This window comes from Chenopodium quinoa, unplaced genomic scaffold (assembly GCF_001683475.1).
Source record: "Chenopodium quinoa cultivar QQ74 unplaced genomic scaffold, ASM168347v1, whole genome shotgun sequence".
In the NCBI taxonomy this organism is placed as follows: domain Eukaryota; kingdom Viridiplantae; phylum Streptophyta; class Magnoliopsida; order Caryophyllales; family Amaranthaceae; genus Chenopodium; species Chenopodium quinoa.
This window is the reverse complement of record NW_018744469.1, coordinates 3,994,106-4,066,194: the sequence shown is the minus strand read 5'-3', so window position 1 is coordinate 4,066,194 and position 72,089 is coordinate 3,994,106. Positions and strand designations below refer to the sequence as shown.

General features: G+C 40.5%; 2 protein-coding genes across 2 annotated transcripts; one reads left to right on the top strand and one right to left on the bottom strand.

Annotated features, from left to right (window-relative positions):
• Positions 1–21,171: 21,171 nt before the first annotated feature.
• On the bottom strand, positions 21,172–21,540 carry LOC110697595. The gene has a single exon (XM_021874985.1). It carries the CDS (start codon positions 21,538–21,540, stop codon positions 21,172–21,174), a length of 369 nt encoding a protein of 122 aa, XP_021730677.1.
• A 20,206-nt stretch (positions 21,541–41,746) lies between these two features.
• LOC110697579 (adenylate kinase 1, chloroplastic-like) lies at positions 41,747–48,899 on the top strand. The gene is made up of 4 exons (XM_021874953.1): positions 41,747–42,311; positions 46,662–46,802; positions 47,504–47,776; positions 48,436–48,899. The coding sequence occupies exons 1-4, from the start codon at positions 42,030–42,032 to the stop codon at positions 48,577–48,579; spliced, it is 840 nt and encodes a 279-aa protein (XP_021730645.1). The 5' UTR covers positions 41,747–42,029; the 3' UTR covers positions 48,580–48,899.
• Positions 48,900–72,089: the final 23,190 nt, after the last annotated feature.

The window sequence follows — 72,089 nt, the reverse complement described above, 5'->3', positions numbered from 1 at the left end:
AGATTTCAAGGGGTCATGCTAGTTGCCAAATGCATGTATTTTATGCTTTATATATATTGTGATTATATATATTTGAATGTTAGATGCATGTCTAGGATTTCTATTATGTTGCGACAATTAGTTAAGTTCACTTAAATCAACCAACATAGAAACCCTAGGTCCCTAAATAATATTGAGATAAAATTTGTCGTTCCAAGAACAACACTTACCGAACTAATGCGCGTACATGATGGACTACGCCAAAGTGAGACATCACTACTTCCCTAGGAACTTAAGGTATACTAGGTATACAAGTTGTCTTGGTTAAGCTCAACGATATCAGTAAAGAGCCCTTAGATGTCGTGGAAAAAGAGATAAAATGTCAAGGATGCATTAGATGCGACATTTTATCAAACCGAGAGTAGCTTGGAGCTATTAGCAATTAGATTGCTTACCTTAAGATATTTAATGATTAAGACAAGCCAAAGCATGCTTAATCACTTTCTGATTTTTGGGATCTTGGAATCGTTTTATTCTCGCCAAAAAGGGACAATTTTTAATGCGTGGATAAGACGCGTAATAAGATTGAAAGTTTACATATATGCTTTGAATTTCAAACTTATTATGATCTTGTTAAATGGTTAAACTTTGCACTTATATATTAGTAGAATTCTTAATCAAATTATATTGTTTCCATTGATTGGTAAAATAAATCCTTTGAGAATGGTTCTCAAAGAATGGAAAGGCATTTCTAAAATACTACCTCTCATAATTGACTTTTATGACTTAAGTCTGAAAGGACGGTTGGATATCATGTATTCAAAATGCTGGGTAGGTTTGATAAACATGAAATATTGAATTGAAAAACTCAAATTGTCAATAGTTGACAACCAACATATCTTTTCACTTCATACACAAATTAGGACTCATTGATGTAGCAATTCAAGTACGAATTGAAAAGATGGAACTCTGTTTCACGGCGCATTAGATGCTTAATCATGTCTAACAAAGTATAAAAGTCGAAGAACTTAAAGAAATGATTCTTAATGTTATGAGATGATGTACTATAAGAAATATAGGAAACAAGGAACAAAGAAAAGAATGAGATTCCTTTTCTACCCTTGAGTTCATGGCCAACTTAGCAACTCGTTATCTTCACAAGTATTGCATACTACTTGAGTGTTCCACTTTGAAAGTGACCTCAAATCATTGAAGACAAGCTAAGTTATTGACTTACAAGCTTAGAATAAAGCAAGTAATGCTACATCAGTTGTAAGGTCACTTGTTTTGTTTAAAGTCCTTTTAAAACAAAGGCTACAACAAATAATGGTTATTATGTTCCATAATCAGCAAACGATTCGTTTACACACGGAAAGACTCACATTCAAAATTAAAAGCAATAGTTGCTAGGTTTACTTGAATGACATGATCGCATAAGCCATGAGTCAAGAATGCTTGATTATAAACAAACATTTCCCAACCATGAAACTCACAAAGTTCAAGTCATGGACATGATTTGTGTTCCAAATCCTTTAGCAACGTCACTAACAACAAGAACGTACTCAAGGCTCTATTAAATAGAATCTTGATAGATGATCGATTCGGAATCGTTCTAAGACAAGAAAGTCTTACTTGTTGAAAGAGACAAAAGAAGGAGCTATTGTGATTGGTATAGACAATTGACTCCGAAAGCTAAAAGGAATTCATTACTTCAATGTCTCACAATAATTTGCAAGAATATGGCTATATTCATCAAATGTGAGCAAACTGAACCTCGAGTAGCTCAAATGTTCAGTGAAGTATAGAATCGACTTGGAAAGATATCACAACATCTAGCTAGATTAGATCGAGCGATGTTTTCTTGAACCAAGTATGATCACATCAAACTTATGAAATTGAAATTTCACAATAAACTCCATAAAGAACATAGTGTGTCTTAATGGAGACCTCGATGCCATTTGGAAATGACTCGAATGATGATGAATCATATCCCTTCCTATAAAATTCTTAAGATTTGCACAAATGAATAAATGTTACACTAAACAAAAGTGTCGAAGCTAAGAAAGGACACCATATTCAGTTATGGATAGAAATAGTTTCTAGCGTCTTTTCAAGTATATGTCTAGGGCTCTTAGCTCAGTGGGAGTTCATTGACTCAGTGGGAGCAAAGTGGCTCAATAAGGGCTAAAATAGCTCAAGAAGGAGCTAAATGTTTACCCAAAGAAAATATACATGTCTCTTTGTAAGTATTCAAGTGAGACTACGGGCATTACCTCCACAACCTAATTGAGAACATAGTATTTGTTGCTCTAAACGGTGTCTTTCTGGAAAGTAAAACCTTTCCAAAATGACAAGTGGGAGGAAAATTCAACTCGGACGAAGTTCGAGAGGACGAGCAACAATGTCAACCTGATAAAACTGACATTCAAAATGCTTTAGAAGCATTTGATAAGATTGGTCAGAATCAAACAGACAATGTAAATGCTCAACTCGGATGAAGTTCGAGAGGACAAGCAACAATGTCAATCTGATAAAACTGACAATCAAAATGCTTTAGAAGTAGTTGATAAGATTGGTCAGAATCAAATAGACAATGTAAATGCTCAACTCGGACGAAGTTCGAGAGGACGAGCAACAATGTCAACCTGATAAAACTGACAATCAAAATGCTTTAGAAGCAGTTGATAAGATTGGTCAGAATCAAACAGACAATGTAAATGCTCAACTCGGACAAAGTTTGAGAGGACGAGCAACAATGTCAACCTGATAAAACTGACAATCAAAATGCTTTAGAAGCAGTTGATAAGATTGGTCAGAATTAAACAGACAATGTAAATGCTCAACCTAATACCCCGTATAAGTATAGAATTCACCAAAGGCTTGGATTGAATCCTATAAATTTCTATTAAGTTAGAAATAAACCTAAGACTTACAAGCATACCATTCATCATTGGATGGTGAGAGAATAGTGTCTTGTAAATTAGCTACGAAAAATACAAAATTTCGAATAATGGTTAGAGGCCATAAAATCCGAAATAGACTCCATGTTTGTAAATCATGTTTAGAACTTGATTCATTTGCGTGAAGGATGACAGACCCATCAATCGCAAATAAGTTTTCAAGAAGAAAACTGACAAATGTGGAAATGCATAAGCATACAAAGCTAGATTAGTTGAAAAGGATACAATTAATTCACGGTGTTGATTTTAATAAAAACCTATTCACCAATCGGAACGCTAAAGTCTTTTCGTGATTATTCTAGCAAAATTTTGCATATGAAATATGGCTAAATACAAAACCGCCTTCCTAAAATTGGATTTTGGAAGAAACTATGGAAACAGTCTAAGGGTTTTGTAATTCTAAATAATGCTAGATTTGAAAGCAAGCTCAAGAAATCCATTGTGGGATTAAATGAAGCATTGCATGAAGGAATTGGAACATGTATTCTCATAAAGCCAATAAAAGGTTTAGCTAATGGAGAATCATAGAAATTCTTATAAACAAGAAGTTTAGTGGGAGCAAAAGTCAATCTTGCATGGTCCAACAAGAAGTTTGTGAACTCTATTGTGAAATGGCTATCAAATGCTAAATGCTTAGATTTGAAAGGATTTTCGACAATGGATCAAGCAAAAGGGCGACACTTAGTACATAATGGGAATTAAGATCTATTGGATAGACTTAATGAAATGTTTATACGAGTAGAGGAATTTACCGTGTTAAACTTGAAGGACTTTGAAAAGGCTTTCGACCCATATGTATAAAGTTAAGTAAATGTTTGAACTAAGTATATGTTGGGCAAATACTAAGTCAAACAAGAAAGACTCTAGTAGAGACTTTCGACCATGTCTCATAGCAAACGATTTAGCAAGACTCGGTGAAACTGGATGAGCTAAAAGTTACATGGATGTAATAACATTGGGAATGATTCTGCAATTAAAACCATCATGTATGCTATGATATGGAGTCGTCACTCAACTTACATGCTTAGAGCATGAGAAGTATGAAATACCAATCAATCCAAATCTAAGTGATGAATCATTAGATTATGGTCAAGAAAATCCAAAGTACTTTGATAAGTAAAAGGGGATCAGTTCTTGAAGCGTAGAAATAATTTCAATTTGAGAATTGATGTTGCAAGCACATCCTTAGCAAGGATTAGATCCTTAATAAGGAAGTCGTTTATAAGCACGAGCTAGAATGCGTCGTGGCTTGAGAATGGTAACATGGACGAGAATCCATGTATAATGTGCGGAAATTTAAGGTAAATTTCCATAATCACAAGTGATTAGGGTCTCCCAAATCATTGTGAATTGTTCGGAATAAAATCCGAGCAAAGCAACATCAGAATTATTGCTAAAATATACGTTGTGAATATTATTGCCTGGAAGGCAATAATAAAAGAAAGTTTTCAATGGAAAGTTCGTTTTCGAACGTTGATTGTAGGTTGTCAAGATGAAAGATCTCAAGTCATGAAAATGAGTGGGAGCCATCACTTGGACAATAAACCCTAAATCACATATAATCCATAACACTCTATAAATCTTATTATCTTATTATGAAATTGTTCGATAATGAAGATGCTAAGATTTGCAAAGTAATAATGGCTAAACCTATGCAATAAGTGAACGACAACATTCGTAATTGCATAAAAGAAATCAAGCATATTAAGTATGGGTGTGATTTCTGTAAATGTTTGAAACATTTGAAGAAAGCCATTTATCATACGATGAAACGTTGAATAGTTTCATGGTGGAATAAAATTTTACTAATAAAATTCCACAAACTATTTGATTATGGTTTAGAATCAAATAATGTGTCCATTCGATTTGTGAAAATATTCAAAACAGGGTATCAAGACCATGTCTTGGATAAAGAAACACCTGTTAAGTGAACATTGAATATTTAAATCGAAAATTATCCCTAATCGAGGTCATTTAACCGATGGACAATTAATGACCACTGGAGATTAGTGTGTAGTATGATTTACAGCACCGTTTCTTGTGCTGCAAGGACATAGTAGTCATGAGTTATTTGCACAGGTGCTAGTTTGGAACTGCATCGGATCAACCTATGAGAGTACTTTAAGAGATTCAAAATTGTCATAAGTACATCTCTCATTATAACTATCGGAACCTCTTTCCTCGACCATGAGTATTGTTGAACTTCTCTTGTTTGAGTACTAGTCATTTTGATGTTGCCAAACGTCTGCCGTAACTAGAGATTATAACGGCAACACTCAGGCGGCTAGGTCCTCTTAGTAAGGGAAGCTTACAGTATGAGACTGGAATGTTCCCCTATTAACAATAGGGAATGTGTCTTTGTTGTTAACAAGGCCGCTAGAAGGGCGAGACTGTTAAAATGCATGGCCATGCTTAGATGGATTTTAGAAATCATCTGTTAATTGACAGTCGAACTCGAAGATCGAGAAACACTTCTGAACGTAATAAGGATGATGATGAATCTTAACTTATAGTTCACGAAGAGACAGAAGCGACATAGGAAATGGGCTATACATTATATGCACAATTGTCCGGAAGGACAAGTGGGAGATTGAAAGGAATGGTGTCCTTCCAACAAGTGTATTATTCCGATAGAGGGTTCAGAATTATCGGAAAGCTAATTCTTCAGTAAGGTCAAGTGATTGAAATGCCTAGGTGGAGGCCGCTTCCGTTCAGTGATATTAATGTACAATTAATATTACAGCTTAATCTTGACTGAACCCTTCGGGTCGAACCCAATCGAACAACCGATCCGAGACGACAAATCAATCCGAAGGATTTGATGAGTCGTCGGAGTTAGTTTTACGAAAAAAGACGTCGGATATCGAGCTTAGAGCGTTGAGATCGAGCGTCGCAAGTCGAGTAGAATTTAGAATTTGACGAGACGAGAAAAATCAACAAGTATGTGCTAAGTCATAGCCTCGCATTGGCCTAGCCATGCGAGTGCTAGGATAGCCTAACCACACACCCATACCGAGCTTGCTAGCAGCGCTGGCTAGCTAGCTGGTATGGCAAGGCTAGCATCGCTGGCGCGCTAGGCGTGCTAGCAGCACTAGCGTAGCATCACAAGGCCAGCTGCAGCACGCAAGTGTTGGGCCTCGCTAGCAACACTATGCGTGCTTATGCATGCGTGTGTGTTAGCCAAGCAGCGTCAGCCGTTGCAACGTGCTATGCGTGCTTGCTAGTGTAGCAGCACGTCGCTGTGTGTGCTAGTGTTATGTGCGTGTACGCCTAGCAAGCAAGGCCAGGCACCTGCGCCTAGCGAGCAAAGCTAGGCACCAGCGCCTAGCGAGCAAGGCCAGGCACCAGCGCCTAGCGAGTAAGGCCAAGCATCAGCGCCTAGCGAGCAAGGTCAAGCACCAGCGCCTAGCGAGCAAAGCCAGGCACCAACGTGCTGGGCATGTGCGTGTGCCAGCAAGCAGCGCCACACCACTCGCCCAACAGTACGCACCAAGAAGCAGCATGTGCTGGCTAGCAGCCTGTGCTAGCTGGCTGCGCTTGTGCGTAGGGTGGTAGGGCAGCACCTCATCCTTGGCAGCCAAGTGGCAAGATGGTCCGGTTTTTGTGTGAGGACCAAGGGATGGTGTTTTATCTTGGGGAGCAAGGTGTGATGGATCCCCATGTGGTCCTCACCTAACCTCTCCTCACCATGTGACACTTGTTGATTATCTATTGCTTGTCATTTTATGATTGAAATGCTAATTCTCCCACATTGGTGGGAGAATGAGAAATCAAGTGGCATTCCCTTATAAATACCCAAGTGTTGGGCATATGGGAATCACTTGAGTAGAACTCAATGAGGAATCTCCCATTAGGTTAGAAAACCTCTAAGTTCGTAAAATTCTAAGTTTTTATTGGTCGGGTCCCGACTAACCTTCGGGACTTGGACCATTCGGGACGGGTTCGTTGGTACGAGCCGTTGGAGGCGTTCACACTGGTGACGCTCGAGCTTTCGAAGTAAGAGCTCGATTTGCGAGCGAAGCACGCATCGAGGGTATAACTTCTTTCACTCTTCTTTTAATTATTGCTTAATTATGTTTATGCTTGTCTTAATTGCTTTAGTTATCGGGGCGGGTCTTGGGGGGGTTCCTTTTTGCGTAGTGTGGGTCACTACGAAACCCTACAGGTTCAACGTTGAAGCTGACTCCGACAGTTGTATATTCTTCTTCTACTAGATTAACATCCAAGCATCATAATATGTTTTCTTTGAACCATCCGGCTGTACATGCCGGATGGCTTTCCTCTTTCCTGGCTCAGGGAACCGGAGTTTGGTCAAGTTGATTAAGGGAGACTGCCTCTCCTTAGGTTTAGGGTAAGGAGTAGCCTCTCGGCCTTTGACCATCTTGTTCCTCCCAGACTGGGAGGGCTTCTTGGCCGATTGTTCCTTGATGGCAACAGTCGTCCGCTTATCAATTAGATCCTTTATTTTCCCTTTGAAACTTATCATGAGAGTCATGAGCTCGTTTCTGATGATGGGGGTGGATCCTTCGGCCACTGGGGTGGACCAGTCGTATGGCTAAATGGTTCATTAGGGCCCGCCTGCTCGCTATTTCGTTCTCTCCTTTTGATGGGACAGATGCGCCTAGTTCTTAGGGACCTGTCAGGGGCCGATTGTGTATCGACTTCATAGTCGTCATCTGTATCTTGGTCTATATAGACTTGGACGTCGGCCATAGGCTGTTTCTCATTAAGAGGCGGTATAGGTTCTTGTGAGACCATCTCAGATGTACTCTCCCCACAGATGGCGCCAAATGTTTCGGGGTTTTTATATGTCCTGCGGGAGAGTTACAACACCAAAATTGGCCTCTGGACGCCTATACCTGCAAAATAACAGAGACTCTTGTGGGTGGGAGTTCCGCCTCCAACGATCAACTTAGAACGTGTATGAGGAGTAAAGTGCGGAAAGTATATGGGATTAGGCTCCTCTTAGGAGAGGAGTGATCATCTCCTCTTGGTTGGCCAGTTTACGCTTAAGGGTTTCGCATCGGTTGCGAAGCCCCTCAGCCTCAGCGACTGCATCTTCTAGCGGCTTAAGCTTAGCCTTGAGCGTGTTTAGCTCGCCTTCCAGCTCAAGTAACCGCTTCTGGGCCGCATCCAAACTAGCCTTGAGCTACGGATTAGTTGTCGCCTGAGAATACTGGATATCACGAGTCAATATCCCATTCTGAGAAATATCAAACATGGTCGTATCTAGAGCAGAGGCGGCTCGATCTTTAGCAGCCTTTACCTCTTTCTGCTTCTCATTGAACGACTTTTTAAGGTCGTTCACCCGCAACATTTCCTGCATCCGGCAAAAGCATTCCATTAATATTAAGCGACTTGAAAGATACAAAAAACTACAAGTTAAAAGTCAGTATACCTCATCTAGAAGGGCAAGTATGGCTTCAAAGTTAAGGGTGTCGACTTCTCTTATAGCCTCTTATTCCTCTCCAGAGACGGCCCAAAGCATGTATTTGGCGTAAAGCTGAAGATCCGGCCTCAGGCTAGCATCTACACAATCAACACCTTGTAAGAAGTTGACATAAGTCTGGCCAAGAGACCAGGTGTCTTCAAAAGTGTTTGGTGACTGATGATATAACTTAACCTTGCAAGGGTAAGGCAAGGGATTAAAAGCTGAGATACCTTGAGCATCCTTCTCCTCTCTCTCCTTGGGAAGTCTGCTCCCGCCTACTACTGAGCCGATAGTAGTGGTGAATGGACTCTTGCCACTCTTCGACACCTTTTGGGCGTCCAGCTTCTTTGGCGCCTCGAGAACGGCAGGAGATTTCCCTCCAATTAAGGGGTGATAGTCGTCCCTTAGTTGGTTAGATTTGCTAGGCTTGTGATCTACATGATTCCTGGACTTGCCAGGAGTTTTGACGTTGTCGGCCGTCTGCTTTTGAAGCTTCTGGCCGGGCTGAGAGAAGGTGAGAGGTTTGCTTGATTACCCCTGTGCATAAAAAACAAAGCGTATTAATAGCATGCGGGAGAAGTAACTCAATCAAATCTAAATTCAATTAAAATGGAAAAATGCTTACCTTGGGCGGGTTGTATGCCTCGAGCTCGTTAGACTTCCGCTTGCTCAGCATGCGGTAGTTGGCGGCTGAGTTTGGAGCAGGTTTCTTCAAGGTAGAAAGCTTCTTAATAGCTTTGTCTACATAACACAAGTCAAATGATTAGCAAGTTAAATGAGCAAAGAGGTCGGTTGTTAAGTTTTATAATAACTATCAAGTTAAAACACATTTGGCCATCTACCTCAGGGTATCTCATAACTAAAGTCGCATACGACCAAGTAAGTTCCATCAGCTAGCCATTCACAGTTAGGAATGTAGATATAGGGAACTATCTCTTTTTCTCTATTTCCCTCCACTAGCCGGGTGGTCACCTTGAAGAGACCCGGCTCAAGAATCTACACCCGACCCTTCCTTGGGACATGCGGCAAATTAGCTCTTTGACCTAGAAGAGGGGAGTCCCGGTTCCAGCAGTTGTATTTTTTGTTCTTTACTTTTTCGGGAGAGGAGATGATGTGGAACTTGCCCCTCTAGTCCTTCCATTTTGACTCCTTTCCAATAGCCATCAAGAAACCCTTATTATGGCTTGAAAGGGTGTACCATCCAGACCCGCTTGCTTTGGGGGTCCGGGTTAGGCAGTGCATTTTAGCGAACGCTTAAAAGCCTAGCTCTACTTTAAGCATTTTGCAGGCAGCAACGTACCCCAGAATATTAAACCAAGAATTGGGGCAAGTTGCTAGACACCCAACTGGTATCCGTCCAAAATCCTTTCCACAGCCGAATGGAGGAGGAATCTTAGACCAACTTGAATGGTCGCCTCATAGCAGCCAAAACATTCGTCCCCATAGCCTGATTCTTCCGGCTTGACAACGGTGTCTTCCGGATTAGGGACATGAATATCGTATCCATACCCCATGACATGGTAAGTTTTAAATTTTTTCAGCTTGTCAATCATGGATGTCTGCCTACTTGTTAGGACATGGTGATAGTAAGCGGCAAATTGTTCCTAGTGGGAGGAAGAGGCCCATTCCTCACCTTTCTCTATAGAGAGGAGCGCTCTCGCCTCCTCCAGCCGTGAGAACTCTTCCTCAGAGCTCTCAGATTCCTTATCAGAAGAAGACGGCCCCGATTCGCCGTTAAAATTGTCGGACCTAACTTCCGAATGGGACGCTTGGTGGAAAGAGCTAGAAGCATTGCTCCCTGACTCCTCCCCAGACTCTCTTAAAATTGAGTCCTAAGGCTACTTGGGGAACCGGGCAGATGATAAGAGATTTCACTAACAGGCGCCCTAAAGGAGCCATCCTCATTCTGGTGTCTGACCGTCCTTTTTCATTCTGGCCATAGTGTCTTGCACAGGCACAGAGACAGTTAGATTCGAAGATGTTCGAAAGACGGGGTCCAAGAAGGGGCAGCCAGCACACCCAGTTCTAGACTCAGCAATCCCCGATGACCGGCTGATCGATATCCTAGGCCATGTCATGCGTGTTTTTGAAACCATTTTTCGAAAGTAAAAAATAACAAGCACAAGCTGAAAATAAAGAGAAAGAGATAGAGAAAAATAGGTGGTTACCTTTGAAGCGAAGGTACTGCTGAGCTGCATGGAAATAAGAGTCGGTTGCGATGCAGGCAGGCAAGGTACAAGCGGCAGGTGTTTTTCTCTTAGAAAGTTAAATTCTCTCTCAAAACTTTTTTTCGTAAACGTGCGAAAATGAGGGGGGTAAATAAATATTTATAAAGGGGTAAAATTTGGGGAGCAAATCCCTAAATTTACTCCAAAAAGTGAACAGAAAAAAACTTCTCACCAGTGCATGTGTGACAATTGTCATAGATGCCACGTGGCACGCCACATCACCCTTGTGAGGGGTAAATGATTTGGGTATTTTTACCCCAACCACGTGGTCCAATTAGAGAATGATACGTGTCACCCTAGGGAGAGTCCAAAGTGGACCTATTGGGACATGACATGTGGTAGGCAGATACCCCAAAGGAAATGGTGGCCTTCAAGGCCCATTTCCCAAGAAAGCCGCACAACGGCACAACCCTCCAAACCTAGGTCAGAGTGACCTAGGTAAGGGAATAATTACCAATGACACTATAAATAGGGAGATTTACCCCAATTTGGGGGCACGTTCATTTATTACATTACAATCAATTCTCTTAAATAGAGAAAACACCTGATCTTGGGATCCGAAGATATTTTTACTTTTCACTTTTTACTCCGAACACGTACTAACTTGATCGTCGAAGGCGAAACTCCGACCAACCGGAGCTTCCATTTGTTTGTAGGTACAACCGGCGAGGACCCAGTCTTGGTGACGTAACTATCCCGCACGACATCAAAAATACCCCGAAACAGTTATGGTTGTTACCATGCGGATTTGTGTATATGTGCATTCTTCTTGTTGCCCCTCCTTGGTTTGATTAATCAAGATATTTCCCTTCTTTGGTTTGTTGTTTTGCTCGAGGACAAGCAAAGCTTAGCCTAGGGAGATTTGATAACTTGTTATTTGATATGATTTTAGGGTGTTTTTGAACCTTGTTCACTTAATAAATCGGTGTTTTGGGTGACTTTTACTCTAATATTAAGCAATTTTTGTGTATCCTATGCTTCACAGGTTGTTAGTGTTTCTGTTGAGATTTTAGGACTAAAGACAATCAATTAAAGCCTATGGATGATAAACCAAGGTTGGAAGCAAGATGATGATGGAAAGAAGCCAAGGCAAAGGAGCCCAAATCAAGAAGAAAGAGATAATTGTAGTGAAGCGGCCTCTCCTCAGGCGCGGCCTCTCCAGGTCAGTGGAGAGGCCTCTCCACCTTTCTACTGTAGCTACTGGCTCCCTTGGTAGAATCAAGAAATTTTGTGGGGAGAGGCCTCTCAACATAGGTGCGCGGCCTCTCCCCACAAGATATGAACTTGAGTAAGCTCCCTTATGCTTAATTGACTTGAAATGCTAGGAGAATAGGAATTTTCAGTCAAGGGAATGTTTATGTCATCATGATTATGCTTTAACACTTGCCTTATGCTTTGTAACCATGAGAGTAGGTTGTATTCATGATTCAAGTAATCCCTCTAGCTTGAGAAAGTAGTTGGGTGTTTTAAATGACTTCCCCTATGTTATCCCCTTAATTTACCTTGGTTGTTGCATGTTATTGTGATTTGTGATAAAGTTGAGTGGTATAACCCGAGCCCTAGATTCCTCTTAATATTGTTAATCTCCTCTTAGCTTTTAGTTGAATTGAATTAGTAGAAGTTACTTAAAACAAAACCAATTTCAACTTCATTTAGCTTATTTAAATGGTAGTATCTCGGTGGTTGATTCAACGCCTCTCTTGGGTTCGACCCTTTTTTACTCTTGCTATTAGTTAGTGAGACCAAGATAGGATTAATCTTTGGTAGGCTCGACGACGGCCTATCAGATGTCAATTTGATTCCAATTGGGTTAGAAAGTAGACTCCATTCCATAGCTTTCCAACAATATATTATTTATCTTATTCCAGAACTGCTGTCCTTACGCATCGCGATGGACTATGTTGCGCCGCGATACTCCTATCACTCTGATTCAAATTCTTATCTTTCTTGATTTCTTTGACCCTCTTTTTTCCTACAAATAGAGGTCGTTTCACCCCATTTTCAATCACCAACAATCATCAACAATCACCTCAATCATCTTAATCATCTTTTCTCTCTCTATCCCCATATTATTAGCCTTAACCTAAACACATCCTAGATACTCTACCAAATCATCCACAATACCTCCTTCACGATACTTGAATACTCCTAGCCATCCTCGACGTTGCCTTCGACCTCGACGTGAAAGGTTGATAATTCTGAGGGTTTGGTCCCAAATCCAATTCATATTTGATTTATTTACTTTATTGATTTACCTTTCTTGAACTTTACTAGCATGTATATTGTTTTAATAGCAAGAAGGTTGAGGCATCAAACTGAGTAATTCGATCACCCTTACTATTATTCTTTGATTTTGAAGTAGAAATCATGTTTATAATATTATATTAATTCCTAGTATCATGCTAGGATATTTTTATGATTTCTAGTATCATAATTAGGATGTTGATTTTGATTTATAGAATCATGTTTAGGATAATGCTTTATTTTAATTATTAGTAACATGCTAGAATTTATTATTAATCCGTTTAGTATCATGCCTAGGATTGTACTATTAATAATATTTGATGATGTTATGATGATGATTGTTGAATTAATTATATGTTTCTTAATTGTTCATGATTTATTGTTATTTCTTGATCACAAAACTTTTTGCAAGGATAAAGGGAATTTGTACTTGAAATCACGCCTAATAAGATAACTAATAATTTGATTTAGGCTTAATATGATTTTAATTCAAGTCATCACCTATAACAAATTTGATTGTGCATTATTAATCAACTAACGTAGATTAAACAGGTTTAAGATTAATTTGATGAATGTATATTGATCGAAAAGCGCACATGAATATCATAAGAATTAAGTAGAGGCCTATGTAGAGCGGGTTCTATCTCTATTAAGTTGGATTTATACCATCATCCTTGAACATCCAGTCATGGTTCCGGACCACTATGGAGTAAAAGGAATGGTGTCCTTCCAACAAGTGTATTATTCCGATAGAGGGTTCGAAATTACCAGAAAGCTAATGTTTGAGTGAGGTCAAGTGATCGGAATGTGTAGGTGGAGGCCGCTTCCGATCAGTAATATTAATGCATAATTAATATTACAGCTTAATCTTGACTGAACCCTTCGGGTCACACCCCAATCGAGTAACCGATCCGAGGCGACAAATCAATCCAAAGGATTTGATGAGTCATTAGAGAATTACGAACAAAGACGTCGAATATCGAGCTTGCTGGTTGAGCATGCTTGCGAGGCTGCTGCGCCTAATCGCATGCTAGCTAGCACCAGCACGCATGGTTGGGCTAGTGGATGCCTTATCAGCAGCGAGGACCTAGCAAGCATGCTAGGCCATGCGAGCAACAATGCCACACAGCACAAGGCCCAGCACGCAAGGCGGCCTGTGCGTGTGCTGGCTGTGCCACACAGCAGGGCAGGCAGCCAGCCAGCCAAGCCTTGTGTCAATGCCCATCATGCACGTATGTTGTGGGCTGTGCGAGCTGAGCAACGCATAACACAAGCAGCATCTAGCTGGCGAATGCTAGTAATGCCAGCCCAACATGTGCGTGTACCAAACAGCGAGGCTGGCAGCCAACCACACCATGTGCGTGAGCCAGCGTATGTGTGTGTGGCTGATCTTCCATGTGGTTAGATATGCATGTGAGAGGCATGTGAGTGTGGGTTTTCTTGGGGAGAAAGGGTAGAATGGTCCCCCCTTGTGGTCCTCACCTAACCCCTTGCTCCCCTCTTGACACTTGTCATTTGTTGATTCACTTACATTTTAATTTGATTTTTGAATTAAAAATAAATTGGATCAAATGCATTTTACCAACTCTCCCACATGGATGGGAGATTGAAGTTCAATAGCTCCCTTCCCTATAAATACCCATCATTTGGGATTGGGAAGGGATACTTTAGTTGAACTCAATAAGGCATCACCCTATAGGTGAGAAAACCTTTAAGTTCGTAATACTCTAGTATTTTCTTGGTATAGCCCCGACTAACCTTTGGGGTGGGGACCGTTCGGGTCGGGTCTCAAAGGTGGGCTCCAATGGAGGCTCACGCACTTGCGGAGCTAAGGCTTTGAAGTCCGAGCTCTATAGGAGCGAAGCACGCGTGGAGGGTATGATCTTTTTTCTCTCTCTCTCTCTTAGTTGATTGATTATGTGATTATTAATATGCATGTTTAGTTACTGTAATTTGTGTGCGGGTCTTGGGCGGGTTTCATTCCGCGTAGTGTCGGACACTACGAAACCCAACAGCGGTAACGGAGCCGCGCTCATTTAATTATTGTAACTAATAATTAAATTAAGGTGATTTAAATGGATTTAAATTTCTGGTTTGTTTTCTAATTAGATTAGTAACTCGTTTTTAATTAGTTTTAATCTCATATTTATACTTATTTTGGCTCTCGAACCCAGATTTCAACCCAAAAGTAATGAATTTTGGGTAGAATTGATGTTCTAAATCATTTTTTACCCTTTTTAAGAACTGTCCAGAAGCCAAAATCCGCCCAGAAACATGTTTTTGAGGGGTTTATCGTTTTTGATGAAAAATATTAAATCTTTAAACCTTGATTAATTATGGAATGTAATGTTAGATTATATGTATGGTTACATCATTAATCTACTGTAATAATAAACCTTATTAAGCACTTAATTTGGTGAGTTCATTTTTCACATAAATTTGAAATTTCACAATTTTGCAAATTAATTGCTTTAAGTGTGAATGTTTATGGTGAATTTGTAATTTTGAAGTCCCTTAAATGTCAAAGATCCAATCTTTAATTATTTATTTGGTTGGAACTTTTCTTTCTAAATTCCATGTTGAACTATTTTTTTGGATTTAATCGTTTTTAGGTTGAATAAAGTCCTATAAATTCAAAACTTGTAATTGAAATTTAATTAATCTTCATATTGGAAGATATAATTTTTCAATTTTACAAAAGTTAGTGTTTGAAATTTTTCATTAGATTAATGGGTTTATTTTTCCAACCCCTTCAATTATTTCAAATCTCATTATTAATTTATGTATGGTTAAATTAATTGTGAGTATAGCCCTTAAATTTGTAGCACCAAGATGAACCTAAAATAATTTAAAGAATGGTTCTTGAATTTATTTTGGTTTGTGCACTAAAATTTAATTTATTTAAGTTGGACTAGTTTTATTTTCATTTTTGCTCAAAATTAGTTCTAAAATAAATTTAGAATTAATTTTTATCACACATAAATCGGGATTAAATCCCGATACAAGTGCACACAAATCAAGGAAAAGACCACCCAAAAACACACCCTTTGGCTAGCCAGGGTGCTTACGCAGCCCACATGTGACTGCCAAGGCGCGTGTGTGGGCTGCCTTGCCATGATTGTGCGCTAGTGTGTGGTGTGTGCATATATGGTGCACACTTGGTGCTTCGATGTGTGTGCAAAGGCTGCGGTTTTGTGCGGCAAAAAGGGGAGTAAGCCAGCAATTGCTAGCAGGCCAGCCACATACTGTCAGCGCCAGCAGCACCCAAGCATGCGTAGCCAAGGGCCTTGGTGCTTAGCAGGCCTAGCCCCATGGCTTTGATGCTAGGCACTCGACCATTTGGTGGGCTATCATTTTACGTTATTTGCGCCGTTTTAATTATTTTATTTAATTATTTTAACGAGGCTAGGCCTCGGTTCCTCCGGCACTTGCAAAATAATTTGGCAAAATATGGGTTAACCGCCTTAATTAATTGGATTAATTAAGTTGGATGCGGAATTTAGTGGGAGCTTCATTAATTACTTTAGCTAATTTATTGCGTCTTAATCACATAATATGATTAACAACTTTGACTAGTTTTAATTAGGCGCGTTAATCAGATTAACCACCTTTTAAGCATATTATGCATTGTTACTTGTTTTTTCGTTGTAAAATGCGTGGGCCATTCACATATAGTTTATGGATGAATGGAGTGTATACTCTATCACAGGTTTTGAGAAAATGACAGCTAGTGGGGCTCGATTAGGATAGTAAATACGGACTGTGATCCATTATGTATTTTTGTAAATCTAAATAAGGTCTGTGTACCGTTCCGTATTTTTGTACCTTAATATTTAGATTAATCCTAGTCATAGTAACTAGTAGTTGCATAATTAGTGGAGATGTCTCGAAGACGGCGTTTCTAAGAAGACAAGCGAAGAGGATGCATCGGAGACCCTTGAAGACTTGAAAACTCAAGGGGTCATGCTTATATATGTGAATGATATGTTAGATGCATGTCTAGGACTTCAGATGTTGCGATGATTAATTAAGTTCACTTAAATCAACCAACATAGAAACCCTAGGTCCCTATAATATTGAGCCAAAATTTTCATTCCAAGAACAACACTTACCGAACTAATGCACGTGGTGATGGGCTACACCAAAGCGAGGCATCACTACTTCTCTAAGAATGTAAGGTATACTAGGTATACAAGTTGGTCTTGGTTAAGTTCAACGATATCAGTAAGGAGTCCTTAGATGTCGTGGCAATGGAGATAAAATGTCAAGGAAGCATTAGATGCAACGTTTTATCGAACCAAGAGTAGCTTAGAGCTATTAGCAATTGGATTGATTACCTTAAAATATTGAGTGTTAAGACAAGCCAAAGTGTGCTTAATCACTTTCTGATTTTTGGGATCTTGGAATCGTTTTATTCTCGCCTACAAGGAAAAATTTTAATTCGTTGATAAGACGCGTAATAAGATTGAAAATTTGCATGTACGCTTTAAATTTCAAACTTATTATGTATCTTGATAAATGGTTACACTTTGCACTTATATTTGTAAAATATCTAAATCAAATTATATTGTTTTCAATGATTGGTACAGGAAATCTTTGAGGATGGTTCTCAAAGAAAGGAAAGGCATTTCTAAAATACAACTTCTCATAATTGACTTTTATGACTTAAGTCCGAAAGGACGATTGGATATCATGTATTCAAAATACTAGGTAGCTTTGATGAACATGAAGTATTGAGTTGAAAAACTCAAATTGTCGATAGTTGGCAACCAACATATCTTTTCGTTTCATACACTAATGAGTAGGACTCATTAATGTAGTAATTCAAGTATGAATTAAGAAAAAGATAGAACTTTGTTTTACGGCGCATTAGATGCGTAAATATGCTTAACAAAGTTTAAAAGTCAAGGCACTCAAAGAAATGGTTCTTAAAGTTATGAGATGATGTATAATAAGAAATATAGGAAACAAGGAACAAAGGAAAGGAATAAGATTCCTTTTCTACCCATGAGTTCATGTTATTGTAGTTAACGTAGTAACTCGTTGTCTTCACAAGTATTGGATACTGCTTGTGTGTTCCACTTTGAAAGTGACCTCAAACCATTGAAGTTAAGCTAAGTTATTGACTTACAAGCTTAGAATGAAGCAAGTAGTACTACATCAGTTGTAAGGTCATTTGTTTTGTTTAAATACCTTTTAAGCTAAGGCTTAAACAAATAATCATTATTGTGTTCCATAATCAGCAAACGATCTGTTCACACACGGAAAGACTCACATTAAAAGTAAAAGAGCAATAGTTACGGGTTTTATTTGAATGGCATGGTTGTCTAAGCCAAGAGTCAAGGATGCTTGATTATAAACAAACATTTCCCTAACATGAAAACTCACAAGGTTCAAGTCATAGACATAATTTGTGTTCCAAAAATCTTTAGCAATGTCACATCGACAAGAACATACTCAAGGCTCTGTTAGATAAACTCTTACTTGTGGGAGATTGAAAGGAATGGTGTCCTTCCAATAAGTGTATTATTCCAATAGAGGGTTCGAAATTACTAGAAAGCTAATTCTTCAATGAGGTCAAGTGATCGGAATGTCTAGGTGGAGGCCACTTGCGATCAGTAATATGAATGCATAATTAATGTTACGACTTAATCTTGACTGAACCCTTTGGGTCACACCCCAATCGAGTAACCGATCCGAGGCGACGAATCAATCCGAAGGATTAGATAAGTCAGTAGAGTATTACAAACAAAGACGTCGGATATCGAGCTTAGAGCGTCGAATCCAAGCGTCGTAAGTCGAGTTAAATTTAGAATTCGACGAGACAAGGAATCAAGCAAATGACAAGTTTAAACTAAGCCGTAGCTTCGCATTAGCCTAGCCATGCAAAGGCTAGGCTAGCATAGGGCACCAACCGCATACATGGTTGTGCCGCAAGCCAAGCATGCATATGCGTGCTAGGCTTGTTGGCTGAGCATGCTTGCGGGGCTGTTGCGCCTAATCGCATGCTAGCTAGCACCAACACGCATGGCTGGGCTAGTAGGGGCGTAGCAGCAGGTGCATTAAGGGCCGCGAGGACGTAGCAAGCATGTTAGGCCATGCGAGCAGCAATGCCACATAGCACAAGGCCCAGCATGCAAGTTGGTAAGTTCGTGTCCTGGCTGTGCCGCACAGCAGGGCTGGCAGCCAGCCAAGCCTTGTGCCAATGCCCATCATGCGCGTATGCTGTAGGTTGTGCAAGCTGAGCAACGCATAGCACAAGCAGTAGCTAACTGGCAAAAGCTAGCAATGCCACCACAACGTGTGTGTGTACCGCACAGCGAGGCTGGCAACCAGCCACACCATGTGCGTGAGCCAGCGTCATCGTGTAGCACATGTGTGCGTGGCTGATCTTGCATGTGGTTGGATATGCATGTGAGAGGCATGTGAGTGTGGGTTTGCTTGGGGAGCAAGGGGAGAATGGTCCCCCCTTGTGGTCATCACCTAACCCCTTGCTCACCTCTTGACACTTGTTATTTGTTGAGTTACTTGTATTTCAATTTGATTTTTGAATTAAAAATAAATTGGATAAAATGCATTTTACCGACTCTCCCACATGGATAGGAGATTGAAGTTCAAGAGATGCCTTCCCTATAAATACCAATTATTTGGAATTGGGAAGGGACACTTGAGTTGAACTCAATAAGGAATCTCCCTATAGGTGAGAAAACATTTAAGTTCGTAATACTCTAGTATTTTCATGGTCTAGCCCCGACTAACCTTCGGGGTAGGGACCGTCCGGGTTGGATCTCGAGGGTGGACTTCGTCGGAGGCTAACGGACTTGCGGAGCTAAGGCTTTGAAGTCCGAGTTCTATAGGAGCGAAGCATGCGTCGAGGGTATGATCGTCTTTCTCTCTCTCTCTCTCTCTTAGTTAATTAATTATGTGATTATTAATATGCATGTTTAGTTACTTTAATTTGTGTGCGGGCCTTGGGCGGGTTTCATTCCGCGTAGTGTCAGACAATACGAAACCCAACATGGAGTTAGCGATCTCTGTGATCGTGAATGGGGTGTAACCTTCACACCCGTGAACGGTTTACAAGTTCCTAAAACTTTTTGGCGACTCGTTATCTCTAGCTTCTTTTCCTTGGAACGTCGCCTTGCCGTAAAGCATGAACCATAGTAGAGCTCAACGATGAGTAAAAAAAATTCCCTACAATACCCGAGCCAAAACAACCTTCTGTTGCAAAACTTACCAAGGTAAAAGATGTCTAGGATGGTGATGAACAAGGGCAGATTGACACTATATCCATTTCAACTCCCGAATCATTGCCTGAATCAACACAACCTCCTGTGACGATTCAAGATCAGGAAGTGGAGATCTATGATGATACTGCATCAAGAACCAGTGGGTCTATTCTAGAAATGGTTCACGATGACACCACAAATTTTTAGACTAAGGGTGCTGAGCCTCAGATTGATACTAAAAAATCAAATCTTCGTGAAGTGACTTTTGCAGAAAAATGTTTATCTCCAGATTTAGGTGAGTAACACATTTCTTTCTTTCATATCTCTTTATTGGTATCTAACATGCCTGTTATTTCCATTATTAACAATCATTGACCAAGGAAATCAAGGCAACAAAGCTTCAACCATATATGTGTCAGGTGAAAGAAAGCATCCTAACCTTATACAATTGTGATGTTTATTTAGTCTTTATCAACACCTGATTGTTATACACATGTATCCCATCACCTACATCTCTAGAGATCAAGCTTCTTGACAAAGCCCTGTCTCTTTGTGAGAGAGTAGAGTTGCAAGAAGCACCAAGTTCACAGGTTAAACTATCTCTGAAACTCATGACTCAAGTTCGTCTGTTGGAAAACAATGATCCAGTTGTATGGGAATAACTATATGTCGCCTGTGAAGCATGTGCTATTGAATTAGCCAAGAAAAGATCATCTCTTCCCCCTTTGATGACTTCTTATATATCCCGACAAGTGTCCTAAGTTTTCCAACAACGAGATCTTTTAAAGAAGAAAGATCTGGAGCTAGATGTTAAAATGGACCATCTGCGGACTAAGATCGATGAGATCATAGAAGAAGAAAAGAAGCTTCAAGCCTCTAATCTATGGAAGAACGAAAACTTCAAGATTGTAGAAAGAGAAGAAACAATTGAAGCGCCAGATTTCCGAGATGGCGTTGATGAAAAAATGCAATTTGATCGCCACGGTGAACAGATGGCGTTGATGAACAAATGCAAGATTCTTCTTTCTGAGGTTAAACGTAAAGCAATAGCTAAAAAGTCCCTTCGCTTGTAAATAGTACATTTTATTTGTCAAAAGCCTCTAACGATGGATGCTTCTATTGTAGATTTTTATATTATACTCCCATATGCTTGGGTTGTACCATTTTAAGAACTTTCCATTAAGCGCCCTTGAAAACATTTCCCCATCTAACTCTTCTAACAAGTAGGCGTTCCCTACCATGACTTTGTGAACTCTGAATAGACCCTCCCATTTAGAAGACCATTTTTCAAAGATATGATCTTTGTAGTCATGTTCAGGAAGCTTCATCTTCCACACCAAATCTCCTTCCAAAGAGATCTTATGTTTTACCTTTTTGTTGTAAGACTTTGCTACTTGTTTTTTCTGAGCTTCGATTTTAGCTAGCGCTTGGAGTCTTTCACCCTCAACGTCCATCAATTCAATGGACATCGATTACTGGTAGCCTTCTTGGCTTATCCCCATTTGCTTAGCTACCCTAGTGGACTTAGCACTTAGCTCTGCTAGTACAATAGGTTCAAGTCCATAAACTAATTGATAAGGAGTAGTCCCTATTGAATCTCTCTTTGATGTTCTATATGCCCAAGTAGCATAGTGTAAAAGAACATGCCAATTTTTAGGATTTTCATCCAGCATCTTAGCAATTCCTGGAGAGATTACTTTATTAGTAGCTTCGGCTTGTCCATTGGCCTGAGCAAAGTAAGGGGTTGATTAAATCTTTTGGATTTCAAATTCCTTGAGATAGGAATTGAACTCGTATCCTGTAAACATAGTTGCTTGGTCTATAGTTATAGATTCTGGAATCCCGTACCTTGTAAAGATTTTCTCTTCCAAGAACAAGATCACTGCCCTTGCATTTAAGTTTTGGAAAGCCTGGACTTCTATCCACTTTGTGAAGTAATCTGTAACTATTAGAATATATTCATGATGAGCAAATGAGGGAGGTTTACTAGGCACAATTGCATCCATCGCCCAACCTCTAAAAGGCCAAGGTTTAATAATGGGGTGCAACGTAACTCTATTGTCGGTGCCCTACTTATTGGTCTAAAGCGTTGACATTGTCTACAACCCTTTGCATACGGCAATCAATCTTGTCTAACTGAAGGCCAATAAAATCCCATGTGATGGATTAACAACCTCATCTTTGTTCCTGCTTTATGAGACCCACAAATTCCATGATAAACCTCTGCTAAATTGGTTAATACTTTCTTTGTGCTAATGCACCTTAGTAAAATGCCTTGAGGATCCTTTCTATACAGCTTACTTCCCATAAGAAAGTATTTAGTAGCTGCTAGCCTAACGTTTTCTAGCACCTTCCCTTTTTAGGGGTCTTTTAAGTACTCCTTAATCTCCTCTCTCCAATCTATGTCCTGGGTGAGGATACTATATTTATGTACTTCTGCCTTCACTTTTTCATCTAAAGGTTTCAATTTGTATGTATTTATGTGAATCATTGATTCATCGAAACCTTCAAAAATGGGTAGCGAAGCTTGTTGTGCCAAAAAGTCAGCCTCTCTATTTTTTTCTCTTGGGATATGAGATACTTAGATGAATTCAAAAGCATTAATTAACTCTTGAACGATATATGAGAAGGTCATTGCCAGAGTTGAGATTTCTTTGTATTCATTGTTTACTTGAGCTATCACCCACTGCAAATCGCCTAACACCTTAACCTTCGTAACCCCCATATCTTTCAGAGTCCTCAAACCAATCACTAAGGCTTCAAACTTTGCTCTGTTATTTGTGCATTGAGTTGAGAAAATGATTGTCATTTTAGTCACTACACCAGAAGGTGAATAAATCACAATTCCGGCTCCAGATGACTCCCTCCTACTAGATCCATCAAAGAACATTGTCCATGGTTTTTCCTCCTAGACCATAACATTCTCCATAGGTGGATGGTCGGCCAAAAAGTTAACCAAGGCCTGTCCCTTAACAGCTTTCTGAGGTACATAAGTCAGCAGTTCGAATTGTGATAATTGCATACTCCATTTACACAACCTTCCTTTGATGAAAGGGTTATTCAACAAGTATTTGAGCACATCTGTTGTGAAATAATCTCCAACGGGAAAGCCATAAAATAATGATTAAGTTTGATGGAAGTATCATACAAACTCAAACACCATTTTGCAGCATTGGTGTATCTAGTTTCAGTATCATGTAGAATTCTACTTTAATAAAAAAAATTACCTATTCATGACCTTGTTTTTTCTCTTGGGTTAACATTCTTGCAATTGAATCCTTGGTAACTGAAAGATACAATCTCAAACGCTTTCCATTTTGTTTAGGAGGAATTAGTGCTAGTGGAGTCGCCAGCTTCCCCTTGATTTGTTTAAAGGCATCTTGATGTTCGGGCTCCCACTTGAACTCTTCTCTTTGCTTAAGTTTAAGGAGAGGAGAAAACACTTTTGTTTTCCCAGCTAAGTTAGAGATAAACCTTCGAACATAAATAATCTGCCCCAAAAACTTCTATAGTTCCTTTTTATTGGTCAAAAGTGATGCTTCAAGAACTGCTTTAGCTTCTATGTCGTTCTTGTGCACCAGGAATCCCAAAAACTTACTGGCTTTAACCCCAAAGGCACGTTTAAGGGGGTTCATCTTTACATTGAACTTCCTCATCCTTTCAAATGCTAAAATGAGGTGTTCCAAATGCTTTGATAAGTCATGGGATTTTACCAAAACATCGTCTATGTAAACCTCCATAAAGTCGCCAATCATTTCATTAAATATGAGATTCATATCTCTCTGATACGTTTCCCCTGCACTCTTAAGTCCAAATTGCATCGCCACATACTCATAGAGCCCCAAAGAGCCTGGGCACCTAAACGTCATCTTTGAGCGATCACCTTCAGTGATCCTTATTTGGTGATACCCAGAAAAACCATTTAGCGCTGATACAAACTTGTGTCTTGACGAGGCATCTATCAACATATCTGCTACAGGCATGGGGTATTGATGTCTCTGTAATCTATGCATATCCTAATTTTGCCATTCTTCTTAATTACGGGAACAATATTAGCTATCCACTCTGCATATTTGATGGGTTGTATGAATCTTGCCTCCAATAGTTTGGCAATCTCTTCTTCTATTTTAGGAATCAATTATGGCGCTAAACATCTCGGATTCTAGACTATAGGATTGTAACTAGTTTTAATATGAAGTATATATTGGATAATAGAATTATCTAAATCAGGCATTTCATGATGCACCCATGCGAAACAATCCTTATTTTTGTGAAGTATATCAATCAATAATGACTTGTTGTAATACCCCGAATTTTTAAAACGTAATTAGTATTTTCTTAAAAGGGTATTTTAGCAATTTATTTTATTATTTGAATTTTGGAGCCAAAATGATATTTGAATTTTGGCGCCAAAACATTTTACAACTCAATTATTATTTTGGATTTTTAGATAAGATTTATTATCCATTTATTTTATTTTAAAAACCGGATTATTTATACATATTTGGATATTTTAATTAAGCAAAATTATATTTTATTATTTAAACGGCCAAAAATTTCTAATTGAGTAGCTTTGATTTTCGGATTTTCTAAGTGTAGAAAATCTGATTTTCTTAGTTAAATTATTTAGTGAATAATTGGTATTTTTCTAATTTATTATTTTCTACAAAATATATTATTTACACAATCATTTTTATTCTGTAAAAACTAGCAAAATAATTGCCTAAATATTTAAAGGGAGGTCCGGAAATATGAGCTTAGGAAAGCTCAAATTTTCGGCCACCATATTGTATTTTGACCAAAATTATTTTGGTAATTTTAGTATTTTAATTATCTTCCTCCATTCTATTATTTTCCTTAACTCTTATTTTCCATCTCCTAAATATTTGATCATCTTATTTCCCTACCTTAAACCATTCTTGATTATTCCCCAAGCAAAGCCATTTACCATTTTGTATTTCACGACTACATATTTACCTTATTTCTTCATTACTTAATCACCATAACCTAGACTTTCCATAATTCTTTAGCTCTCTTCTCCAGGTAATTTCCTTAAACCAATTTACCATAATTCTTCCTACATTCTCCTACCATAATTCTTGCATGAGCTAGCCTATAAATACCCCCTCATACCTCTCATATTCTTTACACCAAACACTCAATTCTCTCTTCTTCTCTCTTACTCTTCTTTTCCCTCAACCTTTTCCTACTTTTCTTCTCCTCTTTTCTAAAAGAAAATAAGCTTGTATATCTTTGGAGCCAATTTTCTGGCACTTATTTTCAGTTTTGAGGTTTTTCAATTTCACAAAAAATTGTTCATCTTGAAAAGTCCTTGAGTTTAGGCTCAAGAATCACCCAATTCGGAGTTATATTGAAGGAGTTATGGCCTCTTCAAGTTCTGCCTATTCTTTCCAATGCAAATCCAATTCTCTTTAATCCTATTCCTTTATTTTCTTCATGCTTAGTTTTCTAAAATATAAATACCTATTTCAAAGCTATAATTTGATAATAATGTATTATTTTTAAAAGAGTTTTATAGTCCGTGCACATTATATTTAGGTTTATGTCTAAAGATGATGTGATAACCTTATGGTTATGTTAATTGCAAGGTGTATTCGTGATTGAACTTTGAAAGTGCAAAGTGGTGATTGATATTCGGAACCAAGGTACGTTTAGGTGTCTAGATACCTTTGAAAGTGATTAGTTTGAATAACATATTTTATATGATTTTATTGGTGACTGAATTAAATTTATTTGAATTATGATTTATGAAATAAAGTATGTTTGGAGGTATTGATTTTAATATTAGTTTTAATAAATGTATTTTTGAAGGATTGATTTTCATATCATGTTTTGAATGGTTTGAATTACTTATCATGTTTAAATAAAGAAATTGATTTGAAAATTTTGATGAATTAAATAAAAGGTTTTTCAAAGGAAGAGTTATTGATTTTAAAAAGTTATTAATATGAGATTTAATTCTCAGCATTTATTAAAAGGTTGATTTTGAAAGCATGTTGAATCAAATAAAAAGGATTTTTGAGTTAATCTATTATAAAGGTTGATTTATTCAAAGAGGAATTTCATGAGAATTATTGAATTATTTATAAGAGCCTTACAAGCATGATTATTATATTAATCCCACTATGCGGATTCATTGAAGACTATGGACTTTGTATGACCTAGTCTTTCCTCAATAGCCTTGAAATAGTAGGATACTAGCTTGGGGGGTGTGCACACTTAAAGAGAAGATTGAGTTTTCGAAAAAAATTGATTTTACTAATCATTATTATTGAGTTATTGAGTTATTAGAATTGTTTTGAGAAGATTTGAGAATTGGTTTTCAAAAGAGGAATTGGTTTTATAAATCGTTTTATCGAGTTATTGGAATTGATTTTGAATCATGAGTTTTGGAGTTATTGGAATTGGTTTTAAAAGCATGTTTGCTAATAAATTGAATTTACTTATCTTGCAGTTATCGCACTTAGCATATTTTGCTAATTCGTATTTCCTATTTGTTTTGGTTCGCCCTGTTTACCTTAATGGTAAGCAGTGTTGACTATTTTTCAGGTGGAGTCAACATTTGAGCATATGGGAGTGCATAATGTTCTTCACCTAGATTAGGAATGTTGGTCCTTGTTTATTTATAATTACTCATGACAATGGTTTCTATTTATAGATATTATTAATAAAGAAAGAGTTTGAGTTGCCGCTGCAAAGTATTGGTTTTGGTTAGTAGTTTCGGTAGCCTTGCGTAATCACACGGCGGTGATATGCCTAAGTTTATTTCTACGGTATAATGATACGTATTATACTGGTATTTCCGTAGAGGGACATTTGGGAGTGTTACACTTGTCCTTTCTAAGTAATTCCTTACTTATATAAGTGAAACTAGGATAATCATTAGTTTCGAGATTGACTTCTTCTAGAGGATCATGGACCTCCTATTTGATATCTGTACTCTTAACCCATACCTTTTCATTCTCTTCTTTACCATATAACTCTTTGTCCAAGTTTGGAGATGATCGGGTATGGTCATCAGAGTTTGAGTAGTCAGATAGACATTCAGGAGCTTCATGTTTGTGATAACCTCTATATATGTTGCGAGTAAAAACTTGCATATATATTTTGAAGAGCTAATAAAGTACCATATCTAAATTTGCTTTTTATGTAATTTTCCATAATATTTGTTCAAACTACAAACATACAAAGAATGATACTCAAACATATCCAATCTTAAGTACTCCAAACTTAGAGCTGGACTCTACAGGCGAATAATGTTGTCTTCATCTACATCTACCTTTTTTATCCTGGCGATTGCACGGTACACCACCTTCAGTTTAGGAACTGACTGGGAATCATGTTTGAGTACAATCTCATCTGTCTTTGGTGTTAACTTTGCAAGAAACCTGGGAAAATGTTGGTTAGTATCAATCATAAAGGCTTCTACATCAGCATAAACTAATTCGTATTCATCACCATTCCATAATATTATTTTCTAGTGCAAAGAAGAAGGAATAGCATATGTGTGATGCAACCATTCTCTACCTAGGATAGAATTACAAGATGCTTCTCCTCTTACTATGAAGAATGTTGAAACTATCTAGTAGTACCAACTTGGATTTCAATATATGCTAACCCCTCAGTACGTTTAGACTTACCATTGAAACCAACTATATTAATCTTAACACTAGCCAAATCTTTTTTTCTTTTACCAATCTTATGAAAAACAGACAAAGGCATTAGATTTATTGTAGCTCTTGTATTGACTAATACTTTCCCTAGTTCAAACCCTTCACAGTCACAAAAAGAGGTTTTTTATGCGCATTATTAACATTGTAATCCCTTAAAAAATGTTAAATGACTAATTGTTCCTGATCATGTGTTACTGTTTTTCTACTAGGAGAACTAGATAACGCTCTATTCAATTCAGCAGATATAGTAGAAATTTTATACCTACCTACAGTTTCTGCCTGATCCACTTCATCTGCCCATGAATTGGTACCAGGTTTCACCACTTGAGCTCTAAACTCTACTGGTAAAGTTACGGTATTATAATCTGCCTCACAATGCTCCTCTGAATACTTTGACAGAAATTCCAGATCTAATCTTGAAACTTCCAGGTCAAGACCCTCTAGGTCATAGTCTACTAACTCATATGCTGGTTGATCTGTGGCCATTAGATCCTCACCTAAGCTTTCCTCCTTATGATACTCTAAAGTTAGATCCTTTTCTGGAATGCTTTCCGGCTCCTTCACTATGGGATGATTCTGGATAATATCGCTAGGAAACTCAATAGACTTTTCACCATCCATTAATTGTTCAATCACTGTGTCAACTTTAGGTTGGACAATTTGTGATGGAATGGTTCTGAGGATACCTTTCTTCAAAGCCTCTTCATCCAATTAAACTATCATCGCTTGAATCTGGCTGCTTAAACTCCTTCTAACTGACTTCGCCTTTTTTATGGATTTCATTTTTTTCCTTGAGCTTATTATCATTCTTTGTCACTTTATCCTTCAACACTCCTTCTATTCTCTCTTACATACTCACGTAGCTGCCTTTTTTGGCCATGGGTGCAAAGTTTTCCTTTCCTTCATTCACCTTATGGAAATTCAATATGTGCTTTATAGAAGGAGTCAGATTGTTGATCTCTGTCTTCTTCTTATGATAAGTTCTTTGGTGTCTAGGTATCCAATTGGGATTATTTGGAATAGTCTCAGTCCTGACCAATTCAAAATGCAACAAATTAGCACAAGAATGACAAAGATTGTGTCGTAAATTCTTAAGTCCCTCTATTGCTTTGGGTTGCAAGGGAAATAATTGAATTGCCTCTTTGTAAGAATATGCCTTTTGTTTGTGATTACTTATCTTGTTAGGTGACCTATTGGTCTTTTAACTATTCTCAGCAGGCTTAGCTTTGTCCTTCTTCCCTATAAGATTGAATTCAGCAAGTTTCATCACCTGATATTCCTGCTCTGAAACAATCATTGCATTCATTCTGATCTTTTTATACAGAAACCCTTTGAAGGCCAAACATTCACTAGTGGCATGAGCAGAGCTAAAGTGCCATCTACATATCATCATATCTTCATAATCATCATCCTGGAATTGAGGTGACACAATTACTCCTTCCTTGACTAGTCTTTCATACAATCTACCGGCAACAATAACCTCCTTCAATCTTTTTATCTCACCCTGCACAATATCCATGTCAGCACTTACTGTTTTGGGGTTTTTTATGTGTCATGCGAGAGAGTTACAACACCAAGACTGGCCTCTGGACGCCTATAACTGCAAAACAACGGACACTCCTATGGGTGGGAGTTCCGCCTCCGACAATCAAGTTAGAACGTGTTCGGATGTAAAAAGTGCGGAATGTAGATGGGAACAAGCTCCTCTTAGGAGAGAAGTGATCATCCTACTGCCTTGAGACAACCTCGAAATCCGAGCCTTAGCTCTCAAAAAGTGCAATTAAAGCTGGAGTTAATGCTCAGCAATTAATGTACACGTGTGTTTAATAATTTCTGAATGATGTTCCTGTTAGGTTTCGTAGAGTTCGACTCTACGCGGAAGAGAAACCTGCCCAAGACCCGCCCACTAAATAAGGCAACTAAGAATGCAATCACAAATTAAACAACAATTAAGAGAGTGAAGGAAAAGACATTCATACCCTTGGCGCGTGCTTCGCTCGATCCCGAGCTCTTACTTCAAAACTTGAACCCCGAAAATGCGAAGGTCTCTAGCGGCTCGTACCCACAAACTCGACCCAAACAATCCTAGTCTCGAAGGTTAGTCCGGACTTGACCAATAAAAACTAGAGTTTCACGAACTTAAGGTTTTCTCACTATTCTAAGGAGATTCCTTTTTAGTTCCACTCAAGTGTTCTTCCCAAATCCCAAAACTTGGGTATTTATACGGAAATGAACCTTGATTTTCCATTCTCAATTGCAATTTTCCTTATTTTATTTTACTCAAAACAAAATAAAATTGCAATTCAATCAACAAGTTACAAGTGGCAATAGGAGGAGAGGGAGAAGGTGAGGACCACCAAGGGAGGGGACCAACCCACCTTGCTCCCCAAGGAAAAGACCAACTATTGGTCCCCACTCATGAAACCGGACCACTCCTCCATGTGGCTTGCTGGCAGCCTGCCTTGGCTTCCAGCTGGCACCTAGCACCAAGGTTAGGCAGCCGAGCCAGCCAGTTAGCACACACACACAGCTAGCCCGCAATGCATGCGCAGCCAGCCAGCACAAGGCAAGCCAGCACGCATGCCTCACTGCTGCTTGGTGCGTGCTGCTAGGCGCTGCTGCTATGCGAGACCTAGCACGTGTTGTTGCCTGCTAGCACACACATACAGCTAGCATGCCTAGCACGTTGCTGGCTGGTGCATGGTAGTGTGCGAGGCTGCTGCTAGCAATGCGCCAGCGCTAGGCCCTAGCATGCTAGCAAGCACGCATAGCCTAGCACGCTGCTAGCATGCTGCAACGCTTGCGGCTAGCGATGGCTGGGTGCTTGGCCTAGCATGCTAGCAAGCATGCACCATGCATGCGATGCTTGCGGGCAGTGCTAGCTCATGCCTAGCACGATGCGATGGCTAGCGCTTCTATGCTAGCACGCCTAGCCACGCATGCACGCATCTTGCGATGCTTGTGCCATGCGATGTGCGTGTGTTAGGGGTTGCTAGGCACTCATTACTTGGGACCTTGCCTAGCCTAGCACTCACATGGCTAGGCCAATGCGAGGCTACGGCTAGGTTCGAACTTGTTACTTGATTGATTTCATGCCTTATCGAATTCTAAATTCAACTCGACTTATGACGCCTGGTCTCGACGCTCTAAGCTCGATATCCGACGCCTTTGTTTGTAAACTCTAACGACCCATCAAATCCTTCGGATTGATTCGACGTCTCGGATCGGTTTTTCGATTGGGTTCGACCCGAAGGGTTCAGTCAAGATTAAGCTGTAATATTAATTGTACATTAATATTATTGATCGGAAGCGACCTCCACCTAGGCATTTCGATCACTTGACCTTACTGAAGAATTAGCTTTCTAATAATTCTGAACCCTCTACCGGAATAATACACTTGAGCTCATACTTGAAAGCGTAAAGCTTTGCAAATGCACAAGCCTCCAACGGCTCTCACACTCGAGACCCGACTCGAACGGCCCCTACCCCGAAGCTTAGTCGGGGCTAGACCAAAATAATACTAGAGTATTACAAACTTAAAGGTTTTCTCACCTATTGGGAGATGCCTTATTGAGTTCAACTCAAGTGAATAATCCCAACTCCTAAAGTTGGTATTTACAGGCAAAGGCTCCCAAAAACTTCAATCATCTTTCCATATGGGAGAAATGATAGAGTGAGAAAAGTAAGCAATTAATTTAATTCCAAATTAAATTAAATTAGCTATGCAATAGTCAAATGACAAGTGTCAACATGAGGGAGGGAGTAGGTAAGGACCACATACCCATCCTTCGAGAGCAAGCATACACCCACCAACCCCATGTGCATGGCACACCCCAAGCCTTGGGGCTCAAGGCATGCCATGTGGCATCCTTGGCCCTTCGGCTGGGCTATTTAACTTGAGCACCAAGGCCCGGCCTTCACTGGCTGCCTTGTGCTCTCGGCTGGGCTAGCCAATGCGCCTCATCGCATCATAGCAGGCCTCGCACGCTTGCGGGCCACTATTGCTACTAGGTTATGCTGCTGCCATCGCAAGCCTAAGCGCAAGCCGAACTGCTGCTGCTGCTGCTTGCTAGCCGCAGCATACGCTAGCAAAGCCTAGCTAGCTGTGCTACTTGCTGGGTCCTGCTTGCAATGCTTGCGCACCATGTACTCGACCACCAGCCCCAGGTAGCCCACGCATGTGGCTTGCTAGGCTTGCGGCCAGTGCAAGGCTTGCAGCAGCATCAAGCTGGCCCGAGCCCTCACTCGGCTAGGCCAATGCGAGGCTAGGACCGTAAGCCTTGACTTGTTGTTTGACTTATTTTCTTGTCTTCTCGATTCGTTGAATCGACTCGACGCATGACGCTCGGTTTCGACGCTCTAAGCTCGAAATTCGACGTCTTTGTTCGTAAAACTTTATTGACTCATTTAATCCTTCGGATTAATTCGTCGTTTTGGTTCGGTTACTCGATTAGGTGTGACTTGAAAGGTTCAGTTAAGAATAAGTTGTAATATTAATTATGCATTATTATTACAGATGGGAAGCGGCCTTCAGCTAGGAATTTCGATCACTTAACCCCACTGAAATAATTAGCTTTCTAATAATTCCGAACCCTCTATCAGAATAATACACTTGTTCGAAGGACAACATTCCTTTCAATCTCTCACTTGTCCTTTCGGACAAGTGTGCTAATTGTGTATAGCCTATTTCTTATGTCACTTAATATCTCTTCATGAACTATAAGGTAAGATTCTTCATCATCCTTATTACGTCCAGAAGTGTTTCTCGATTTTCGAGTTTGACTGTCAATAAGAAGATGATTTCTAAAATCCATCTGAGCACAGCCATACATTTTCACAGTCTCGCTCTTCGAGAGGCCTTGTTAACAACAAAGACATGTTCCCTATTATTGATAGAGGGACATTCCCAGTCTTGCATTGTTAGCTTCCCTTACTAAGAGGCCCTAGCCGCCCAACTGTTGCCTTTATAATCCCCTTTTACGGTAGACATTTGACAACATCAAAGCGGACTAGTACTCAAACAAGAGAACTAACAACACTCATGATCGAGGAAAGAGGTTCCGATAACCATAATGAGCGATATACTTATGATGATTATCAAATCTCCTAAAGTGTTCTCATAGGTCGATCCGGTATAGTTCCAAACCAATACCTGTGCAAATGATTTATGACAATTTGTCCTTGTAGCACAAGAAACGGTGCTATATATCATACTACGCACCAATCTCATGCGGTCATTATTCGTCCAACTTTCAATGACCTCGATTAGGGATATTTACGATGTGATATTCAACGTTCACTTAATAGGTGTTTCTTTATCCAAGACATGGTCTTGATACCCTATTTTTAATATCGTCAAATCAAATGGACTCATTATTTAATTCTAAACCACAATTAAATAGTTTGTGGAATTTATTAGTAAAAAATTTATTCCACTATGAAACTTTTCAACGTTTCATCTTATGATAAATGGTTTTCCCCAAATGTTTTAAGAGTAATACTCTTGACAAAACATTCATAGAAATCATACCCATATGTAATATGCTTAATTTCTTTTATGCAATTGTGAATGTTGTGCTTCACTTATTGCATAGGTTTAGTTATGATTATTTTGCAAAACTTAGCATCTTCATTATCAAAAACTCTCATAATAAGATGATAAAATTTGAGAGTGTTATGAATTATATGTGATTTAGGATTTATTGTCCAAGTGATGGCTCCCACTCATTTTCATGATTTGAGATCCTCAACTTGACACCCTACAATCATCAAAGTTTAACAACGAACTATCCATTGAACAACTTCCTTATTATTGTCTTTAAGGCAACAATGTTCTCAACATATACTTTAGCAGATTTACTAATGATGCTTTGCTTGGATTTTACTCCAACTGGCTCACAATGATTTGGATACCCTAATTATTTGTGATTATGGAAATTTACCTTAAATTTCTGCACAATATACAAGGACATAAGTTCATGTTACCATTCTCAAGCCACGACGCATTTTAACCTCGTGCTTATAAATGGCTTCCTTGTTAAGGATTTGATCCTTGCTAAGGTTATGCTCACAACATCAATATTCAAATTATATTTGTTTCCATGTCAAGAACTCATCCTTTTACTTAACCAAGTGATATGGATGTTCTTGATCATAATCAAACGATCCATTGCTTTGATTCAAGTCGATTGGTATTTTATACTTGTCATGCTATAAGCATATAGGTCATGTGACGATTCCATATTGTAGCATACATGATGGATTCAATTGCGGAAATATTCCCAATTTCATCCCATTCATGTGACTTTTAGCTCATCTAGTTTCATCGAGTCTTGTTAAATTGTTTGCTATATGATATGGTTGAAAGTCTCTATTAGAGTCTTTCTTGTTTGACTTAGTATTTTCCTAGCTTGTACTTTGTTCAAACATGTACTTAGTTTTATACATGTGGGTCGAAAGCCTTTTTAGGTCCTTCATGTTTAACACGGTAAATTCCTTTACTCGTTCAAACATTTTATTAAGTCTATCCAATAGATCTTAATTCCCACTATGTATTAAGTATCGCCTTTAGCTTGGTCCATCATTGAAACATTCTTTCAAACCCAAGCATTTAGCATTTGATAGTTATTTCACAACATAGTTCGTAAACTTCTTGTTGGACCTTTACAAAATTGACTTTTGCTCCCACTAAACTTCTTTATTCAAAGAATTTTCATGTTTCTCAACAAGTCAAACCTTATATTAACTTTATGAGAAAACACGTTCCAATTCCGACATGTAATGCTTCCAGCAATGGATTACTTGAGCTTGCTTTCAAATCTAGCACTATTTAGATTTACAAAACCCTTAGACTATTTCCATAGTCTCTTCCAAAATCCTATTTTAGGATGGCGATTTTGGTATCTATTTTGCCATATTTCATATGCGCAATTTTGCTAGAATAATCAGGAAAAGACTTAAGCATTCCGATTAGTGAATAGGTTTTTATTAAAATCAACGCCATGAACTAATTGTATCCTTTTCAACCAATCTAGCTATGTATGCATATACATTTCCATATTTGTTAGTTTTCTCCTTGAAAACTTATTTGCAACTGATTGGTCGTTACCCTTCATCAAATTAATCAAGTTTCAAACATGATTTTCAAACATGGAGTCTTTTTCGGATTTTATGGCCTCTAACCATTATTCGGAATTTAGATTTGTCGTAGCTAATTTACAAGACACTATTCCCTTACCATCCAAGAGTAAATAGTATGCTTGTAAGTCTTAGGTTTATTTCTAACTTAATAGAAATTTATAGGATTCAATCCAAGCCTTTGGTTAATTCTATACCTATACGGGGCAATTGCATCAAACACTGAGTTTCAAGGCGCTTTTAAATCCCTTTAATTATGTTGATCTTACTCTGACACTTCTAAAGTTTTGTGAGTAATGAATTCTCTCATAAGGCACTTGTAAAGTCCTTTTGAGTATTCTTTATCAATTATTCTCATGAAGCCCTTCTAAAGTCTTCCGAGATTCTAAGTTCTAGTTTGTTGCTAATCTCGATGGTCATCGAGTTCATTTTCCTCCCACTTGTCATTTTGGAAATGTTTTACTTTCCAGAAAGACACCACTTAGAGCAACAAATAATATGTTCTCAATTAAGTTGTGGAGGTAATGCCCGTAGTCTCACTTGAATGATTACAAAGAGACATATATATTGTCTTTGGGTAAAAGTTTGTTGTGAAACAAACAGTTAGCTCCCACTTGATCTATCTTAGCCTTTATTGAGCCACTGAGCTTCCACTGAGTCACTTAGCTCCCATTGAGTCGGTGAGCTCCCATTGAGGCTAAGAGCCTTAGACATATACTTAAAAAGACGTCAGAAACTATTTCTATCCATAACTGATTATGGCGTCCTTTCTTAGCTTCGACATTTTATTGAGTGTAACATTAGTCATTTGTGCAAATGTTTTAAGAACTTTATCGGAAGGGCATCCATCTTCGTTCGAGTCATTTACAAATGGCATCAAGTTCTCTATGAAGACATACTATATTCTTTGTGGAGCTATTTATGAAATTCCAATTTCATAACTTTGAGATGATCACACTTGGCTCAAGCAAACATCGCTTGATCTAATCTAGACGTTTTGATATCTTGCCAAGTAGTTTCTATACTTCATTGAACTTTTGAGCTACTCAAGGTCTAGTTTGTTCACATTTGATGAATATAGCCACATTCTTTCAAACTCTTGTGAGACGTTGAAGTAATGGAATCCTAGCTTTCGGAGTTAATTGTCTATACCAAGCACAATAGCTCCTTTCTTTGTCAATTTTATCAACAAGTAAGACTTGCTTGTCTTAGAACAATTCCGAGTCGATCAACTATCAAGAGTCTATCTAATAGAGCCTTGAGTATGTTCTTGTCGATGTGACATTACTAAAGATGTTCGGAACACAAATCATGTCCATGACTTGACCTTTGTGAGTTTTCATATTAGAAAAATGTTTTTTTATAATCAAGCATCCTTGACTCATGGCTTAAACAACCATGCCATTCAAACAAAACCAATAACTAGTGTTCTTTTATTTTGAATGTGAGTCTTTCCGTGTGTAAACGGATTGTTTGCTGATTATGGAACACAATAACCATTATTCGTTCCAGCCTTAGCTTAAAAGGTCTTTAAACAAAGCATACGACCTCACAACCAATGTAGCACTACTTGCTTCATTCTAATCTTGTAAGTCAATAACTTAACATAACTTCAATAGTTTGAGGTCAATAACACTCAAGCAGTATATGATACTTGTGAAGATAACGATTTGCTAAGTTAACTATAATAACATGAACTCATGGGTAGAAATGGAATCTTATTCCTTTTCTTTGTTTCTTGTTTCCTATATTTCTTATCATACATCATCTCATAACCATTTGCTTAAGTGTTTTGACTTTTATACTTTTTTAGGAATAATTAAGCATCTAGTGCACCATAAAACAAAGTTCTATCTTTTCCTTAATTCGTACTTAAATTACTACATCAATGAGTCCTACTCATTTGTGTATGAAGCGAAAAGATATGTTGGTTGTCCACTATTGACAATTTGAGTTTTCAACTCAATAAATAATGTTTATCAAAACTACCTAGTATTTTGAATACATGATATCCAACCGTCCTTTCGGACTTTAGTCATAAAAGTCAATTATAAGAAGCTGTATTTTAGAAATGCCTTTTCTTTCCTTGAGAACCATTCTCAAAAGATTTCCTTTTACCAATCCTTTGAAACATTATAATTTGATCTAGAATTCTATAAATATAAGTGCAAAGTATTACCATTCATCAAGATAACATAATAAGCATTGAAATGCATCCAAACAAGCAATTTCAATCTTATTAAGCATTTTATCCACACATTTAAATTTTGTCCCAATTAGGCGAGGATAAAACGATTCCAAGATCCCAAAAATCAAAAAGTGATTAAGCATGGTTTGGCTTGTCTTAACACTTAATATTTTAAGGTAAGCAATCCAATTGCTAATAGCTCTAAGCTACTCTTGGTTCGATAAAATGTCGCATCTAATGCTTTCTTGACGTTTTATCTCCATTACCACGACATCTAAGGACTCCTTACTAATATCGTTGAGTCTAACAAAAACTAACGTGTCTGCGATGCCTTACTTTGGCAAGCGCACTAACATACCTTACTTCCCTAGGAAAGTAGTAATGATGTCCTTTGGCACAGCCCATTACTATTCTCATTAGTTCCGTAAGTGTCATTTTGGAATGGCAAATTTAACTCAATATTCATTAGGACTTAGGGTTTCTATGTTGGTTGATTTAAGTGAACTCACTTAATCATCACAACATTCGAAATCCTAAACATGCATCTAACATCGCAATTATATAAGCAAAATATATAAAGCATAATTAAAGATGCATTTGGCAACTAGCATAACCCCTTGAACTTGAGTCTTCAAATCTTCAAGGGCCTTCGTTGCATCCTCTTGGCTCGTCTTCCTAGAAACGCCGTCTTCGAGACATCACCACCAATTATGCAACTGCTAATAAGACTAGGACTAATCTAAATATTAAGGTACAAAAATATGCAACGACACGCAGTCCGTATTTAGATTTACAAAAATACAAAACGGATCGCAGTCCTTATTTACTATCCTAGTCGAGCCTCACTAGTTGCCATTTTGTAAAGCCTGCATTAGAATATCTATTCCATTCATCCATTCACTAATGTGAATGGCCCATGCATTTTACAAAGTAAAACAAGCAATAAAGCAAAACACGCGCAAACTAGTAACTAACTTAGGTGGTTAATCCAATTAACACGCCTAATTAAAACTAGTCAAAGTTGTTAATCGATTATGTGATTAAATGCAATAAAATTAGCTCAAATAATTAAGGAAGCTCCCACTAAATTTCGCATGAAACTTAATTAAAATTAATCCAATTAATTTAATTAAGCCGGTTTACCCAAATTTTGCCAAATTATTTTGCAAGTGCCAGAAACTCGAGGCCTAGCCTCGTTAAAATAATTAAATAAATAATTAAAACGGCAAAAATCGCAAAATCGCATAGCCCTTCGATGCCCGAGTGCCTAGCACCAAGCCACGAGGCTCGGTTTGCTAGGCCCGAGGCTCGGCTGCCTTGCATGGCTGTTGCCCCTTGCACATCCACTTGTTGTGCCAAGCATGTGCATGCGGCTGATAGCATTGCACTAAGTGCATTATGCTGGCCACATCAGCACGCTTGCGCACACACAAGTGAGGGCCTCAAAGGCCTGCTCTTGAGTGAGGTGCATGCTGCCTGGCAGCCGCAAGCCGCAGCCCACGCAACAACACTACACTTACGCACCAAGGCTGCTCGCACACACGCACTAGCAGTGCACCAACGATGCACCACCCCGCATCCTCGGCAGCCACATGCGGGATACACAAGCAGCCCGACTGACCGAGAGAGATGCTTGGGGTTTCATGCCTCGTTTTGCGCGCTTATGCCTCGTGATTTTATCCCAATTTTTGTGTGATATAAATAATTAATTCTAAATTAATTTTAGAACCAATATTGAGCAAAAATGAAAATAAAATAAGTCCAACTTGAATAAATTCAATTTTATTGCACATACCAAAATTAATTCAAGAACCATTCTTTAATAATGAGATTTGACAAAATAAAAGGAGTTGGAAAAATAAACACAATCATCCAATGAAAAATTTCCAACACTAACTTGTGTAAACTTGAAAAATTACATCTTCCAATATGAAGATTAATTAGATTTCAATCACAAGTTTTGAACCTTTAAGACTTTAATCAACTCAAAATGATTAAATCAAAATTAGTTCAGCATGGAATCTAGAAAGTTAAGTTCCAACCAAATAAACAATTAAAGATTGGATTTTTAACATTTTTAGGGACTTGAAAATTACAAATTCACCCTAAACATTGACATTTGAAGCAATTAATTTGCAAAAATGTGAAATTGCAAGTTTATGTGAAAAATGAACTCACCAAATATGACTTCATAAACATGCTTAATAAGGGTTATAATTGCAGTAGATTAATGATGTAACCAGACACATAATCTAACATTAACATGCCATAATTAATCAAGGTTTAAAGATTTAAAATTTTTCGTCAAAAACAAAAACCCCTACAAAAAACATGTTTCTGGGTAGAATTTGGCTTCTAGACATTCGTCAAAGAGATTCAAAACTGATTTAGAACATCGATTCCACCCAAAATTCACTACATTTCGGTCAAAATCTAGATTCTTTAGCCAAAATTAGTCTAGATATGAGATTAAACTAATTAAATAAAACGAGCTTCTAATCCAATTAGAAAGCAAAACTAGAAATTTAAATCCATTTAAATCACCTTAATTAATTATTAGTTATAATAATTAAATTCACGCGGCTCCAATACTGCTGTTGGGTTTCGTGATGTCCAAACCCTCCCAAAATCTGCACACAACTTAAAGTAACAAAACATGCATATTAATTAACAATCACATAATTAATTAACAAAGAGAGAAAGAAAAGACGATCATACCCTTGATGCGTGCTTCACTCTTTGTTAGAGCTCGTACTTGAAAGCGTAGAGCTTCGCAAATGCGCAAGCCTCCAATGGCTCTCACCCTCGAGACCCGACCCGAACGACTCCTACCCCGAAGCTTAGTCGGGGCTAGACCAAAATAATACTAGAGTATTACGAACGTAAAGGTTTTCTCACCTATTGGGAGATGCCTTATTGAGTTCAACTCAAGTGAATAATCCAAACTCCTAAAGTTGGTATTTATAGGCAAAGGTTCCCAAAAACTTCAATCATCTTTCCATGTAGGAGAAATGATAGAGTGAGAAAAGTAAGCAATTAATTTAATTCCAAATTTAATTAAATTAGCTATGCAATAGTCAAATGACAAATGTCAACATGAGGGAGGGAGTAGGTAAGGACCACAAACCTATCCTTGGAGAGCAAGCATACACCCACCAACCCCATGTGCATGGCACACCCCAAGCTTTGGTCCTCAAGGCATGCCATGTGGCATCCTTGGCCCTTCGGCTGGGCTATTTGCCTTGAGCACCAAGGCCCGACCTTCGCTGGCTGCCTTGTGCTCTCGGTTGGGCTAGCCAGCGCGCCCCATCGCAGCATAGCAGACCTCGCACGCTTGCGGGCCGCTATTGCTGCTGGGTTGTGCTGCTGCCATCGCAAGCCCAAGCGCAAGTCGGGCTGCTGGTGTTGCTTGCTAGCTGCGCTAGCTGCTGTGTCCTTGCTTGCGCACCATGCACTCGGCCAGCAGCCCAAACCAGCCCACGCACGTGGCTTGATAGGCTTGTGACCAGTGCATGGCTTGCGGCAGCATCAAGCTGGCCCTAGCCCTCACTCGGCTAGGTCGATGCGAGGCTAGGACCGTATGCCTTGACTTGTTGTTTGACTTATTTTCTTGTCTTCTCAATTCGTTGAATCGACTCGATGCATGGCGCTCGGTTCGACGCTCTAAGCTCGGAATTCGACGTCTTTGTCCATAAAACTCTATTGTCTCAATTAATCCTTCGGATTAATTCGTCGTTCGGTTCGGTTACTCGATTAAGTGTGACCCGAAGGGTTCAGTCAAGATTAAGCTGTAATATTAGTTATGCATTAATATTACTGATCGGAAGCGGCCTCCAGTTAGGCATTCCGATCACTTGACCTCACTGAAATAATTAGCTTTCTAATAATTCCGAACCTTATATCGAAATAATACACTTGTTCGAAGGACACTATTCCTTTCACAAACGATCCATCTAAACTTTGATACCAATTTTGTTTGTGAAACTTCATTTACAAATCCATTTTTGACACTAAAATAATACAAATGATGAATTACAAACATTTCCAATTCCATTTTTAATAAAAATATGCGTTGTCTCTTCTGCTCACCCTGCCATAGTATCCTTCTTTGAACCACCTCACTATTTGATTCCACCCACCATCGTCACTTACCCTTCTCTAAACCACCGCACTCTCCTTAAAAGAAACCGTCTTCGCCCCACCATGATGCGTTCTCGCTAATCCTTTAAACTCTCATTCAGCGCGACATATAGACTGTAATTCAAATTTGAAGTTGAAATTTAAAAATTTATTTGCAAAATATTTCAAAGTGAAATTTCTAAAAAAAAAAAAAAAGTGGAGCAAATAATAAAATACGGAGGGAGTATTTTTTAGACTCGGAGTACACAAATAACATGGTGCTCCGGTGTATAATACTCCCTTCGTTTTTAAATACTTGATACACTTTCCATTTCCTTATTTGAAAAACTTTTACAATATTTAATTAATTTTTCTTACCTAGTGGATCTAACATAAATCATATTTTATTAATTAAATATTCTCTCTCCTCCAATTCTTTCCACTACTTTTGCTTTATACAATTTTTATTCTTTCAACCCACCCCACTACTTCCATATTTTATTATTTTCTCCAATTTCCCCTAAAACTCCGCGCATGGAGTAATGAAACTAGTATTTAAAAACGAAGGGAGTATAAATTACGGTAAATCGGTCAATCGGACCTTCAGACTTTCAGATCACCCATGGCCAAAAAAAAAAAAATTAATAAAAAAGAATATTCCTCAACCCCAAGTACATGCATCCCAAAACTTCCTCAACAATTCCACAAAAAAGCAGGCAAACATTAACCTGCAAAATCCAGGACTAGGAGAAAAGGAGGCGCCATTACCCTTTTCTCTTCCGACCATTCTCACCTTCATTCTCTCTCACTCACCTCAACAATGGCCGCCATTACTCGCCTTGTCAACCATTCAAGGTCATCCACCTTCCCCTCTATTTGGAAGGCCATGATTACGACCTCCGCTTCCGCCTCCGCCTCAGCCTCTCCGTCATCTGGGTCAGATCTGAGCTCCAGAAACGTGCAGTGGGTGTTCTTGGGTTTTCCTGGCGTCGGAAAAGGCACCTATGCTAGTCGCCTTTCTAGTCTCCTCGGCGTCCCTCATATCGCCACCGGTGACCTCGTCCGCCATGAGCTTTCTTCCAATGGCCCTCTTTCTCATCAGGTCCACTTTTTCTCCCTTAATTTATCTTTCATTCTAAGTGATTTGATATTCAATCTCGAAATCAATGTGATATTGAAACAATTTTTATTTTTTGGGTTGTAAATTTGTGTTTTTGGTGCATTGTCGGATGGAATTGATGCTATGCCGTGCTAACTGAATCGATTTAATGATGTAGGATTAGGGTTCATGTTACTAATAATTAAGTAAATTCATAGGTAGTTTTCATGGGTTTTCGGAGTTAGTGTGAAATTTTAACTATACCTTTGTACAGAAATAGAATTTTGGCTCTTAGTCTGTAATTTTTGTACAATTTAAAGTCGTTTAATCAGTTTAATTGTTTTCATTAGCAAAAGAATCATTCGCAAATGATTGTGAAAATACAGAAATTGCATTTTATTTTTTGAGTGATTATTAACAATCTATCTATTTGGAATATACGAAAAGGGTAATGTGGCTGATTTGCTTGGAGCAAAGGGAGTTACTTGATTGCACAAGCTTTGCGTTATTGTTTGGGTCATTTTTTTCTCACAAGATTTGGCAGTTTTTGGATCATTTTAATTTTCCCATTTCCTTTGCCTTATTGTTTCCTCCACTCCTTTCTACAATAATCCCGCAAGGGTTTCATCATAATACAATGGCTCATTCGACATTGACCACTGCCAAGACCAACAATACCACCCGACTGCCCACTGGCCAACCCAACCCTAGCCTCCCCACCTCTAACTCAAACCAGACTGCCAACCACCCTGCTGTCACCCCATCATTGACCCCACCCTTCTACCCCGCAGGTTTGCACAACTCTAGACACCTTGCAGCCAAACCACATTGCTGCCCAACTAGTCACCCCATCCCCGACTTCACCTACCCGTTAAACCACCTCAACCAACCCAAAACCCACCCTATCACTCCACCATCAACACAACGCTACCACCAACGGGAACCCATCCATCTTCCCTAATAATTCACAACCCACCACCTTACAAATACCTCCCAATTTATAACAATTGCACCCCACCAAAATTCAACCACATACACCGAGAAAGAGGAAGAGGAAGATTAAATGAGGGGAAAAGAGAGATCTACAAATGTAAACAATTAAAGGACTTTTAATTGTGTAAAACTCAAATTTTGTAGTTTAAGGTCAAATATCAAAGTTTCAATTGTGCAAGGTGTTAATGGTGGTGGCGGCGGCAGCGTAATGGTGGTGGTAAATATTTGGGGGTTTTCCATACCTTGTCTCTCTCTCTCTCTCTATATATATATATATATATTCATTCCTTCCCATTTGCCCTCTCTAACCATATGATCATTTTATATTTAATTTATATGTGATGGGTTTGCCTACATAATTCATAGGGGAAAGATGATTTCAAATGTCAAATTTTGGGGTTAATAGCTGAAAACAATGAAATCTGACTTTATGGAAATTCAAAAAATTATTTATGTGAAACAAGAGGTGATATCTCCTCTAATTTAAGGCTTAAGATAAAAAGAGATTTTCTCTATATTTAATAATCCATTTTTATATTTGTCGAGTAAAATAATTTGGTACCCTCTACTTTTTCAAAGTTCAACATATAAGTTTTTCACAAATGCTTCAGGATACCTTTATTGACTATATGAGCGTCACTCCGTCGGTCATATTAAGGCCCCGTTCACTTTACCTTATATTTGTTAAATTGAAATTATTTTTACTAAATTGAAATTATTTTTGCTGAATTTAAATTATTTTCACTAAACTGAAATTATTTTTACTGATTTTCTATTATATTTCTTCTTTAAAGTTACTGAATTTTCTGAACTTATTTTAACTAAACTGAAATTATTTTTATTGAATTAAATTTATTTTTAATGAAGTGAAATTATTTTTACTTAATACTTCCTCCGTTTGTTTTTAGTTGACACCATTTGATTTTTACACTATTCACAAAATACACTTTGACTAGATTTTGTGATTTATAACTACGATAAAATATAGTCAAATGAGATCTTGTTGAATCGTCTCAATGTATATTTTATTATCATCCACTTTTTATAATTTTACAATGTCGAGAATTAGAGATATTAATCGTTAAAATAGTGCGTTGACAAGCGTGAAAAGAGAATGGTGTTAACTTAATAAAAACGGTGGTAGTATTATTCTTTAAAGGTGAAGTGAACAGGGCCTAACACTTAATGACGTTACTACATCTCTTATCCCTTTAACACTCTTTTCTTTCTCTAAATATTCCCCCATCAATCACATCCACTTTTGCATAATGCCATAACTCCAATTTCCCCTCTCCTTTTACATCCAAACTCTGTCAATTAGAAATAAAAAAATAATTTAACAAAACCTTTAAATGAATTCAAAGTTTCAAACATAAATCTTGAAATGTTCAATCAAAATTCATTTTATATCTTACCCACAAAAACCCTACAATAGAGTTTATCAATCAAGGATGCCACCATTTCAAAAATTCTAACAGTTTCCATGGCTTCTTTCGTCTTTCCCTCTTTACTCCTTACCCTATATTCCATTTCCCTCTCTCTCTCTCTCTCCATTCAACCCCACTTTATCTTTCCTCTTGCTAAAAACGACCAGGGTAGGAACATCTTATCAACTAATCCCCAAATCTACATAACCAAAGCCTTAATTTCTCAAATTTCCCTTCAAAGTCTCTATCTATTCATCAATGACAACACCTATAACAATCGCACAATGCATTGGGGAAGGATAACAATTGCACAATGGATTGGGGAGGGATAAGGTTGGTGGTGGCGCCATTGAGAGGTATACAACAGGGAGGATGAACAGGCAATGCATAGAGAAATTTTCGGGAGAAGAGATATGATTTTTTTGTTTTTATTTATGAAATCGACATCGTGTTTGGTTGGTTGTTACTTGACAGATTGTAGCCAATTGACAGCGAGAAGTGGCGGCATCATGGTGGCAGTCATGGTGATCCAGAAGCATAGAAGATAATCGGAGAAATTGCAATTGAGCGGGAGAGAAGTAACATTTGAAGTGGTGAAATTGAAGAGAATTCGAGAATTGTAAGCTTGTTTTTGTCGTGGTTCTCTTTCGACAGCAGAGGGAGATGGTGATTGATAACAGTAGTGGCGATTCTGGGCGTATGTGATTGGTATGGTGGTGATGGTCATGTGGAGAGTGATGGGAGCAAAGGGAAGGAGAAAGATTAGGGGAGGGATTAGTGGTTTATGCTAGGACTCAGGTCACCTGGAAGCAGATTTAGGCTACAATACAGCAAATAGAGAAAAGAGGGGGGAATAGTTTGTATTGATTGATGAGTGTAATCTTCTCAATACACCCTTTCATTCGAGTGGAAAGGAGCTCTCCAACTAAGCAAAAGCTTAACAATATTTTAGCATGATTATTAGAATAGAATACCCTCCCTTAAATACACTTAACCTGCTAACAACTTGCTAACAGATTCTTCTCTCTCTATAACAAACTCCTCTTAACAGAATTATTAATATTAATGACTCCCTTGCCCTTGCATCATTAGTTGATTTTACTGCCCTTGCCATGCTTCTTACATGCATAAGTAATCACCATTGGAGGTCTAGGAACATCTCTAGCAGTTTAATTAGGGGTTTGTGGGGATAGTTAGAGATTTATGGATTGATTAAGGGCTATAGCTAACAAAGTTAATGTCCATTGTCCATTAAGGGTATGTGATGTGTTTTTGTAAAATTGAGGGGCATATGGTAAATTTGAAAAAGTTGCGTATATTGTGAATAAATCAAAAAAATTAGGGGTATATACTGAAAACATTGAAAAATTTAGAATTGCATGTTGTAAACCAAAAGTTTAGTAACCATGCCCATTTTCTCCACAATTGAGGGGAGACCATGGACAAAGGGATTAAGGGGGAGGGAGAGGAGGAGGAGGAGAATATATGCCACTAAATCCAACAACTTCTTCAGGTGTTGTAAGCAGAGGGAAATTGAGAGGAGATGGAATATAAAAAGGGTAAAAAGGGTGGTGGTGGGGGTTTGAAGAATTCACTTTCTCAACCTAACACTATATATCAGGTTTGACTTTTTACGTATCTGCCATCATAGGCCTATAAGTCTGAAACCAAAAACCATATGATTTGTTTTAAAGGAATAGTTAGATGCTTTATTTCAGATCAAGGGTGTACTACTCTCTGCTATGAAGAGTTAGCATCACTTAGCTACATCTCCCATCCCCCATCAAATATTTATTTAAACCTTATTCTATTAAAGACAAACAACAATTGACTATTAATGACTACGTATTAACCACCTCCCCCCCCCCACCCCCCAAAAGGGCCAGGCTTTTCGTCTTCCTGACAGTTATCTTTTGTTCATTCTGATGTCCAGCTTGCTGAAATTGTCAACCAAGGTAAACTAGTATCCGATGAAATAATAATTTCTCTGTTATCAAAGAGGCTTGAGACTGGAGAAGCAAGAGGTGAATCAGGTTTCATTCTTGACGGATTTCCACGTACTATAAGACAAGCAGTAAGTTTTTTTTTATTGTTGGAGCGAACCTTTTTATACAATATTGTATCAAATAATAAACATGTGGGTTAATTTGTTTCCTATTTGAGTTAACATGTCAGGCTTTATTTCTTCCTATTGCTATATTTATTTATTTATTTATTTCTATTCCTCACATGTTATCAGATTTTTGTTGCTCTCTTGAGTTTAAACAAAACATCCTACTTCATTGTGTAGATTTTTAAATTTCGTTATATTGTTAAATTCTATGATGTTTTTCTTGAGATGTAAACCACTCTAAAAGTTAGATTTTTTTTTGGGTTGCAATACCTTCATTGGTTCTTGTATTATAGAATAGCTGCGTAGTTGTATCTGTATCTCCTTGTAGCATATTGTACTAACTTTATTCACGATCTACTTCTTGAGAGGTAAAGATTGTAAACCACTATAAAAGTTTAATTTTTTTTGGGTATGCAATACCGTAAATGGTTCTAGTATTATAGAGTGGCTGTATAATTGTATCTGTATCTCTTTGTAGCATATTGTATTAGCTTTGTACGTGATCTACTTTTCTTAAATTTTTATTCTCAAGTGACCTTATTCTACTTTTGTAGTGACAATTTGTTTGATGCCTCTTTGTTTTGCATATTAGAATGAGTATCATGTATTATTATTTTTGTTTTTTCCCTTGGGATCTGCTCACACCTTGGTTCTGATTTCAGGAAATATTGGAAGGAGTAACTGATATAGATTTGGTGGTTAATTTGAGATTACCTGAGCTAGCTTTAATTGAGAAATGCCTTGGTAGAAGGATTTGTGGCCAGTGTGGTAAAAACTTTAACGTCGCCTCTATTAATATCAAGGGTGAGAATGGAATGCCTGACATAAGTATGGCTCCACTGATGCCCCCTTCGCAGTGTGCTTCCAAACTGATCACCCGAGCTGATGATACTGAAGCTGTTGTGAAAGAACGGCTTCTTGTATACAGTGAAAAGGTAATTACTACAATCATAGTTTGTTGAATTTCTTAAGGTTTCTATTGATAGTTTCATCATATATGAAGTGTTATCTAGCAAAAACTGAGGGAGTAATAGTCAATTTTTTTTCCCTTCTTTCTGATTAGCATGCTTTTGTTATTTACTTTTTCTTTGTTTTCTCTTTTGTGAACGGAATTGTTAAAGAATAGTTAAAGAGTGCTTCTTATACTTTCAAATTATTTAAATTGTTGAAAATCTGGCCGTGGCTATAATTTACTGCCAAGAGCATAACTTTCTTTTTTCCCATGTAAAGATCCTTGTCTAATACTTCATCTTCCAATAGGGAGTTGGTCCAGTAGTTTCCTAAATGAACTGAAGTCTGGGATGATCAAGCTGGTTGATCATAGCAGAAAGGATTTCAGGCTTGTTACTCAAACTTGTTTTATAGAAAGAGGAATGAATGGGGGATTAGGGAATTAGAAAATATGAAACTAGGGATTAATTATAACCGCCTTGGCCTCAAATAGGATTTCTCAATAGGACATGATATTTTATAGCATTTGCCTTCCTTTTCTCCCGAGGACATCTTTTTCTCTCTTATGTACCTTTTTTTGCCATCCTCTTTGAATAAGATAAATTTTACCTCTGACATAATAGCATTTGAAATATAATTGCAGAGCCAGCCACTAGAAGAGTTTTATCGCAATCGTGGCAAATTAATGGAATTTGACCTCCCAGGGGGCATCCCAGAATCCTGGCCTAAGTTGCTGGAAGCTCTTAATCTTGATGAGCATGAAGAAAAGCTCTCTGCCGCAGCATGATTTTTTCCCTACCCCAAAAGTCAGTTTGTTATTTTTTGCATGTTCTTGAAGCATGCCAAACAATTTTGTTAGTGGTAACAGGAATTTATTAGTTGCAATAAGTAACTCATACGTGCAATGTGATCACGGCGGATGCCTGGCAAGTTCTTGTACCTTAAAGGTGAAAGAGTTAGACAAGCATTGTTACATAGCCAATCATTTTTTCTTCAGGTCCGTTGTTGCAGGACTGGGTATGTAATTGTTATGATTGTTGAGTGTTGCGTTAAATAAAGATACTTAGTTTTGATTAATTATAATTGTCATTGTCGATTACTGTTTTGTAATGCTTACGTTCTTATTTGGTCTTGATGTGCACTATTTTTATGGGAATTGGCAATTTGGAGTGTTGAACTGTTGACGTGGTGAGTGGGCACCCAAAAAAAAGGGACAAAATTTGCCTCAACAACATAAATTTTTTACAAGGTCCATATAGCAGCATGAATTTTGACTAGTAGCCGTAATAGGATCCAACTTCATTATCGGGTGCCCAAAATATCAATGAAGCCTAGTGTTTCGGGGTTTTCTGATGTCCTGTGGGAGAGTTACAATTCCGAGACTGGAACCGGACACCTGTACCTGCAAAACAAACGGATGCTCTGGATGATTGGAGATCCGCCTTCGACGGTCAAGTTAGTACTTGATTAAGGAGTAATTAATGCGGAAATAAAGGTGATTGGGTCTCTCTAGGTGAGAGTGTTAAATGTGCGTAATCCCCCTTAATGAGGATTAAGGGAGGTATTTATAACCTTGGGAAACGTGCCAATCCTAGGTTTAGGTTAAGCTTGGGCTGATTGGGCTTCCCTTGGAAGTTGGGCCTACGTGGCCGGTTTCTCCATTAGGCATGGAGGATGCCACGTGTCATGACATATAGGTCCAGGGTGGACGAATAGGCGTGTGCCACATGGCAAAACCTGACGGTTCCAACTGGGGGACACTTGGCAGGACCTAATTGGCCCACGTGGCGCATTCCGATTGGTGGGAGCAAAATCCCCTAATCATTTGCCCCTCACAGGTGGCACGCGACTGGTCACGTGTTACCTGTGACAGGTGTCGCACTGTGACAGGCGACGGCCTGCTACAGGTGTCACTCGGCGAAAGGCCGAGAGATTCTCCCGCCCAAATTTTGAATTTTGGAAGTGACCCTTCGCCTTCTCACTTCGCCTATATAAGGGAGTGTTGACTTCAGTCATTTTCACACTTGAGAACTTTTTGAGAGAACATTCGGACCCCTGAACTTGCTCTGACATTTTAGACCCTTTCTGCCTACCGCCTGCTCTGACAAGCCGACTGCACAGGATTTTCAGAACTCCATCAATCATCACTCGTTCAGGTAACCGTCGGTTCTCTTACTCTTAATTTTCTCTTTATTTTATTCTTTTTTGAAATGGCACCACGGAAGCACACGACACGACCTAGGTTAGTGATCAGCCGGTCACCGGGGACGGCTGAATCTAGGACTAGGAGTGCCGCCTGCCCTTTTCCGGACCCATCTTTGCCCTTTATACAAAGTCCGACTGTCTCTGTGTCTATGCAGAACATGATGGCCAGAACAAAAAGAACTGCTAGGATTTCGAACTCAGACGGCTCCTCCCACAGGGTGCCGATTAGTGAAACATCTGACCAGGCGCCAAATGTGGAAGTGAACCAAAGCGGCTTGAAAGCCGACAGTTCTGAGGGAGGAGTCAAAGTGACCCCTTCCAATTTTACAGTTGACAAGTCTACATTCTCTCCTGCTCCTTTTAAAGGAGAGGAGGCGGGCCCCTCTGGGAGAGGGGAGGAGTCGTCCTCTTCGGACTCGTCAGAGGACGAATCCGAGTGTAGCTCTTCTGGTCATGCTTCTCTGGACACAGAAGAGAAAAAGAGTCGCCTACAAGAGGCGAGGCTTTCTCACGCAGTTGAGAAGGGGGACAATTGGGCGGAGCCATCCGCCTCTTACCGAGAGCAAAATACCCCCTACTACTGCACTGTCCCACGGGGCCGGATCACGGCCATGCAAGAGAAAGTGGGGAGCTTTATTCCGAACCACACAATGGGCCCCGACTTTTTAGTGTTCGTGCCGGATCCAGAAGACACAGTCGTCTGGCCGGCTGGTACTAGTTATGATGGCGCCTGCTTTGGCTGCTACGAGGCGGCCATCAAGGCTGGGCTGCGCTCCCACTACATCCGGCTGTTCAGCGGATCTTGGATGGGTATGAGTTGGGGTTATGGCAGTTAGCCCCGAACTCCTGGGTCAACGTACTCGGCTATGTGGCCGGGTGCGAACTGCACGGGGTGGAGCCAAACTTCGAGGCTTTCGCCCACATGAACTACCTCAGCCGGACCCCTAAGGTAGGCGGTACCGGCTGGCATCAATTGACAAGCCCCAGAGGCTACCTCATGACAAGAGGTAAAGCAAACAAGTGGAAGGACTGGCGAAGCACCTTCCTTATCATTGAGAGTTCAGACACAGAGCTGAACAAGCGCTTCAACAGGTGGAACAGGAATCCGCCTCTTCTTGCAGGCGGCCGCAGCATGCCGCCTGTTTCCCCCAAAGCTAAGAAAGAGATCCTGGACAAAGGACTCTTTAAAGTAGAGTCGAGGGTCGACTCTACTTCAGGGGTACGAGAGCAAGTACCCCTGCACTGCGTCCCGAGCTTCAAATGGCTCTACGACGAGTACTTTTTGGCCGCCTGTGGCCTCAGCAGTCGGTGCTCAAGAGGTAGCCGGCCTGTCGAATACTCTGTTTTTCCATGCATTACTGTTATGACTTTTTATTAACTTTGCTATTTGTTTTTGCAGCGGACGCCATGAGCAAAATTACCGCCTCCAAAACTGCGGCGGCCATGTTGCGGGCCTCCATCATGCAACAGTCATCAACCGACTCCCCCAACAAGGGGGCGCCCTTGGTGAGCTTCGAACCTTTCACTCTCTTTTGGAGTTGGGTTTATGCATATACTGACCGAGTGTTGTTTTTTTTTTTTAGACGGGCGCTCCAAGAGCTTCTTCTTCCCAACAACCGGACTCCAAGACCCGGAGGACGGCTGTTGCGAGCTTTCCTGGTTCTGCCAGGAAACATGCGGCGGCTGAGAAACAGCCGGCCACTCCTTCTAAAACTCCAATTGGGCCGCCTAGAAGTATGAAGCTGTCTTTGTGAATTTAGACTTGCTCCCTTCTTTCGGTATGACGGGTGCGTCGGGCCCTTAGGGTCCTGTCGGAAGCTGTGTGAGCTTCAACTTCAAATTCATTCTCAGTATCATGGTCCGACTGAACTTGAGGGTCGTCTAGGGGACGCCTCTCTTCAGGAGTCGGTACAGACGTGGATGCCATCTCAGAAGTACTCTCCCCACAGACGGCGCCAAAATGTTTCGGGGTTTTCTGATGTCCTGCGGGAGAGTTACAATTCCGAGACTGGAACCGGACGCCTGTACCTGCAAAACAAACGGATGCTCCGGATGATTGGAGATCCGCCTCCGACGGTCAAGTTAGTACTTGATTAAGGAGTAATTAATGCGGAAATAAAGGTGATTGGGTCTCTCTAGGTGAGAATGTTAAATGTGCGTAATCCCCCTTAATGAGGATTAAGGGAGGTATTTATAACCTTGGGAAACGTGCCAATCCTAGGTTTAGGTTAACCTTGGGCTGATTGGGCTTCCCTTGGAAGTTGGGCCTAGGTGGCCGGTTTCTCCATTAGGCATGGAGGATGCCACGTGTCATGACATAATAGGTCCAGGGTGGACGAATAGGCGTGTGCCACGTGGCAAAACCTAACGGTTCCAACTGGGGGACACTTGGCAGGACCTGATTGGCCCACGTGGCGCATTCCGATTGGTGGGAGCAAAATCCCCTAATCACCTAGCACCGGAGATTTTGTTGAAGACGTTGAATCTTTAATATTTTATTAACTTTTGCAAATTTTGACATCACATATAGTCTTTAAGGTCCAAATTGACCCATGGCCTTAATTAAGATATTTTATAGAACACAAATTGGTGCGTTTTTGGTAAATTTTTGTTAGATTTGATCTCAAAATTAACCCCTGCGGTCTAAAATGATCCTTGAAACTTTGTCTGATCATTTTTCTTGTATGAATATAAAGGCACAAAATCCAAGACATTTTTTTATTAATATTAAAGATACCTTGTCTTCAATTCGAAGAAACCTCTGGTGCTACATTTATGATATTTGGTGACTGGTCTAGGCTAGTGGTTATGGTGAAGATGTTGACAACGAGGGTGACTGGTGTTTCGAGCCGGCGCGATAAGTACGAAATTTGGGTAATTCAATTAATTTACATGCTAACATTGTAGGGAAAAAAAAGGGAAATTTTGATTCTTACCACCAAAAAAAAAATCCGGTATTGGCTTTTACGACCTTTTTTTTGTTTTATTTTACCACCACAAAAAATCGAAAAATTGGATTTCACCACCACTTGATGGATTCCATCCAAGATTCATTAGTGGGGCCATCATGTAAACGTGTCACTTATCTATTGGATAAAAAAAAAGAACAATTAAAAAAAGAAAAAATCCTAAACCCTAACCTTTACATTAGTCAAGTTACAGCCTTGCTAGTTCATCATAGTCAACACTTAGCGGGCAGCGGGGGTGGGATAGGTTGTCAAGTTGCAGCCTTGCTAGTTCATCATAGTTAACACTTAGCGGGCAGCGGGGGTGGGATAGGGAGGGGGCCTGACGGCAGTGGGGGGTTAGGGTTGCCAGTTTGTGGGGGTGGTGCCTAGGTTAGGGTTTAGGGGTTTTTTTTATCCAATAGATAAGTGACACGTGTACGTGTATTTAATAATATACTTAAGGTCAAACTAATACTTTGACATGTTTCCTAAGTTGGACTGTGTCAATTATTCAAGAAAACGGAGGGAGTTACATGTGATGAATGTTTGACAAGCATAATTTATTTATTAATATTGTTTGGACAAGCATGTTAGTGTGCACATTAAAAAGCATTGGAGCATGTTGCGATTAAGTGGTGAGAGCCTGAGAGCTATACGTACATTGTTTTACTTCTTATGTCATATCACAGTATTATAGATTTTGGTTATGGGCCGTTGATGGTTTCAAGTTGTAGTAGATAATTTTAATATGATATTTAGTTTAAAGTTATTTATTTTGATGTTTAATATAAAGTACATTTTAAAAGTAAAGTCTTCTGTGTCTTTGATAAAAAAATTAGCCGTGATCATGATGGTGGTAATATTTGTCATCTTAATATTTTAGTTGGAAAAAAGGATTTATAAAATAGGGCAATTCCTTGGGTGTTAAAAATTAAAAGGTCAAAGCGAAAAAACAATCATTTGCTCAAATATTATCCACCCTCTTATTTTAAGTAGAATATTTAGGGTTCAAACATAAATTTTTGATTAAGTTGATTCTTTTACAAAACTAAATTAAATGACAATTCGAAGGGGTCGTAGGTAATTAGGTACTCACGTTGTCGTATTCATTGCCAAATTCAAGTATTCAATCGTGTGCTGTGGGAAGTGGGTTATTTCTTTATTTCTTGCATAGCAAGGCATAATGTTACGTAAGTAATGAGCTAAATGATTTCTTTTAATAATGTAGGTAATGAGCAAATAATATTGCATAGCAAGAATAATATTGCATAGCAAGGAGTAATGTTACGTAAGTAATGAGCTAAATGATTGATTTTAATAATGTAAACTAGTGTGTGGCCTGAGCTTTTAATAGTTTTGTTTACTTCACCTTATAAAAATAAGTTCAGTTCGATAAATATGATTTCAATTTAGTAAAAATAAGTAACTTTTAAAAAGAAATATAATAGAACATCAATAAAAATAATTTTAGTTCAACAAAAATAATTTTAGTTCATCAAAAATAATTTAAGTTTAGTAAAATTAATTTTGTTAAGTAAAAATAATTTAAATTCGCCAAATATAATTTCAGTTAAGTAAAATTAATTTCAGTTAAGTAAAAATAATTTCAATTATAGTTTAAGTTCACCAAATATAATAATTTTTTTATTAATGTTTTTTTTTTCAAAATACATTTTACATTAATAATATCCTCCTACCAAATTAAAAATGCCCCACCCCTTTGTTAAGCTAGTAAATTAAATTCTGTAAGGAAAAAAATTTCTACTATAAAACAAAAGTTTAAAAATCAAAATTAACAAATATTTTGTTTGTTTTTATATACAACACACCTTTTTGACATGCTAAACTATTTGAAAAAGTGATTAGGCTATGTAAGTGGACGAATTATGCAATAAATTTAAATCGTAGCAACTTAACACTTTTTTTTTTACAAAAAACATAACACTTTTTTCTTATTGGTGGTAGAATTTTGTTCATTAATTTGTCCGTTTATCTAGTCTAATATATCTCATAAAGTGTGTGTAATGTCAAAGTAGTGTGTTATTGTAAGTAAAAATGTAGGAATTATGTATCTTAATAAAAAAATATTAATAATTAATATAAAATAATATAACAATGAATATGGACAAAATATTCCTCGAGATACCTTTTTCGACGGTTTGCTTACCATTTTGTACATATATTACAAAAGGTAGTACTGTTTGTTTCGGAGTTTTTTGATGTCCTGCGGGAGAGTTACAATTTCAAGACTGACTTCTGGACGTCTGTACCTGCGAACAACGGAGACTCCTGTGGGTGGGAGTTCCGCCTCCGACGATCAAGTTAGAACGTGTATGAGAAGTAAAGTGCAGAAAATAAAGGTCTCTCTCGGATTCCAAGAGAGTATCTGCAATGTGTAATTGCTCAGTTCGAGGTGTCAGGTGTCCGACATTCTCTGATGGAGAGTTAATGTGAAGTAAGTATTTCTGAATGAATGTCCCTCAGAGGGAAACAACTCCCTTTTATAGGGTGTTGGAAAACGTGCCCAGTACTAGGTTTTAGTAAACCTAGGACTGACTGGGCCTTGCCTAGTAATTTGGGCCGTGGGAGGCCACTTTCCTAGTTGGCAATTTTGCCTGCCACGTGTCGTGACCTAATTGGTCCACCTTGGACCCCTCACAAGGTGACACGTGGTGGACTCTGGTTGGTCCACGTGGATGACACGTGGCAGGGCTTCATTGGTCCACGCGGCGGGAAAAAATCCCTTAATCATTTGCCCCTCATAGGGGTGACGTGGCATGCCACGTGGCGCCTGTGATAGGTGTCACGCCATGATTGGCTAACGGGGTTTTTTTTTTTTTATTTTTTTTTATTTTACCATTGTAATTACCCACTATAAATAGGGGGTGTCCAAATCATTTGGACATTCTAGAAACTTTTATAAGACAGAACTTTGGACATTGGCTCTGACACTTTGGACGACTGCCGCTTGTTTACAGACCGCCTGCTTCTTCAGCCGCTCAGTTTTTTAAAAGTTCCAAGACTTCTCTACTCAAAGGTAACCACCTGTTCCCTTTTTACTTTCTCTTTGTTTTTTCTTTTTTCAAAAGTGGTAGCCCAAAAGCACCCGGCACGACCTAGGTTAATGATCAGCCGGTCACCGAGGACGGCTGAATCTAGAAATAGGAGTGCCGCCTGCCCCATGCTTGACCACCCTTTGCAAACTGCCCAGAGTCCGACTGTCTGTGTGTCTGTGCAGGACACCATGACCAGAACAAAGAGAACGGCCAGGATAACAAATTCAGACAGCTCCTCATTCTATGCGCCCATTAGCGAGATCTCGGATGTGCTAACAGGCGTCCCAAGCACCCCAAGTGATTCTATTTTGGCAGAATCAGGGGAGGAGGTTCAGAATGACCCTCCTATCATTGATCTATCCGGGCAGGCGGCTGCTTTGCCCGAGAGCTCGAGCGATGACTCTAAGCCCAGCACCTCTAGTCGGCACTCTGACGACTCGGAGGAGAAGCACTCTCGGCTACATACAGCGAGAGAAAACCATGAGGTGGAAAAGGAGAAAAATGGGCAGAGCCGGCTGCAACCCAAAGGGAAATGTATACTCCCTACTTTTCCCATGTTCCCAAAGGCAAGCGCAAGGCCATGTCTTAAAAGATTGAGAGTTGTAGGGTGACCATGTAATGGGTCATGGTTACATTCTTACAGTGCCGGATGTCGAGGATACGGTAATCTGGCCAGAGAAGTCCAGCTATAGCGACGAGTGTTTTGGCTGCTATGAGGCGGCCATTAAAGCTGGTTTAAGATTTCCTCTACATCCGACTGTAGAGAGGATTTTGGATGGGTACTGATTAGAGGATTTTTCCCTAACCAATCATCATCTGACAAATGGATCAATCAGGCCCTGCCATGTGTCTGCCACATGGGCCATTAGGATCTTGCCACGTGTCAGACGTTGATCGGTCCACCATGGACCACTTGTGTCACACCACGTGGCCTCCCCCATGCCAAGTGGGAAAACCAGCCACCTAGCCTAAAGACTTGTGGAAGCCCAATCGGCCCTAGGTTGACCTAAACCTAGGACTGGCACGCATCCCAAGACTATAAATACATTTAATAATCCTCATCAAAGGGGATTACGCCAATTAATTACTCTTACCTAGAGAAAACACTTAACCTTTTTTCCGCATTTATTACTCCTAAAGCAAGTACTAACTTGATCGTCGGAGGCGGAACTCCAACCACCCGGAGTCTCCTTTGTTTTGCAGGTACAGGTGCACGGTCCCAGTCTCGGAATTGTAACTCTCCCGCAGAACATCAGAAAACCCCGAAACATTTTGGCGCCGTCTGTGGGGAGAGTACTTTTGAGATGGCATCAACGTTTGTACCGACTCCAGAAGAAAGGCGTCCAGTGGACGACCTCAAGTCTACTCAGACCACGATACTGATAATGAGGTTGAGGTTGAAACACACACGACCTCAGACGGGACCCTAAGGGCCCGGCGCACCCGTCACTCCGAAAGGAAAGAACGGGTAGTTTACCAAGTTGGACCCAGCAATCCAGCCGGCTCACCGCCTGATAAGTTACAGGCGGCCGGAGGATCTGCTCCTATTGCACGGAACGAACTCATGACATTCATGAGGGGGTTCAATGGGGAGATCCAAGAATTGATCAGTAAGAAGACGCCTGCTCCCTCTAAGGAGCAGTCGGCCAGAAAACCTTCTCATTCAGGAAGAAGGAAGCCTGTTCAGGGTCGAGAGGCGACCCCCCACCCTAACTCTAGGAAGTGGGAGCCGCCTGTGATCGACTTAACAAAATATCGTTTTCCCTCACCAGGGAAGAGGAAGCCCATTCGTCATGTACAAGCGGATGGGTCAAAGAAAACATACTCAGATGCTCGGCTGTTGCTAGAGCAAAAGAAGAATGACTGACTGTCAGAGTCGGCCTCCACTTCAGACTTCCAAGATAGTTTGCACAATACCTCTATGAGGTATACTCAATCAAATTATGAGAGTCAGACAGGCGGTACCTCCCGTCGGTCTGGATTTCATAAAGAGCAGGCGGTACCAAACATGCCATACGTACTGCAACAACAATACTTCTTGCAACCTCCTCTGTTTGGAGGACAGACGGCAAAAAATGTCCAACCTTTGGACTGGCAACTACGGTTGCTAAGACTTGGAGAACAGTCGTCCGCTTTCTCCAAAGAAATTACTGAGGCCGCCCAGCCGGCCAAAGTTAAGAATGTGTTAGTAGGCGCCTATGATGGCCCTACTAACCCTGAGACCACTTAATGGCGTTCACCAACCTAATGCACCTTCAAGGGTTGGATGATCCCACTTGGTGCAAGTGTTTTCCAGCAACTCTCAAAGGAATCGCACAATAGTGGTTCGGCAACCTGCCGACTGGTTATGTGAATAATTTCAGGACGCTTGCCTACTTGTTCACCTCCAACTTTGCTATGAACATTCCTGCAAAGAAGACGACCGTTGATTTAGGGACCATTCAGCAGGGTGAAAGGGAGGGGCTCCGTTCATACATCAGGCGATTCAACCTGATGAGGATTCAAATTTAAGGGCTTCCGGATGAGGTAGCTTGCACTGATTTTTTCAGAGGTCATAAGGATGGGTCGACCTTCAAGTTTGACCTGGTCCGAAAGAGGGTTGCGACTCTCCAAGAAGCTTTGATTGAAGCTGAAGCCTATATACAGGCGACTGATCTCTGTAATACTGGAAAGTAGTTGGATGGACGGAGGTCTGACAAAAAAGAAAGCCGACCAAAGCAGTCGGCCCATAACGATGAGAAAAAGAGGAAAGAGGTCTGGGCCGCCGACTCTTCTAGACAGCCGGCCTAGAAAAAGAAGAAAGAATTCAAACCATACTCTCCGAAGTATGTATTCAACAAGGATGTCCAAGCTATCCTAAAAGAAATCAAGATCCGGATTTCAATCGAGAAGTCGGCCTCCATGAAGGGTTTCACAAGTGACAAGGGTTAAATCGGTCGCTACAATCTAACTCTCAATCAAACAATACTTATACGAACACCCTATAACCAAGTACAATGGCAAATAAAGGTTCGGTCCACGAGGAACGAGAGTAATTGCAAATCAATCTTAAACCTAAGCTAGTTCGAAATCAATGGAAAATGGCGTTCTAAAATACTACTAATAAGATGGAATAAATCAATAAACTAAGACACTAGGGAGAACGGGAATCCGCCTAACCATTGGTAACTAAGCAACAAGGAATCACAGAGACAAACGGGATATGCAAAGACTATAAGTCTGATCAATATCATGTGATAGGAAGACAACGGGCAATACTAAGCTTGGATTTCTCATGCACTTAACATTACTCGATACATAATCAAACCACATTCAATAATGAAATACTCAATTCACAATCTCTTGTTCAAATCAAGAATATCATGCAATCAAATTCAAGATTCTAGGTTAGCTACTCCTATTATAATGAATTAACATGCAATCGCATATAATCAATTTAATCACAATCCGTTTATCAAAATCAATCCTCAATTACATAGATTACCTAGGCCGGGTTTCATCCCGAAACCCTAGCTAGGAGACTACTCACACATATTCATAATCAAAGCAATAATGAATTCCAAAAGCATAATAGATATAAACATGAATTCTGATTAAGGAATAATAAAGCTTGATTAATAAACAAGAATGAATAATACCAATTGTATTGATGCGAATCAATGGAAAAGTTCAGAACTTTGATATCCGTCGTCAATGAATAATACAAAGAACCTTCGCAAATCTTGCTTCAAATCAATCCAAGAAAACTAAAATCTGTAGGAAATTCTCTAAGAAAACTAATGAATCTCTAATACTAAGAACGTTCTCCAATAACTCTCTACAAAGGCTCTCAAAACTATCTCTAAAAACTGTCTTTTAATCCTCTTAAAGTCGGGCCTTATATACGTCTTCTAATTCGGAGAAGTCAAGCGCGCAGTTAACCCTGGATCAGCACGACCGTGCTGTATTTGGCACGGCCGTGCTAGCTTGTCAGTAAGTAAACCGGGTTTCTTCTTCAAATTGGCACGACCGTGCTATATATGGCACGGCCGTGCAGCTTCCTGGCACGGCCGTGCTGAAAATGACACGGCCGTGCTGAATATGCTCTAGCACGGGGCTCATACTGAAGCTGACACGGGCACGGGCAACATCTGGCACGGCCGTGCTAATGGCCTGCACGGCCGTGCGTGAGCGTGGATACTGACACGGCCGTGCTATTGGCTTGCACGGCCGTGCTGCCTTGCCTGGGGTTGCTTGCTTATAGGCCAGCACGGGTGTGCCTATGGTAACACGGCCGTGCTGCCTGTGCTATGTAATCAATGCACGGCACTTGAACTCCCTTAACTCCTCGGACTCCGGTCAAGGCTAGCTCGGTTACGCATCAAGGGCTCGGGATCCGATTAAACTCGGTTGATATTACCTGAAAACACATCAAAAACAAGCCGAAAACCCGTGAAGCACGTAATATGGGGAACGTAAGCATAACAAGGTAATAATCGGCCAAAGCGGCCCCAAATACATCCAAAATCATCCTAAAATATGCTCTAAAGCGCGCCCTAAAGTGCGCTTGTCAACAAGCAATCGGAACCAGGACAAATTCTATCATTATCATGAAGACGTTGGTCATGAAACCAACGAATGTATCAGTCTCATGCGCTACCTGGACCGCCTGGCTGCAAAAGGCGACCTTGATTCCTATGTCAAGAAGCCCAAGGGGAATGCTCCCCCAAAGAACAAGCAGTCGGCCAGAAAGAATCATCAGCAAGCCGACAGTTCTGATACAGACAACGTAGTCGTCTACACTATTATAGGCGACTTCTCAGGAGGCGGCCCCACTATCAGGGGCAACAAAGACAATATTAGGCGGCTAGATGTTAATTCTGTTCACCAAGAACGGACCGCCAAGAGTTCATTCCCAGAGATTGTCATCACAGAATAAGACCTGGGAGGAGTTAAGGGGCCGCATGATGACCCCATTATCATTGAGTGCAAGGTGGCTAACCAAAGAGTTGGCCGGATCCTCATAGATACCAGTAGTTCCTTTGATCTCATCAGTAGCTAGTGCTTGGCAAAGCTTAAGTACAAATCTGATTGCATACATCCGGTATCCCACCCTTTAGTGGGGTTTGGAGGAGGAGTCGTACACCCAGTAGGACGAGTGGATCTACCCATTCGCCTTGGTAAGAAAGGGGAGGGCCGTCACATGGTGGTTCGGTTCTTAGTGGTCGAGAAACTCTCGGCCTATAACATGATCTTGGGACGACCCACCCTAAACAACTCTAAAGCTGTTATTATCCCTTCTCTTATGCTGCTCAAATTTGAGAAGGATGATGGAACAGTCGGCTCCCTAAGGGGAGATCAGAAGATGGCTCGAGAGTGTTACCTCTCGGATATCAAACCCACTGTGGCAAATTCTGGCCTAAGTGGTGAAAAAACTGACCTTGAACCTGTCAAGGAGGATGCGCCTGCTCAAAAAGCAAGCGACAAGAAAAGAAAGGCTGCCAAATTGGGGGCCGAGAGAAGAGAAAACAGATAGCAATCACTGGCAGAGGAGCGGTCAGATGAATTCCGCCCTCAGCCGGCTGGTGAGCATACGGATGTCGTGCTGGACGGCTCACGTCCTGACCAAACAGTCAAGGTTGGGACGACTGCTTTTGAAATATTGGGTGAAGATTTTCACCAACTTTTGAAGGAATTCAAAGACATTTTTGCATTCGAAGTTCATGAAATGCCAGGCATCAGTCCTGACCTGGCGGTACATAAATTGGCTGTGGATCCGAAAAAGAAGCCGGTCAGGCAAAAGAAGCGGAACCATGGTGAAGAAAGAAGTCAGGCGGCAGCTGCCGAGGTTAAAAAGCTGCTTGATGCAGGGTTCATTCGGCAATGTTACTTCCCGGACTGGGTTGGAAATGTGGTACTAGTAAAGAAGCCGAATGGTACTTGGCGAATGTGTGTAGATTACACTGACTTGAACAAGGCGTGCCCCAAAGACAGCTATCCTCTGCCCAAATTGAAAGTCTGGTCGACTCAACAGCCGACCATGCTTTAATGAGCTTCATGGACGCCTACTCTGATTTCCATCAGATTCTTTTGTGGAAGAAAGATCAGGAGAAGACGACCTTCGTCACTGATCAGGGGCTATATTGTTACACGGTCATGCCATTTGGTTTGAAAAATGCCCCGGCCACCTTCCAAAGAATGATAAACACGGTCTTCTTTGACCAAATTGGGAGGAATGTCGAGGCATACATAGATGATATGATTGTTAAGTACAAGCTTCAGACAGACCATCTGGCGGACCTCCGAGAAACATTCACCACACTCAGGCGGCACCATGTCATGCTCAATCCCAAGAAATGTGTTTTTGGGGTTGAGTCTGGGAAGTTTCTCGGATTCCTCATCAATCAGAGAGGTATAGAGGCGAACCCTGAGAAAGTGCAGGCGGTCATCGACATGCAGTCGCCTCGCACCGTCCGAGAGGTTCAGAAGTTAACAGGTTGTCTGGCGGCCCTAGGGAGATTTCTTAGCCAGTCAGGCGACAAGTGCCTTTACTTTTTTTCAGGCAATAAAGAAGAAGGCAAGGTTTGAATGGGGGCCGGATGCTGAAGCGGCCTTCCAAAAACTGAAAGTTAACTTGCATTCCTTGCCAAGGCTGGTCAGTCCCTTGCCCAAAGAAGTACTTTACATGTATCTGGCAGTATCTGACCATGCTCTAAGTGTCGTCCTCCTTACTGAAAGGGACGGCTGCCAGCTCCCGGTCTACTTTGTTAGGCATGTGTTGAAAAATGCCGAGTTGAGGTATCCTTTAGTGGAGAAATTCGGTCTTGCTCTCTTCATTGCCGTTAGAAAATTGAAGCCTTACTTCTTGGCGCATTCAGTCGTCGTGTACAAAGATCAACCGATCAAGCGGCCACTGACAACCATGGAGTCGTCAGGCCGAATGATCAAATGGGCAATAGAGATTCAGAGCCTGGAAATCACATTCGAGCCCAGGAAAGTAGTAAAGGGGCAAGCCTTTGCTGACTTTATTGTAGAAATGACTCGGCCCTCTGATTCTCAAATTCCAGACCAAGTCTGGAAAGTCTATGTGGACGGGAGCTCCACCTCAAATGGTTGTGGAGCAGGCGTCATATGTCAGTCGCCAGAGGGTGATAGGTATGAGTATGCTCTACGTTTCAACTTCCAAACCTCGAACAATAAGGCAGAATATGAAGCTTTGCTCGCTGGTATCCACATGTGCAAGGCGACTGGGGCAAGAAAAATAAAGGCGAGTACGAAGCGACCCATCCGGCCATGATCAAGTAATTGCAGGCGGTATGACAAGAAGTCGGATCCCTTGAAGAATTTCATCTGACTCAAGTACCAAGATCTGAAAATAACTAGGCGGATGCTCTTTCAAAGTTGGCATCCTCGGCCTCCTGTGATACTCTAAGAATTGTCTTCTAGGAGGTTATGGAGAGAAGAAGTATTGAAGAGGATCCTATTGGAATTCTAGATTGAAGTTCAACCTGGATGGACCCGATCAGGGCATACTTAATCGACGGCACCTTGCCGGATGATCATCACCAGGCGGCCTCACTGAAAAAGCAAGCGTCCAGTTTTGAAATGATAAAGCGAGAACTTCACAAGAGAGGGAATCTGTAACCCTTCTTAAAAAATGTGTTGACCCAGAAAAAGGACGAGAGGTCTTAGAAGATCTTCACTCTGGTTATTGCGCTTCCCATGTAGGCGGCAAATCGCTTGCTCAACGAGTAAGGCGGCAGGGCTACTTCTGGCCTACTTTAGAAGCAGACGCAATGGAGATGGTGAGAAAATGTGACAAGTGTCAAAGGTTTGGCAAATTAATTCACCGTCCGGCTACTGATCTCACTGCCATCCATAGCCCACTACCGTTTTCTAAGTGGGGCATGGATATCCTGGGTCCCTATACGCCTGCTACAGGCGGTAGGAAGTATATACTTGTTGCAGTCGACTACTTTACTAAATGGGTAGAGGCAGAGGCTGTTAAGGGAAACAAGACGAAGGATGTGATTTCATTCATCTGGAAAAATGTCATCACTCGGTTTGGGGTGCCCATGTCTATGGTTTTTGATAATGGTCCCCAATTTGAGACGCCTGTTCTCAAAAATTGGCTGGGAGACCAAGGCATCTCGCACTGCTTTGAATCGGTCGGCTGTCCTCAAGCAAACGACCAAGTAGAAGCTTTCAACAAAATCATCTCAGACGGTCTCAAGAAGAAGATTGAACGAGTAGGTTCCCTATGGGCAGATGAACTACCACATGTTCTCTGGGCCATTAGGACGACTGAAAAAGGGTCGACTAGAGAAACTCCATTCCTCCTAGCTTATGGTGCAGAAGCTGTTCTTCCAATTGAACACTATGAGCCGATCTTCGAGTAATGCTGTATGATGAAGAGTCGAACTGGGAGTCCATGTGCTTGGCATTGGACTCACTTCCAGAAAAAAGGGGCAATGCAGCTCTGCGCCATGAAATCTATCGCCTGAGAATGACAAGGTCATACAATAAAAGGGTGCATAGGCGTCCACTCAAAGTGGGTGACTTTGTACTAAGAAAAATGGAAGTAGTCGGTAGGGCTAATGAGTCGGGCAAGCTAACTCCCAACTGGGAAGGACCCTACCAAATTTATGAAGAGGTTCGGGACGGTACCTACCTTCTGGAAACACCAGATGGCCAACTTTTGCCTCGAACCTAGAATGTAGATAATCTAAAAAAGTATTGATGTAAATAGTCGAGAGCTACTAATAAAAAGTTTGCTATTTCACTTCATCTATTTTGTACTAAGAAGGGCACGCCGCCTATACCTATACAGTCGGATACTCTCCCATACTTAGTTCACCATGAACTACCTCAGGCCTATGGCCGAAATGATCAGACCAGGAGCCCAGCCAACTAATCCAACTTAAAAACTAATCCGACCTGTCCCAACATCATAGCAGGCGTCCGGCGGCATCCATTTGGATGAAATTCGTCGCAGAGAGCAACTCCCTTTTGGGTGGAACATTGTTCTATAAACTAATTACACAACACCTATACGACTGTCCACAAAGACAACCGCGTAGCCATTTTTGGGACAAGGATAACACTATCATTGATCTAGTGAGTGTTAGCAGTTAACATCCGTGTTGGATAACCGACTGTATTACTTGGGATAAGTACAGCCGGTACCTCTTGAGTTAATAGCCAACAAGAATTGGCGAATCAAGGGGACCAGCCGGCCTCCGCCGCCTGGTGCCTCTACTACTCAAGCATAAAAATGACGAGTGATTAACCTCAAAGATTACCCATAAGTCACTCAATCATACTTAGCCAAGATTCAAAAGGGTATGACGAGTCCGCCTGCCTAAAGGCAAACCAGAGCTCTTGTACCACGATCTTGCTAAGATGATTTCTCTTCAGACCAAACATGTCTGAAAATCTGGTTCGTAGGTCGACGACTTTTTGGCAAGCAAGGACTCACAAACTATTTCTATTTTAACAAACAGGCGGGCCGGCTATAAGCGGCCTGTTCCTTCTTAACTTGAAAAAGTTGAACAAAACCTAGCATATGGCCTAAAAATGTTGGGGACCGACTGGACAAATGGCCGACTGATCGCGTAACCTGGAACCAAGACAACCAGTCGTCTAGGGGCATAGGCAGCCACTACTTTGTACCTGTTTGCAACTTTTTAGCTTACAATACAGTCGGCATAACATGCAAGCGGATATCAAGGATCTTCAACACTTAGCAAAATATTCAAAATAAAGTACGAAGCAAATTCAATAAACAAAATCGACCAAAAGTTGGTCGCCGAATTCATATAAACAGCCGGCCATAAAGACCAGCAAAATATTCAAATACCCCGCCCCCCTGGCCGGGTAAATTGATACAAAAATAAACGGCACACAGGCCGAAGAAAAGTTAAGACATAGAAGCTTCAAGGTTGAGGCAGGGTTTCAGTATTGACTACCGCCTGATCAGTAAGGGACGCCTGGTTCTGGGAGGCATCCTTCTTACTTGTCTCGGCATCAGAGGCAGCTTCTTTGGACGCATCCACCTCAATCGGCTGCAAGGCCACCTCCTCCACTTATTCTGAGCTGGACTCGGCCGCCTCGTCCTCCTCAACCGCCTGCCTCATGATTTGTTGGTTGTACTTTTCAGTACAAGCATTGAATTTTTTCTCCCAGGTGGCATAGTGAGATTTAGGGAAGAGGGCTGTCCAAGTCATCCTCATAATTTGGGCCGAGTCCTCCATCATGGCCTGAGCTAAGGCCATCTCTTCAGCCTCGGTCTTCGCATTAAGATCTTTGGTGAAGGCCGCCTCCTGCGTCTCCAGGCGCTCCTTGAGGGTATCAAGAGACGTCTGCAGACGTTCAGCTTTGTGGGCAATGTTTTAGAGGGGCCGCAACTCATCGTTGAGGCTCTTAACCTTCGCCTCTAGCTCACTGTTCTTCTTTTTGGCCGCCTCCAACTCAGTCCGGATGGTGGAAGTGGCCTGCGCCTGATAATAAAGAATATCAGTTGTCAAAATTTCATTTTGGGCAATTTGAAACATTGCCTTATCAACTTCAGAGGCGGCTATAGATTTAGCAGCCTTTACCTCTTTGTTTTTGGCACTGATCGGCCTTCGAAGGCCGTGTACTCTCAACATGGTCTGAAAAAAAGAAAAACCAGGCGTCAAATTAAAGAAAAGCAGGCGGCATACAAAGTAATAAAGTTGAAAAAATGTTCTAAGTCTACCTCAAACAGGAGACCCATGATGCCGTCTAGGTCAAGGGTGCCGACCCCCTTAACCGCGTCCCTCTCCTCTTGAGGGACGACCTTAATCATGAACTTGGTCATTTGGACCAAGTCCGATTCTGAATGGCCGCCTGCATCAAAGACAAAGAAAAACATCAAAAACATGAAGAAGGTGATAAAGAAATAAGCAAGTATAGCAGAGCAGGCTATACTTCTCGGCGGCCGTGTAAGAACAAGTGATGGGTTCCCCACACTTTGTGGGGTGGCCGGCTGCTTGTCAGCCGATTGTTTCCTGGCAGATCCAGGCGTACTCCCACCAGTCGTCTTCTGAACCTTCGATTCCGGTTGGTGGGAGGATGAGGGTTCGAAAGTGCCCGTCTGCAAAAAAGACGAGTGGTCAATAATTATTAAGTAGCTTTTCAAAAGCAAGTTCTAAGGATCGAGACTCATTGTGGGCGTCTCCTTGGAAGGAGAATCAGAAGTGGTCCGCTTCTGGTGCATAATCGAGGCTCACAGCATTGCAACCGCCTTCTTGGAGGTAGAGATTTGGTCCATAGCTTCAGCTACAAATAAGAACCGCAAGAGTTAGAAATTTTTTTCAAACAAATCAAAAAAGGGGTGCATATATTCAAGTGGACGGCTACCTCTGGAGGACCGACTGTTAAGGCCACAAGCGGCCAGGAAAAACTTGTCATAGAGCCATTGAAACTCCGGGACGCAGTTTAGGGGCACTTGCTCTCGCACCCCAGTAGTAGAGTTTTCCCTAATCTCTACTTTAAAAAGCCCTCGGTCTAGGATCTCTTTCCTGGCCGTGAGGGGAACAAGCGGCATGCTGCGACTGCCTGCTTAAAGAGGCGGATCCCTGTTCCACCTATTGTAACATTTGTTCAGCAGGCGGTCGGGGCTTGAAATGATGAGGAAGGTGTTTCTCCAATCCTTCCATTTATTTTCTTTGCCCTTGGTCATGAGGTAGCCCTTATGACTAGTTAATTGGTACCAGCCGGTACCGCTTGCCTTGGGGGTTCGGCTGAGGTAGTTCATATGGGCGAACGCCTCGAAATTCGGCTCCGCCCCATGCATCTCACATTCGGCTACATAGCCAAGGATGTTGAACTAGGAGTTCGGGTCTAGTTGCCAAAGCCCCACCTCGTATCCATCGAGGATTTGCTGAACGGCCGGATGCAAGGGAAATCGCAATCCAGCTTTGATGGTCGCCTCGTAACAGCTAAAACAGGCGTTCCCATAGCTGGAACCCTCGGGGCAGACGACTGTGTCCTCGCCATCCGGCACAAATAATTGATAATCCGAACCCATCGTGTGGTCTGAAAGAAAAGTGTCTATTCGCCCTTTCATGGCCTTGATCCGGCCCTTGGGTACGTGCCAGTAATAAGGAGTGTTCAACTCCCTATGAGAGGCGGATGGTTCCGACCAGCCCTCTCCCTTTTCAGTCGCATGAGAAGCCCTTGCCTCATGCAAGCGAGCATGCCTCTCCTCTGAGCTTATGGATAGGCGGCTCGACGAGCTAGAGTCAGACTTGCTACCAGAAGAGTCCGACTCCTCCCCACTTCCTGAGGGGGCCGACCCCTCTTCTTCTTCTCCGAGGGCCATCTGCTGACTAGCTAGGTCAACAGTAAAGTGAGAAGGAACTACCTTAGCTCCCTCCTCAGAGCTCTCGGCTGAAGGGCCGCCATGGGTCCCTGCTGTATCAGGCGGCTGGTCCGATGTTTCACTAATTGGAACACGGAAAGAGGATCCGTCTGAATTTTCTATTCTCTTGGTATTTTTTGTTCTTTCCATACTGTCCTGCATAGCTACGAAGACAGTTGGATTCCGGGACTTGCGTAAAGTTTGAAGTACCGCAGGGCAGTCGGCTTCCCTGGTCCTAGACTCAGCCGTCCCCTGTGACCGGATGATCGCTAACCTAGGCCGTTCCGGATGCTTTTGAGGCCTCATTTTCAAAAAGAAAGAAAAAGTGCAAAAGCAAAAAGAATAAAAGAACAGACGGTTACCTGAAACTTAAGTTCTGAAAAAACTTGATCGAAGTAGGCGCCTAGTAAAACAGTCGTCCTGGCAGGTCAGAAGTTGCAAAGTGTCAGAGCTCAAGTTCAGGGGTCCGAGAGCTCAAAGACGGACCACTTATGTCACGCCACGTGGCCTCCCCCATGCCAAGTGGGAAAACCGGCCACCTAGGCCTGAAGACTTGTGGAAGCCCAATCGGCCCTAGGTTGACCTAAACCTAGGGATGGCACGCATCCCAAGACTATAAATACATTTAATAATCCTCATTAAAGGGGATTACGCCAATTAATTACTCTCACCTAGAGAAAATACTTAACGTTTTTTCCGCATTTATTACTCCTAAAGCAAGTACTAACTTGATCGTCGGAGGCGGAACTCCAACCACCCGGAGTCTCCGTTGTTTTGCAGGTACAGGCGCATGGTCCCAGTCTCGGAATTGTAACTCTCCCGCAGGACATCAGAAAACCCCAAAACAGGTACCATCTGGGTCTCTGGCAACTGGCCCCAAACTCATGGTTCAACATCTTAGGCTATGTTGCCGCCTGTGAGATGTACGAGGTGGAGCCAAGCTTTGAAGCCTTTGCTCACATGAACTACCTCAGTCGGACCCAAAAAACAATCGGGACCGGCTGGTTCCAACTGACTAGCCATAAGGGCTACATTTGACTATGGGGAAGGAGAACAAGTGGAAGGATTGGAGGAACACCTTCTACATAGTCTCCCACCCTGAAAAAGTTAAGAACAAAAAATTAAATAGTTCGAACAGGGATCCACCTTACTTGACAGGCGAATCTAACCTGCCGCCTGTTCCTCGAAGAGCCAAAGAAGAGATCCTTGACCGAGGGCTCTTCAAAGTTATAATACAGGCGAACCCCCCAGACTGGGGTGAGGGAGTTCATCCTTCAAATTTACATCCCAAAGTATAACTGGTTATACGATGGGACATACCTGGCCGCCTGCGGCCTTAGCGAGGAGATGCTGAGAGGTAGGGGAGTGCCTGTTTAGAGTGTCTTGATAGACTTGACTAATTTTGTGTCGAACCATTTGATTCATCTTTTGCAGACAAAGCTATGGACAAAATCTCGGCCTCCAAGAAAGTAGCCGCCCAACTCCGCGCAGCCATTCTTGGCAAGCGGTCCACTGAGGAGTCGCCTGCCAAACAGGCGCCTAGGGTGAGCTACCTTACCTTAGCACAATTTTCTCTCCCTTTTTATTTGTCTCCTGTTTTTGACTTAATGACTTATTGTAGAGCGACACTGTCAGACCTTCCTCCTCTTCCCAGCTGGACCCAAAGGTCAAGAAGCAGACGACTGAGGATGTGTCAATTCCTGGCAACGCCAAGAGACAGACGACCGAAAGGCAAGGAAGGACTCCCCAAAGCGGGGCAAGGACTCCGGCCACCCCTGGGAGCAGCCGGCCTCCAAGAGAAAAGGATGCAGCGAGAGGTATTATTTGCTCAAATCTTCAAAGTATCATTAAGCAACCGAGTCCTCTAATTTCAGGCGGCTGGTTTTCTGATTTCATGCCATGTATTAATCAGGGTCTACCTTGTAGATGCCCCTTAAGAGCCGGACCTGATTTAGATGGCCAAGGCCATGCTGAAGGCCATCCCTGTTGAGGATAGGGAGTGTGTTAAGGGAGTCGACACCCTTAACCTTGAGGCCATCCTGGCTATTCTTGCTGAGGCATACTTAGTAAAAAAGTTCTCTCTCATTTTATTTTAACATTTGCCTGGTTGCCTGTAACTGACGTCTGTTTTTGGCCGGCTGTAGTCTATGCTGCAAGTGTATGGTCTTCGCAAACCCATCATCGAAAAGAACAAAGAGGTAAAAGGTGTGAAAACCATGGTCGCCTCTGATTATGATAAAGCTATGTTCATGATAGCTCAAAACGAGATTCTGACCACTGACATATTGTATTACCGATGTATGAGTTTTCTACCATGTTTTATCTCGGTTTTACAACGTATATTTGCATGGTTTTAGACTCTTTAGAGCCAATTCTCGCTAACAATATCTTCTCTATTATGTTCGATGTATTTTTATTGAGTTTCATAGGAATACGGAGCTTGATGGATAAATCGGGCATGTTTTGGATGTTTATGGAAGATGTTAGTGAGTGAAGAAGAAGATTTCCCCCATGATGTGTTGACCCTAGCTTGCCCAGTCTGACAGGGCAAGGAAGAACGAGCTAGATACGAACTATATGCTGCAGACGCCATGTGCCCGGTTGGGCATGTATCGCCCGGTTGGACCAGACACTAAAGAGTAGAAGATTAGCATTGAAAACAGAGAAGGCAGCAGTTAATTTGATGTGTCTTGCGTGCCCGATCAGGCATGGTCTGCCTCGTGGGAACGGGCACGTGGTGGAAGAAGATTTTTAAAGAAGAATTGGGTCGTATTCTAGTCGCCCGATCGGGCACTTCACGCCCGGTTGGACCGGGCACTGCTTTGCGGAATCCGGTTTATTTAATTTTGAATTTCTATCTTCTTGAGGGTATAGATACCCTTTGTAATCACAATTAGAAAACACTTCAATATATCCTCTAGTTTTAGTTTTCTCTAAGAACCCTAGTTTTACTTTCTTTAAGCATTTTAATTCCTCTTTTAGTTTAATTATTGTTCATCAACAATTCAAGTTCTTTCAATTGAAGCAACTTTGGTACTCATCTATCTTACATCTCTTTCATTTATTATTGTTTATTGATTATGTTTTCTCTATTAAATCTTGTTGTTGGTTTTGCTATTATGTGTGAGTAGATTCATAATCCGGGATCTTGCAAAGCCCGGATATGAATAATGCTTAGATTTAATCTTTAAATTCTCCAATAATATTTTCCAATTGAAATGCTTGATTGATTGTTTTATGCCAATACTAGATTAGGAATAATTAGTATTGTTATCATCCCTTTGTTCTTATTGCAACGGAAGTTGAATATTAACGGGATTTGGGTATTTCAATTAAGGGTTTGAAGGTCATCACGAAAGTAGATGATTGAATGATTAGGAAGTTAAGTATTGTGTTTAATGTCCCATATTTGCTTGATTCCATGGAAATAGGCTTAATAGTTGATTTGGGAAGCCATTGATAACTCGGAAGAGACCTTTGGTATTGATTAGGGAATGCTTTTCCTCTTGTCGATTGTATTATTATTGGGGGTAGAATTGTTTATGCATTAATTATATTCGTGGTAATGCTTGATCTTGGATGCTTTAGTTTATTGATTCGTCACATTCTTTAGATTAATTGAGTCCTTTATATATTAGTTCTTAGTATTATTCCCCATTGATTTGTTACTTGCTTAGTGATTATTTGAGTCTATTTAATTAGGTGAACCTTAGTCTTTTGGGAT

Excerpts from the sequence above, each read along its gene's own strand:
- LOC110697579 (XM_021874953.1), top strand. The coding sequence starts at position 42,030 with ATGGCCGCCATTACTCGCCTTGTCAACCATTCAAGGTCATCCACCTTC. Across the intron at positions 42,312-46,661 it reads ATGGCCCTCTTTCTCATCAG|CTTGCTGAAATTGTCAACCA; the intron begins GTCCACTTTTTC and ends TCTGATGTCCAG. Across the intron at positions 46,803-47,503 it reads CACGTACTATAAGACAAGCA|GAAATATTGGAAGGAGTAAC; the intron begins GTAAGTTTTTTT and ends TTCTGATTTCAG.
- LOC110697595 (XM_021874985.1), bottom strand. The coding sequence starts at position 21,540 with ATGTCCATTGAATTGATGGACGTTGAGGGTGAAAGACTCCAAGCGCTA.